A 72089-nucleotide genomic window follows, 5' to 3' on the forward strand; every position below is an offset into this window, starting at 1 on the left:
TCTGCTGTTTTCTGTCCTTCCTTCCTTCTCGATCAGGACTTGCTTTCCTTTAGTCTACTCATCATATTGACTATGCCGGAATACCCTTCAAGTTGCTGCCAACATGGAGCCGCACCTGGAAGCTGACTTCAAGCTCTCTGAAGGAAAAATGGATCTTTTCTTTGTTTTCAGTGATCTGTGGGACTTGCTGTCAGGGTCATGATAATGCTGTTGCTTCTGTGCAGTTATTAATTAGCCTAACAGCAAAGTATGAGGGGCAGATGAGGAGTCGCTGGCAGGTTCGAGGGCAGCCACACCATCCCTTTGCTCCCATGGCTGTGAGCTGTGCTACAAATGCTGACAAGTGCCAACACGCGACATTACAGAAAGGGCATCCACAAGGCTCTGCAACGCTGAAAGCCTCTTAGAAAACATCATATGGCTTTGATTTGGGAAAGACCACACGTGCTACAGTACTTGTGCCACCTGCTACATGTTTCTTGCCAGTCACTGCTTTGCTTTGCTGCTTCTGCTGTAGGTGATCTTGAAAAATCTTCTTATTCTGATAACAATACCAATGTTTGATAACAATGCATATTCTTCTCCTTATAAGCATCCCGAGGGAGTATTGCAAGAAGAGCACAGGCCACTGAACCAGCCAAGGCCAAACAGTTGGTAAAACTTCAGTTTCTGCAGCAGGTTAGAAATTTCCCAGTGGATTAGTGCAACCGCCTGGGCCAACATCGCTTTTGGAGGTTATTTTTATCCCAGAATATATAAGTCATGGTGCAGCACCTGTTGGTTTGTTTTCCCGGCTGCTGCTCCGCCAGTGCACCCCATGAGCAGAGCTGGGGAAGTCTGGGGTCCGCTCTGCACCACCCGCTGTACTTGTCAGCCCCGTGTCTTCTGCTGGCGCTGCTCACGCTGGGCGACCTGCTCGCTGCTGCTGCACACTGGGGAAGTGCTCAGCGGGAGCAGCAATGCCCAGGTGCCCTTGCAGGTATTTGTCCCTGGGAACAGCTTGTGCTGTGTCACTGCCCACAAAAGCTCAGCAAATCTCCCAGCTGCCCCCTAAGGGAGCCCAACCAATTTAAATTACGGTTAGCAGGGCATCAACATAAGATGGATGCCACTAACGACAACACTAATGCTGCTGCAACCAGGATTCCTTCATTTTGCTTCCCCGGGAAAACGATCTTGCTGATAGAAACCAAGAAACAAGTGCTGTGCTAGCACGGAGGTCCTGGCAGTAAAGAGAAACTTGCTGTGTTTTGAACAGCAAGGGACCATCTACTCTACTCATATACACCATATACTCTACTCGTGCTTCGAGAGAAGTACAGGTTTCCTGCTTCTTCATCTAAGAATGTGCTCGGTGGGGGATTTCGTAACACAGGGCAAAATGTTGCTGGCGGTTCTCCTCGGGATGCATTCAGACATCCCACACAGACCCTGAAAACTGGCATCATTTGCTGGAAGTTTTCCATTAATCTTTCAGGCATTTCCAAAGCTTTATCAGGCTGGAAATGGCATACCTGAACTAAGGTGCAACCACCTGCCTGTGTCCCCAGGCAGGGATCGGGATTGCACCTAGGCACTTCAAGCATTTTCTAAACTCCTAGGTGATGTGAAGGGTGAATGTGGCAGGAGAGTAGGGAGGACTCATTGCAAATAACCCCTAAATAACACAGAAATAGAGTATTTGAAATAAACTACTCTAAGACTATCTCATTCCATCTGGGGAAGAGTGGCTGGAAAGCAGGTGGGGGTGTTCGGCGACAGCTGTCTGAATAAGAGCCAGCAGTGTGCCCAGGTGGCCAAGAAGGCCAACAGCATCCTGGCCTGTATCAGGAACAGTGTGGTGAGCAAGACTAGGGAAGTGATTGGTACTGGTGAGGCCACACCTGGAATACTGTGTTCAGTTTTGGGCCCCTTGCTACAGGAAAGACATTGAGGTGCTGGAGCGGGTCCAGACAAGGTCAACAAAGCTGGTGAGGGGTCTGGAGAACAAGTCTTATGAGGAGCAGCTGAGGGAACCGGCGTTGTTCAGCCTGGAGAAAAGGAGGCTGAGGGGAGACCTTATCGCTCTCTACAGCTACCTGAAAGGAGGGTGTAGCGAGGTGGGGGTCAGTCTCTTCTCACAAATAACAAGAGAGAGGACAAAAGGGAACGGCCTCAAGTTGCGCCAGGGGGGGTTTAGATTGGATATTAGGAAAAAATTCGTCACAGAAAGGGTTATCAAGCATTGGAAAAGGCTGCCCAGGGAAGTGGTTGAGTCACCATCCCTGGAGGTATTTAAAAGATGGGTAGATGTGGTGCTGAGGGACATGTTTTAGTGATGTTTTTGTCAGTGTGAGGTTAATGGTTGGACTTGATGATCTTGAAGTTCCCTTCAAACCTAGACAACTCTATGATTCTATTATCCTATGAGTAAAACAGCAGAGTAGCAATATATTCCACTTTGTGGGGTTGCAGGTGAACCGCTGGACCTGGAGAGCATGCGACAGGGCTTGGAGCAGGTTGCCTGGGCTGGGTCAGGACTCAAGGCCATTGCAGTGGCGTGGCATTCAGTGCGACTGGACAAGAATTACCACCCACAGGTGAGATTCCTGAAGGAATGATCACCTGAGAGAAAGTGAGATCTCATGGAAGTCAATAGTGGATTTACCACTGGGGCCAAGATAACCAGGAGTATTCACTCCCCCTTTTTATCTGCTGTCATCTAATGCAGCACTGTCCAAATGCATACATTAGGGCAGATCAGGAGTTGGGATGACACAAAAGTATTTTGTGTGCTGAATCTACGAATGACCAACCCTGCTTTAATTTTGCTTTAGTCTCACTGAAGCATTTTGCCTTTCATGACCCTATTTAGATACACTATAAAATAAACCAAATATCTAAACTTAAGTGATGTTTATTTTTATTTTCTTCAGCCCCTCTTATTTCCCTCTAGCTAGACATTTAAACTATTTCTAAAGCCTGCTAGGAAAGCAATGCACCAGCCTAGAAATGTATTATTACTTGATTTCATAATTCAAGAGTAAGCTCTTTACCAATCATTTGGTCTTTATTTAAAGGCTATTTTGTAAAGTAGGATCATAGGCATTAAAAAAACCAGACTTTTACATCAGAAAATATGCATCTTGGAGCTAGGATTCTTCTGTTTATCTCTAGAGTCATTAATACATGTTTTATGAGTTCCTCAGGAATAATTTGTGCGTTGTTGTATTTATTCAGATAAGTGGATGATGTTTTTATGACTTTGCTGGAAAACAAACAAAGCTCCCTGGTGACTCGCAGTCCTTGCTGTGGACTATTGACTCCATCCTTAGTTCCCCCAGCACCCCTAGCCTTTTTTTTCACCAGTCAAACTTAAGAAGCCTTACAGCATCGAAAACTTTGCTGTCCCAAACCCAAACACCACAGGTGCCCTCTAAGCTACCTTCTCTGTAGCACCTTTCTCATTGTGTCTCCTCCTTTTAAGTTCTGCCATAATTTCCTACAGATCCAGGTTCGTCAGATATTCTTTATATTTGCTCCTCCTTCTCCTCATCTTGCACTCGCTACTCCACACTGATCTTCCTCAGCCTCTTTGTCCATATCTGTAGATTATACAGATAAGAAAATAGTTATTTTAACAGTGAATGTTCACTTGCTTGTGCTCTCTGGAGAAACCCAATTGTGCACCTCAGGGGAAGCCTCGGCTGTGCCCTGGCCAGGAAGGAGTATTGAGGGGTGGCATAGAGTGTGCCTGACCTCTCCCTGTGGTGACATCCATTGTACGACTGATCTGAAGCAGACATCATAGATCCACTTCAGCTGCTGTGAAGGCAGATGGGAAAGTGACAATTGGCTTTGGTATAAGGGAGGAAGAGACAGAGGGAACCACCAGGTCACGGGAGGCTTCCCAACTTCAGGCCATAGCTGATGCTGTGGCTTGGAGGCAGCAGAGGTGTATTCCAACAGTCACCTTCACTTTCTAAGACCCTTTTATAGTTTTTCGCAAAGCATATTCCGCCTTACCTTCCTGTAACAAGCTTTTGTGGGAAACACATTCTTTTACTTCTCCAGCATTGTATCAGCCTGACTTTTGGATCACTCGCAGCCCTTCTACAAGACCCCACCTCTCTGGTGGGCAGGAGGCTGAAGGTACAGCCTTCTGATTGGGGTCATCTGTCTCTCTTCCATCTGATGTAATTGTAGCCTGTATTTTTACACCCCTCCGTACTTATTTTTTTGTGTTACAGAATAACAGAGACCTTTTCAAAGCAAAATATCATTTATTTGATTCAGATGAAGGAATGAAGAGAGTAGTGAAACTTTTTGTCTAGTTTTATGTATTAATGAAGAAACATGAAATAACTGAGGTTTTTTTTACATGCTCAGAGAGTCTTACTGTAACTAGCAACGGAACAAATTGTAATGAAATGAAATCAGTCCAGCTCTATTAATTATCAAAGTTTGTTGGGTTGAAGTTAAAGGCTGAAGTAATGCAGAACTCTGCAGCTTTTCCTTTTGTGTGTGAAACTTGTTCACAAGGCAGTACACTTTTTTACAGGGCTATCAGCTAGATTCCCTAAGGGAGAAACAGTCAGTGCCCAAACTTAGACCAGATATGGATTTGAAATGCTAATCTTAGGTCTTCTCAAAACCAAATGAGGTAAGCACGCTTAGAGCATCCTACAAACTTACTAGAGCGGGCTGAGATTCGAGCTGTCGCCTTTTCTTCCGCTGCGTATTGACAGCAACCCGGCTCAAATCCACCAAGAGAAGGCATCTCTCCCAGGTGGTCCCTTCGAGCACCAGCCACCTGTCTGTCCCACACGGCTCAGGGAGGAGGTGTCCCTGTGCCCGCTGACTGCCTCTGCCTGCGGTGGGGGGCACACCATGACCACATGTAATGATATACCCGCCATCTACTTTTTATCTATAATATTTGTAATGAAATATTGTATATATGATACTTATACTAAATAAAATACATATTTTATGCAATATGTATATATCTGGGTGAAAATAAAGACTATGTCATAGTCTGTAGTGTAATATTACAGTAAGATGGTGTTGCGTGAAACGGGGCCAAGCGGTTTTGGCAGAAGATAAACCCCCTTGCGTTCTAACACTCCTCACCGAGGTGGGAGGCTAGGTGCGGCTAGGTTTAAATTCTGAGTGATGCCCAATTCAGCACTATCAGTCCAATCGCGTTTAATATGTATTAAACTATTACGATTTGGATACGCTAATAGTGGGCTGCACCTTCAGTCTAGTCGTGCTCCTGAACTAGCACGGCCTCTCTCAAGTTTTGGTCGCGTTCAGTGAGAAAGCGAAACAACTAGCTACTTAAACAGTGCAGTTTATTTAAACAACAGATATACAGGTTCTTTAGGATTGCCGGTGATAAACACACTGTCTGCAAAGCACGTGCAAATAAAGATATTGTTAAGTATACAAACGCGCGACAAAATTATAAACGATACAGCCTGGCTATAAATGTAGGGTAGAGATTCTCTAGAGAAACTTCTAAGTCCCGAGAAAGCGCTCGGTGTAATCGAAGTCTTACCCAAAGGCGTCCCTATGGGGGGGAAGAAAGGCTCAGCCCGTCGACTGATCCCAGAAATCAGCGGTGGAATTCTTCGCGATGGTGTCTTCCCTGACATCCCCTCTCTCTTGGGCTATTTTTATACTATTTTTTTATCTTCAAAGTGGAGTTTGAGTGACTTTAGTCATACGTACTTTTATTATGATTAATGTATTCAAGGAGGAGTGTTCACACCTCGGGGGCGGATAGCCTCCAGGATGGAGGTGTGTTTTGGTACATCGTGGTGAGCAAAGTTCACACAAAGGACAGCATTTCATCAACATTTGACGAAATGTTGGCTCGGGTAGCGTGTAGGCCGCTTATCAGTTCCGTAGTACCATCTCGTCCCCATATCTGCTATTCGTCACAAGGGAAGGCCACGGAACAAGCGTGTTCCGTTCCATCCCTCGTGTAGTTTCACAAACAACCTTGTACAGGGAATCACAGATGTTGCATTCTTCGTGTGCTAGCTGCGGCTGTATTCTACCTCAGAAGCCTCTTGATTTTATGACTTTCCTTAATGCGTGAACAATGCTGTATTTTTGTATTCTTGGCCAATTTAGTAATTATTCCACAGATGGTCAGATATAAATGCATGCATACAGTAACCTACAATTTCGTTTAGCTCGAAGGAGCTGCCTCTGATTTCTCCAGCCAGTGAGGTATTTGCTTTCCGTCTGCATGGAACAGAGAGGCAACTTCTTAAAAGCTGGTTGCTTGCGCAGCTCCATCAAGCCAAGGTGTTGCCTCTGCTGAATAGAGCAGTATCGCTCTGAGGACAAATTTGCTTCTAGTATCCATTTTGTCCAAGAGCATTTTAGAAATGCTGATGTCCTGTGGGCAAGGCCAGACAAAGCCACCTCCTGGCCAGACACCAGGCAAAACCACTAGCATAGTCCTTAACTTGACAGTAAACAAAGTGAGGCCTTGCAGTAGATAAAACACCCTTGCAGGCTGTCAAGGCCACAGACAAACCTCAGTCCATTTCTCTTTCTACACTAAAAGTTAAATTTCGTAACAACAATTAGCGACCTTATTACAAGTTCCAGTACTGGAGAGCAATGGGTGCAGTTTATTACTGCTCTGTTTTTGGTAAAGGCTGAACGCGATGGTAACAAAACCAGCTTTGGGCCAATAGCAGGATGAAGTAATAGAATTCTCCCATTTTATCATTTTCTTTTCTAAGCGATACACGTCCCATGTGTCTCAGTAAATGTGAGAAATTAACCCATGCTGAAGGATAACAAATGGTGGTTTCGACGAGAAAAAATACTTCTTTCATTCCTCTTTATCACACTCCCAGCAAGATCTGTCTTGGACACGCAAACACAGAATTTATCTTCTAGTTATCTGTTTTTATAGAAGGAATCGTGTACATCGATTCTACCAGTAACGCCCCGGGTGCTGTGCTTCGGCAGTGGCATAGAGCAGAGGAGAGGCTGGCACTTCCCAGAAGCAAAATCATTTCCTTCCTGCTCCTGTGACTACAGCGGAGCGGTCATATCAAGGGTCTGAAATACCCCATTCCTGTCATCACCACGGATGTGTGAGGGCAAGATCCCGCTGGACCAGCCTGGGGCTCTAGATGGTAGAGAACCCTCTGCTTCCCAGCTTTTATCTGAAATATAATTTATACGTATAAAACCAGTACCTGTAGATACCTTGGTCTCAACTGAAAGCACAAATCCAGCTCTTCTTCCTCTAACTTTGAATTTCATCATTTTTGATGGCTTGTTGGAACGTTGTTGGTAATCCTTGCCTGCTTTTCAGTTTGCGTGCTGGAAGGACTGGCCCAGCTGTGTTTCACATTTTTGTTCTTGTAGCTTCGCAGGGTCCTGGTGGGCAATGAAGGCAGCTGGAAGCGGCGGCAGATGCAGCGGGGGAAGAGGTTCAACAGGCGGTGCAGGGGCCAGAGCAACGAGTGCTTCCGAGGGAGCGCTGCCGTAGGGTCAAAGCCCTGTTTGGCGGCTGGTCGGTGCTAATGCAAACCGGTTTCTTTGCATTCTCAAATGCCCGATGCACTTCTTACACAAACTCTTTCAGCTGAGGAAAGTGCAGCTGTCCCCTGCCTTGAGAATCCCTTCCCCTCATTAAGGTGGAGCCACCATAGTTCAATTCTTCACGCACAGGTGTGGACACAACCTTCAAGCTGAGGCAAACGAAACCCTTTGAAGTACACATGCTCCTTTCCTCACAACACAGTAACCGTGCCAGTGCCAAAGTTTAATCATGATTTCTTTCAGCCATTTAATGCAACTGTAATTATCCCACAGAACAGGAAAATATGCCAATAAATGTCAAAATCTGAATCTGCAAGAAGTGAGTCAGCTCAAGCGATGAGAAATTACTCTAAGGTCCATTATGGCCATCTATCACTGCTTCGCTTCCACGCTGCCTTGCTGAATCATTCCCGTGGACATGGCCGGCTCCGAGGATTATCACCAGGACTGAGTTGGGGAGCATGCTTTCTGGTTTTACAGGTTTAAATGATCTCAACTCTCCCTGTCCTCGGTCTCAGATGGCTGAATGCAGCTGAAGTTGACATTGCTGTGAGCACCACCGTGGTACTCAGGCTGGGCCAGTGGCGTCTTGGGGTTTTCGGTCCTTTTTAGTGTGATCACACCAACAGCAGTGTTACTCCCAGTCTCTCTCCCTTCAGTTTTCTCCAAGTTACTGGCTTGTTTGAACTTTCTGTTTTTCTCGATCCCCGGTTTCCTGCTGCTGATTGATTTTAGACTGCAGTCACCAGTCTGGATAAATAAATGTTAACAATACTATTACTCATTTCTGAAACGAGTAGCTTTAAAATTTTGCTCTACTTTCTAAGCTGTGATTCCCAATCATGAAACAACATGAAATCATCACTTGCATTAATTTCCATCTTGACTTCTAAACCAAGTGCTACCATTGCTGAGATTTCTCCCTGCCGGAGCTACTTGTTCAAGTGTCTGAAGTGCCTTCTCCCATGATTACTGTGACATTGTCTTCTTGCATTTCTATGCAGTGCCAATATCTTTACCGAACTGGTTCAGACATGCTTGAGTGGCTTGTGCAGAGACCAACCCGTGTACAGGCTCCCATGGAGCTCTCCTCACTTCCCGTGCCAGTGCTGATTTACACCTTGGCACCACCCCGGCTTCTTTGTACTGCTCGGAAAATGCCGCCTTTAAGCAGCACTCTTACTTCTGGTATCAGAGATTTTCTCATATCCTGCACCATCCTTTACAGCTACTCGACCATTTCAAAGGGAAGGCTCAAAAACCTCTCCTGCTGTCCGTAACTCCAGGTTTGCGAGGTTGGCTCACTCCTGTGCTCTCTCCATTCATTAGTGATAACATGGGCCTGATTCCTGCCCACAGCGAGACCCCCTCTATCAGACTGTCAACGTAAAGATATCTTACAACTGATCATAGAATGGTTCAGGTTGGAAGGGACCTTAAAGATCACCCAGTTCCAACCCCTCTGCCATGGGCAGGGACACCTCCCACCAGACCAGGTTGCTCAAAGCCCCGTCCAGCCTGGCCTTGAACACTTCCAGGGATGGGGCATCTGCAACTTCTCTGGGCAACTTGTGGTGGTGTCTCACCACCGTCATAGTGAAAAATTCCTTCCTAATATTCAGTATAAATCTACCTTTTTCCAGTTTGAAGCCATTACCCATCATCCTATCATTACAGGCCCTTGTAAAGAGTCTCTCTCCAGCTTTCTTGTAGGCCCCCTTCAGATACTGGGAAGCTGCTCTAAGGTCTCCCCAGAGTCTTCTCTTCTCCAGGCTGAACAACCCCAACTCTCTCAGCCTGTCTTCACCAGAGAGGTGCTCCAGCTCTCTGATCACCTTTGTGACCCTCCTCTGGACCCAGTACAACAGGTCCATGATGCGTACTTATGTTGCAGCCTAAGTGATTCCTTACACTGATAGGTTGGGGTAAAAGGGCATTAACCTGAAGGAAAATCTGGCTCTGGTTTCTTCTCTTGGGTCCTCCAATATGGATTAAGGATGTTTTCTCACCTCCTTTTCTTTCTCTTGCTACATGCTCTGCCTATGGGCATTTCATCTCACAAAACACAACCCTACACAGTTAGTAGGACCACTACTTTGTTCATAACGATTTCTCTTCTTCCTTAATACATGTAGCCCCCAAAGTTTTTAAATCCTTCCTGGATGATTTCAGTGTGTGTGTGGGGGGTCTCCTCTACCCATCCTCTATAACCCAGTTTTTCACATAGCAGTTACTGTCTCAAGATCTGAAGGGATGACGTTTTGGTGTGAAACTTTTTACAAAGCCATGTCTAGAGTATGGTACAGATAAGAAAATGGTATTATACAACAGAGTAAGAAGAATGCAAGGCTATTTCTTTGGAGACAAAATGTGAGTCGAAAAGTGATGGAGGCTTATTATAGAGTGGCTCTGTCTTTGTTCTAGCAGCATCAGGATCATATAAAGGACACAACTATGCACACTAGACAGCTTGAATCAAGTTATTTCCTACCAACTGGGTTTTCTAGCCCTAAAATAGGCTCAGTCTAGTCCACTTCCAATTCGGGCCCCTCAGATTTTCTCATAAGGATGCATTTTATTGCTCTAGCTGATTTTAATTCACTTAGGCAAAGTACTTTGCCAGTCAGCCCTTCCCAGCAACAGTCTGATGGGTTCACTAGAAAGCTAGGCCTCTGGATGTTTGGTTTCAGCAAAGGATCACCAACTTGTTTCATGGAATCACGGAATCACAGAATCTTCAGAGTTGGAAGGGACCTCTAGAGATCATCTAGTCCAACTCCCCTGCTAGAGCAGGATTACCTAAAGCACATCCCTCAGGGCTGCATCCAGGCGGGTCTTGAAAATCTCCAGAGAAGGGGACTCCACAACCTCCCTGGGCAGCCTGTTCCAGTGCTCTGGCACCCTCACCGTAAAGAATTTTTTCCGTGTATTTGAATGGAACTTCCTATGTTCTAGCTTGTGCCCATTGCCCCTTGTCCTGTCACTGGGAACCATTGAAAAGAGCCTGGCAAATCAGACTGCATCAGACTGCCTGGCATCAGACTGCCAAATCATACAGCGATGGCATTTCTTGTCCCAAACTGTGACCTTTCTGTGTGTCACACAGGTGAGGCACAATCAACTCTCCTGGTAAGAACTCTTGGGGACATCCCGGTTCTGGTGGAAGGAGATGGTGCCGTTGCCTGACCCATGCTGCTGTTGACTTTGAGGAGAAAACATTGCCAGAGCTGCTGAGCAGCAGATGATCTGGAATAGGTACCCTCACGATCAGAAATACCTGGTACACAGTCCTGAGGGTGAAATGATGCCCACACACGCCTACCCAACTGTCTGTACCCTGAATGAAGAGTAGGTGGTATCTCCATGCAGATTAGAGGGAAGGGGGTGATGAAGCTTGGATGCAGATATACACCCATCACAGCTTGCAGATACAATATTGACAGTCAAAGAAGCCCTTTCAGTTGAACTTATCCATGTTAATTCCTATGTGTGAATTTAAAAATTTGCATGATGAAGCCTTCAGTTAACATATATGGACGTATCTAACAGGATTGCTTCTAGACATTGCTGAAATGGCCCGGTATCTTCACCGTGGTCTTCACAATTCTTTTCAAACATAACTGTGATTTGTATTGCAGTTGATACTACTTGTATTAAGTTTCTTAAGCTCTATACTTTTTATGCTTTAAATCTATTATATATTTCTAACACATGGCAATTAAATAATCAGTCTGATGATATCCACAGAAAGTTAAATAACTAATTCAATGCTGTGATATTAGCTAATATAAAATACCTTCTATCTGTCTTTCCATATAAAAACTGTTGACAACAATTGGGTTTTGTTTGCATATTAATTAGCATACAGGTGGTTTAACTGTTTTCGATCCACTGTTATTTCTATATCTGCTGAGAACTGCTCCTTCATGAAGCTTAAAAGCCAGGCTCTGACCCTGCAATCTTTACCTTAAGTTGCAGGAAACATCTTTTTCAAATTTATGTGTTTTCTTCCAGGAATTGGACAGTTTTTGTTCTGTGTAGGACCAAGCGAGTCCTGCTCTGCAGGCACTCTCCATATCCCAACCACCATAAACTTTTCTACTGCACTTGGTTTGTATAGTCCTACTGTCACCACAGTGAAAATGACCATTTCTCTGACGATCTCGGGCCACGGTAGCCCGAGAATGCATACCAAACCCAGAAGCGACTACCTAAACCAACATATCCTAATATCTATTCAACTACCTATTTGAGTGCAAACTACCCAGTAAATAACATATATTTGGTAATTTTTCCTTAAATCATAGAATCATAGAATGGTTTGGTTTGGAAGGGACCTCAAAGATCATCTAGTTCCAGCCCCCCTGCCATGGGCAGGGACACCTCCCACTAGACCAGGTTGCTCAGAGCCCCATCCAGCCTGGCCTTGAACACTTCCAGGGATGGGGCTTCCATCACCTCTCTGGGCAACCTGTTCCAGTGTCTCACATCCTCATGGCGAAGAACTTCTAACGTCCAATCTGAATCGTCCCATCTCTAGTTTTAATCCATTCCCTCTAGTCCTACCATTACCTGACATCCTAAAAAGTCCCTCCCCAGCTTTCTTGTAGGCCCCCTTAAGATACTGGTAGGCCACTATAAGGTCTCCTTATAGTGAGGAGACCCCCTTATAATTCAGCTGTCTAAATCCAGAGAGCTGAAAATATTACAGATCAACTTTAATAATGGCTTTTACATTATAAAAGTGTGAATAATCTCTTTAATTTTATGGATGCATTTACCTTTATAAATGTTATTAGGACACACCATGGAGTTTTTCAGAAGCCTTTCCATTACCAAAATCACTTCTGTATGCCATGACGTGCACTGTCTTCCTAATAATGTGCCAATCCTGGATGTAGATCCATATCGGATGTCCAAGCTGTCTAGTCGCTCTGATTTGTGAAAGAGCTGTTGCTAAGAATTTTAACAGGCTGTGAACGTGCTACAGCTAAGTCACAGAAAATAAAATAAAACAAAACCACTTAGCGGTCTGGCAATTTCTTGACACCCACCATCAAATAGTCCTCCACACAGCCAAACTATGCCATGCTGGTAGGGTCGGCTTTGGATGTGTATGTAGGAAGGGTGGATATGCTTGTCTCTGTTTTCCACCATAATGACAGCTGCTAAATGAATGAAACAGGCAAAGTCTGAGGAAAAAAAAAAAAAAACACAAAAAAACCCAACCAAACATTTCTCAAATTGTAAGTTAAAGGCTCAGAAAAAGATTAAATCCCTGTCCTGCAAGGCTGCTGTCTATAAATGTCTCAGAGTTTTGTTTAAAGAGGCTTGAAAAGCTTAAGCTTTAAAACTGTAAATGCTGACTACTTTGCTTCTGCTGTAACTGTATTGCTGTTTCTCTTCACTTAAAACTATGCATTTAGGCCAAATTTATTGATTCAAAAATGTTATCACTCACTGCCATCTAGTGTTAATGTACAGATTGTCAGGAATTTAAAATTACTTTTCTGGCTTTAAGAATTTAAAAAAAAAAAACAAACCCAACTAAATTTTTCAAGTTCGGCCTTATCCTGTGAACCTCGACATTCCTGTTGCTGCTGACAGAGGGAGCTGCAGAGGCACAGTAGCTCAGAAAACCCCAAGAGTTTATTCACAGGAATAGATTGCCATGATGCAATTTCAATGACTACAGTTACCTTCAGTTTTACTTTCTTGATTCTGACTCTCCCTGTTTCACCGTGTCACACCAGGCTTGGTCCTGAAGCAGCCTCCGCAGCTGCTCCTCCTGCAGCCTGCAGGGCAGACACAGCTGCTTCACAGCACGCCCTCCTCATCCCCTAGTTGTCAAGAGAAAACTGGAGACACCGTTAATGCTCTATGCACCGCATTTCTTTCCACCTGGGTACGGGAGAGTGATGGTACACACGAGATCTCAGCAGCACAGTTAGACTGTGCTCCAGAGGCAGACATGAGGATGGACACAGTCACAGAGCAACGCGAATGTCCACACCCCCAACCTGCTGTTTGAATGCAGTAGCCACGTGCTTATTTTCTGCCTCAAATTATTACTTAACTAAACTACTACAGTCACACTTAAATGCAAAATGCCTACGCAAATTCTGGGAGGCAAACCCAGAACTGAACTTCAGTTTTAACAGCAAACATCTCCAGTTACAACTGCTGTGGATTTATGCCACAGGATTCAAAGGTATCAATGAATCTTGCTAGTGAAAAGAAACAGACTCCAAAGGCTTCCTGAATCTCTAGAGACACCATCGGCCATTAGATATTAAGCAACTGATCACCTTACTAAGTGTTGTAGCATAGGCATAACCAGTGATAACCACCTCCTTTCTCTATTTTACCAGGCAAGGATTTAAAGGCTCAAAGCTGGGATAAAGCAGTTGGGTGAGAAAGCATCTTCCCTACTGAACAGCATGTCACCCCTGGCAATTTTAAGGCACAAGAGTCTCAGTAATTTACAGTGCATCTTCCCATGTTTTCTGAAGACTCGACAAGTTCTGTACTGTGTGAATTACCTTCTGGTGGCTACCTCTTAAATAAACAAGAATCATAACTGGTCTTTACATAAAGAATTAACGTATATTAAGTTCTTAAAGAAAATGTCTGAATTCAAAAGCAGACCACAGAGCATTACAACCACATGTAGTTATAATTAGTTTATTAGTGCTGTTTTTGAAACAAATATACTCAGGTACTTAAACACAGCTTAATTCATGTTTATTTCCACATTTGATATATTGCTGTATATTACATAATGCACTGAATATCCAGTAAATAAATAATAAAACCAAAGTGCAGATTAAAGTAGCAAAGTCAGTTTTTAGGTTATCAGGAAGGCCAAAATCACATTAGCTATATAAGGACAACAAGTTGCAAATGACTAATATTTAACACATCATTGTATCATTGCTATGTGCATGCTAATACAAATGATCCCTCTGAGAACTGCATATAGTTATCCACAAAAGAAAACAATCCTTCCCTTACATTACATTTTCTTGATCTTTTTATTTCTTACCTTTCAGGCCTGATCCTGCAGTCCTTACTCAGCAAAACTTCCAACGCAATCTGTCAGGTTAGTTTCTTACTTTTTCTTTAAGGTACATAAAGCCCATTGGCTCTCTCAAAACATCTGAACGCTAAATGATTAGAGTTTGAATTTCTAAAAATTCGGAAATTCTAAAAATATTCATAACAGCGAATAATGTAATTAAGTCCAGATGTAAGAGTGTTAGGGCCAAATCCAGGAACAGAGCTAGACAGAAGCCTCGGGAACTGTCAGGACAGCAAGGCTGGCATCTGGTGAGTTAGGCACTTTCCTGATTAGCCAGCCACTTTTAGGATCACAGTTTTGGACGCAGACATCTTCAGTCTTCTTAAATACTGTTTTAAGCACCTGCATCCTTTTTTTTTTTTTTGGATCTGGCCTTTTTTTTTTTTATACTTGAATACACGATGTATCACATTAACATTATGCACAGACAATAAGAGAAGTGACCCTAAAGTAAAACAAAATGGTAATACAACATGATATCATAGCCATGTCTAGAAGAAGCTATTGTTCTTTTCTGTGCTTGGGTTAGACACATTTGTTTTAACAGCTTTTAACACTGTATCCCATTTACTATTCTTGTGCTCTAACTGCCTTTTCCTAAATTTGTGCTGAAATAAATCATTGCTGTCTTCATCCTCAGCCTCTGACACTATCTCCATTTTTTGGATAATCAATTTAATGAGGTCATGTTGCTTTTCCAACAGTGTTGATATATCTTTGAGCCTAAAACAAAAGCAAAAAAAGGTAAATATGCATACAGCAGGCTTTGTCATTTGGTTTCAAAGGGCATTTTAGTCATTAAAATTAAAGATGTAAAAGACCTGACGGTCCTCAACTTCACCCTTCTGCTAACAAAGAATATTATCGGGACAACATTTAATTTTTCAAGCTGTGGTACTTCTCCAGGTTTCAGGAAATAGGATTAAAGAACAAATTCCTGGCTCTTGAGAAAAGTAAATTCCTATGTACTTTAGGCAAGAGCAACTTCACTCTCAAAATAAAATTCCTAACAGTTCTATCAAAAGTTTCTCCTATTAATTGAAGCAATCTGGCAAGAGAAAAGGGCCAGATTTGCAATGGCGATTAAGCATCCACAAACATTTAGTGAACTTCACAACGACTTTAACAGCATCAGAGAGACACTGATGAGGCATTTACTGATCTCTTTTAAAAAGCGCTATCCAAAGTGCAATTGATGTAAATAAAGCGTTAACATCAGTTAGCATCATGCATACAGAACACAGTATCTGCTATCTTTTAAGAAACAGTGAAATAAACGGGAAATACGTCTACGAATTGTCTCCATAGACCTATGAAACAGGCCTTTTGAAAGTCTACTTTTCAGAATGTCTGACTCACAGTATTACAGCACGAATTATAAACGTTTGCTATGAAGAACAGTTTGGGGCTTCTTTAGATGTATTTGCCTTTTTTTTTTTTCACAATAATTAAAGTACTGCAGCAATTAGCTAACATTACTACGAAGCAAAAAAAGAGCCCACCCCAAATGAAAAAACAAAAACATATACATTCAGCACTGATTGCCACTACCTTCAGTAGGAAGTGAACTCCATTTTTAACTCTGACAATAAAAAAATATTGTCAACATAGTAAAACAAACTTTTCAGACAGTATTTTCAGAGCAGTAAACATAACTTTCCACAGTGAAATGGCCACAAGTTATTCTCTCCCAAATAATTTTATAATTTTATAAAATGATAGATTTCTTCCCTCTCTGTAGGAAAAAAAAAAAGAAAACAGTATGTTCTGTTTTGGTTCCTAGTATAAGTATGTAGTATGGATTTGAAGAAAGACTTGTTAAATTCCATGGTTTGCCTGGGTCTGTAGGGTGCATTCTCACCCCTTCAACTCTTGCTGAGTCCTTCATGCAAAAAAATACTTAAACAGAATCTGTGCAAGGAGACAAAAACTTAGTAGCTTGAAAAATAAAAAAGGAGAAAGAAAAAAAAAAGAGAGAAAAAAAGAGCAGGGGAGAGTGAGAGTGAGAAAGAATAGATTTTCCTAGCTGTACATGCACACAAGGCTTGTCTGAAACCATTCTTATGGATATATTGGTAAGATGAGTAAGAAAAGTAGTACAGAGGACTCCTTCCCAGGCTTTGGGAAACATGTAATTTGTTCAAAGGAGAACCAGGACACCGATCCATTTTTGGGGAAACAATCTGAAGCAGATTTACCATTGGACCAGTGGGAAGTCAGTTACAGATTGTGTATATTTGCAAACCAACTGGAATTACATCAATTGTGAGTTTAAAATAACCCTTGATAACCTCCATCACAAACCTCTAATTCTGAAATAAAAATGCATTTTCCCCATTAGTTCAGTTTACTTTAATGAGCAAACAAGCTTATTCTCTTTCTCTGCCATGGGATGAAAATATCTCTTTACCACACAGGTATTCTGAAGGTAAATACATTACAGAATATAAAATAATAAGTTACTTAGTGAGGCAGCTTGCTTAAAGATACATTGAATTTTACTTTTTAGGTACAGTATGGACAGTATGGATACCTGTATTTCTGCTTCAGAACTTCCAATTCTAGTGTTGTATCAGCGCTCTGTGCATCTGTGGTAGAGTCCTCACACCCAAAGCAATACTGGAACACGCTCTAAACAAAACATGGAACCAAGCTGAAATCAGATACTACAGTCTGGCAATAGATTAAAAATCCCAAATAAGAGCATGGTAACAGTCTCCACACTGTTACAGGTTGAAAAGAGTTTCTGTTATGAAGGGTTTTTTTGTATATTAAACATTTGTTTTACAAATTTTGTTTAATTAGAAAATTCAGTCTACCAACAACAGCTGAAATGAAAAGTAAACAAACAAAAGAAGAAATGCCAAAAGAGAGTAATTCGATTTTCTGTCTGAATAACTTCTGTAGCTCTTCTCACTTAGTAGAGTCACAGATCACTGAGAATTCAAACTCTAATTATATCTGAATAAGTCAGGCTACACTCAAACTGATTTATCATTTTCACTGAAGATAATCAAGGTCTAATCACAATTCTACTGATGTCAGTTAATGATTGAGTCTCATTAACACACTGTTCCTAACAATCTGCATACCAAGTTGATCATATCACATTTTAGTAAGAATTCTTTAGTTTAAGTTTCACCATCTTACCATAAATCCACAGTATCTTGGCCTGTTGGGATATACAGTGATTGATTCCTGGTCCACTCGACTTAAGAACCAAAATGGTAGCTTCTTCTCTAAGTTGGTGTGAAGATTAACCTAAATGTAGTTTTGCATGTAGAATAAGATATATTCTCTTAAGATAAAGACACATTATCAGGTGAAAATAACCATCACGTCATTGTATTCAATTGCTATTACCAGATGTCAAGTCTCAGAGGCTATTGGTGCTGCAAACAATGGTATAACATTTGAACAGTCCAGCCCAGACACTAAAACCATCCAGTCACAGCAGTATTGAGCATCTTAGCAGAATCAATTATTCCACATAGATGCGCACTCTTATAACTAAATGGTTCCCGAACTGAGTTAGCTCTTGTGTAATGGCTTGAACAGCTCCTTAGTACACTGCAGGTTGCAGAATACAATTACAGGGCAGAAACATTCAAAAGACAGAATACCTATCATAGCCACGGGTTATAAGACAAAATAACAATGGGAAACAGAGTGATCTTTCTCTCTTTAATTGTGCTATACCCTTTTACTAGATTATGACAGAGTCGGTATAGATTAAGATGTCAGTGGAATGTCTGCGAGAAAAGGAGTTTTCCCTTGGGTGGAAACAAGTATGTTATATATGAGTGCCTTTTCAGGTGATGCTGCCTTTTCAGGCGATGCTACCTTTCCAGGCGTTCTCAAATTGCTACAGAAACACAGACCATATGTATCTAAAAGACGACAATGCACAGTATAAACCTATTGCAGACAACCACAATCCTGTCAAACGTACAGAAGGTTACACGCTTCATAAAGATTTTGTAGTACTGTCTGAAGTTGCAAGACAATATCCTTTCTGAGCATTCTGTTGATGAAGAAATACCTAAACAGGTGAAAAGCATTAACTGCTACAAGAACTGCCCTTATACCTCTGCTTTAGTCATTTGTATCTTTAGCAAATGAAATATCTCTTGGCAGGAAATGTTACTCTAAAAGAGAATTCTTCAAATACACTTGAACTAAGCAAGTACGACACACAATTTTGTTACATGACTACTAGAAGTTATTTCTGAGATGTTCTTGTTCTTGGGTATTCTGCCCGTGCACACCTCTTTTCTTTATGCTCAGCCACTAGGCAGGCTCTGAAACTTTTTAGAAAATGCAAAGCCAGCAGGGAACACAGTCAAAGCCGCTCCTTGCATCAATTTTATGAATGGTCAGTTCATCTCACAATACAGACTTTGAGCAGAAGTTTAAGAAAGCACATGGACAGCCAGTTTCTAACAACATGTCAGTGAGACGTAATCTTTATTCTTTATTTGACAGGTGTATACTTTGTGTATTTCCACTTGGGAAAGTCAAGCTTGATATACAGTTCACAAGGAAAAAAAGCTTTTGAAAACAGTATGCCAAATTTATCATTTCTTAAAATTAAAATTTTAGGAAGTTGGTCTATTGCCTTAGTCCCAGTTTGTAAGCTGTAAGGACTACATTTGCAAAAGCTACTTTGAAAATATCCTGCATATTGTTATATGCGCTATATAGATGCATACAGTTTTCAAAAGCATATAGGTTACTAAAGCCTTCTGATTTCAACAGAAATTCTGTTAGGTGTCCTTATGCATCTTAAGGTAACTTAAAACATTTAGGAATGTAACATTAAGTTCTTTAGTTATGCTTGGTATTGCATAGTATCTCCTCAGTACACAAACCAGCATGAGCCTTCAGTACACTGCAGTGAATTTGGTGTCCTTTTCATTTCTGTGTATCTTAATCTTCTTCCCACTGCATCAATCCTCTCCTTAAAAGGTAACTCTCCAATTTCAAATATTGCATTTACTCATGTTGAGATTCTGTTCTTGGAATTTATTGAATTGAACTGTCAGAATTTATTGAACTGACTGTTCAAAAGATCCTTAAAAATGCATCTGCTTATACATTACCTTGACAACGACTCACATGACTGAAAATGAGATTCAGAATAGGATGTCCATGTTCACCCAGTTGCTTTACAGACATGCTAAGATGTTAGTTATGGATGTTGATGATAAATCAGCTAATTATCTAAATGGTGTCCTAACAATGATATCTACTTCCTACAGTTGGTGCTTCTATGGTATGCTACTTACCTGCATTGCAATCCTTTTGAGTGCAGCATATTTTTGTACTTCAGCTATGTCCCCAACAGCCAAACCAATCTGAAAATATCAAGAAAGGTTTTTTCATGGTCTCTGTGATTTCAATTGTATTTCTTATTCACTTTTAAATCCAAAATGACTCTAAAGTCAAATTCATTTTGTTTCACTTGAATTTGTAAACTTACCTCTTTTGTGCATATTTGGAAAATCCATATCAAGAAATATAGTAAGCTTTTTTAATGCCAATGATCTGTCTACCAATGAGGCACTAAAGAGCTACTTCAAAAATTCGTCAAGAATAACATCCCTTCTTTTTGATTCTTCATCACTGCTGTTATGTTAAAAAACTTGCTGACTTCTTGATTGAATAGGATCATGGCAGCAATAAATAACTTAAAAAACCCGAATTGCTTGATTTTTATTGCTCAGCTCATATAAAAACTTGATTTCCTAAAAAAACCCTGATGTTCAATGAAACATGGCCGAAGCCATTACTAGGTTTTATGATTCTTTTTGTTCAGGTCTGGCTCATCAGTTAGTTTTAACAATACTGTTGACTGCTGTTTTGTGTGCAATGAAGATCTAGGTTTTGGCTTTTTTTAAAAAGAAAATACTATTAGCACTAGGTTATAATACTGCAAGGAGCTGAACAATTAAGACTACACCTACTCTAGGAGGCACACATTTATCAAAGTACTTCTTGAAATCATCATTCCCCAGTTTTCTTTATCAAGAACTCATAATAATACATTGCAGCTCAAATTCAAATTCCATCACATTTACTACCTAAAGATATACAAGAGTTAATTGTGGGAAAATACTCGGAACAGTAAACTGGAGGGAAAATGAGTCCAGGGAAAGGCAACTTTTAATATCTTACTGAAAATATCAATTTGTTAAGTAGTGAATGAATGTCACAAATCAGCATTAAAGTTATTCTATATGCTAAATCTGTGTATAACTCTGTGCTTAACCACTTTTGTATATTAATAAGTAGTTTACTTACTAGCAAGTTCATAAGAAGGATTGGAATAAGCAAGGTGAATATAATGAGAACTGTGTAACTGAGGAATGGATATGGCAATTCACTGCTTAGTAATGGATCAAGGAATGCATCATGGTAATTAATGTCTCCCAGCATCATTGCAAATGTCTTCATTACAGAAAGCAGAGGTGTGCTATATGTTTGCTGCAAAAAGAAATACCAAAATCAAGAAAAAGCCCAAACTGAAGAAATTTGTAAATAACCACTTGAGATTCTCTAGTCAAAAACAATATTTATAAAGATAAAAATTAAGTATGCCATTCAACTAACCTGCGAACCCAAAAGGACAAAGAAACTCAGTCCAAAGGCCAGTATCAGGAAAAAGAAAACAACAGCAATCCGAATCAAAGTCCTCAAAATTTCCCAGAACATCACAACATAGATGCCATAGTTTTCAAATCTAGGCAATAAGTAAACAGAAGAGATATGCGAAATTAAACAGTTGAGTTAGAGTCCCTTACAGTTACTTATGTAAGGCAATAAGTGATCCTGATTTTCATGTGTGAAAAGAGATATTTTGCCTCTCTGAGACATTCTGAGATGGTACGAACATGTGGTACTTTCACACCCAACAGAATGCAAGTGGTCGTATTTACAGCAAGCCTAAACTACATAATCTTCTATTTTAATGCACCAGAGCAGTACTTCTTCACAATATTATTTTTCATGGACAACTTTTACTCTCTCCATAGCCACAGACAGTACAATATCGTACAACTGTTGCACTCTGAATAATAACATTAGGAAATTATCTAATTTTTTGCTGTTTTTTGAACCAGAACAATGGACAACTGGCACCATGATCCATCTAGCAGACACATGCCTGGCTTAAAAAGATTTTGCTTTTTATGATACTACAAAGTATGTAAAACAAGCAAACAAAAAGGTTTACCTTACGGCATGGGAAGAGAAGGGGAGTAGTGCAATTTTAAGACACCTATGTTTCCAGCAACAGTACGTCATCTGGCAAGCCTCTCCCATTCCTGGCTTAAAAAAACCCTATATCTCAAAACATGGGTTGCCATAAAACAGATTAAGCTAATTTTTCCCCCAAATCTGAACTTGGGAATTTATGTCCTGCACCTGATTCAGTGACCAGATGACTGGTTTATGTGACAACAGTAGCAACTGAGAAAATCCCGCTGTAGGATTTTCCCCCTGAAATATTATGTGCAAGGCTGAAAAGATCAAGCTGGAAGCAAAGCAAACCTGATCTTCTATTTATTTATTTGGCAAAACTCCATTGAAGTCAGTGGAGCTACAGGTTGCTTTGAGAAGAGACGACCTGCATGAGTTCGAAAAATGATGAGTTCTACAGCTATACAAATGAAAAATATTCAGGCCAGGGAAACAATTCATCTAGCAGAAGAAGGAAGGTTGGGCAATCATGAATTTACTTTTAACTGTTCAGGTTCAACCCCCATTTCGCTGCCAGCGCACAGCAGAGAGGACACACCCATTCATAAGTCACCTAAGGTCTGACACATGTAAGACAAGGTTTGCCAGCAGAGGCAGTACCATAAAGATAGTCTCTCTATGTCATTAAGTCTGTTTACAAACCTTATACTTAAACATTCCAACTGCAGTAAAATGATCCTGAAATTAATCAGCAAACGCCATGTTTGTCTGTCTGCCAGACGTCCTGAGGGTGACTAGTGCATATATACAGTAAGAAACACAAGAGCATATGTATAGTGTTATCATATACTGTCATCCTTATTTTCTGAACAGCTCCCAGTCACCACTTGTTGTGCTGATCAGCCACACCTCCTTTTTGTGCAAGGCAGTCCTGCTCGGGCCCAAACTTGTTTAATTTATGAGTCGTAAGCACTACACCCACACTATTTTTCCCTCCACCCAGCCATCCTGCAGTCCATAACTCTTGGACACTACTATACCACTGACAGCATTAAAACCATTAATGACAATAAATAGACCTAATGTCAACTAAGGAAGTAATTTCATCCATTATAATTCTTTTACTGTGGTGTAGAAAAGTGGGGTGTGCCATTTAATCTGTAAAATGATAAAAGAATTAACCTTCTCCCAGGTATTACTTATAAAAACAGACTTCTTTTTGCCTCTTGTAATTCATATCCTTTTTTTTCTTTTTTAAGTGAAAGTCCTTACAGTATAGTGAAACATGTTCTTAAAAAGACATATGCAGTGGCTTTGCTTACTTAACATTAGAATAAAGTGTTATTCCTTTAGTTGCCATAACACATGCTGTGATTCTCTACACGAAAAACACTGAAAACTACTTTACAGTTCATTAGGCTGAAAAGTTCCTGTGGTCCTAATCCGGAAACTTGTATAGCTTGAAAAAAATAAAAATAAAAAATAGGGCTATCGCACTTGGTTAGTCACAGTTTAGGATATGTAAAATCGCTGAAAATATTAAAGGGATTTCATTGTAAAGCATTTAAATAACTTTTACCGTTGAAGGTAAAGCAAGAAGTTCATCCAAGACAAGTATACAGCAATTGCTCCACATTCCCACTGCAAATGAGCTGGTGTATTAATAAATAAAGAAGACACAAAAATTATGCTTGTAGTATAAATTGTCCAGTCCAGTAGATTGGAGTAATCCAACAAATATTTCAATTTCTAGGATTTAAGAGAGACAGATGCACATTTACAAGTCATGCATTATTAAAGGACTAAATTCAACATGTTATTTAAATCCTCTTCTCACTTTTAATCTTATATAAATTTGTATTTCCCTTTTAATTAGGGAAAAATCAGATTTATTTAATATCACACAAACTGCTATGCAAGCACACTGTCTGATTAATGTTATTTCTCTATGTATTTACCTGCTGAATGAGCTGAAATATTTCTTTGCAGATTCCCAGTAAACTCATAATTAAAACTAAACACATACACACCCTTGTGAAGTATGAGTTCTGAAACAAAAAATCAGAACATAAAACAAATTAGAAATTATTAAATTAACATTTATTTCAGCCCTATCAACTATGTATACATTATATTGCTAAGTTAAGAAACTCTGTTAGCTTGCTTCAAATACTTATCACTATCTAAATTCTGTTTTACTAATATTTATTGTGTAATCAATGTCATGTACATTGTGCATAAGTAATGCAAACCAAGTATGAAAGTTTAAGCATTTCCATGAGAAATAGTTGCTGTGCAGCTTCCTTATTACTGCTACTCGAGTTTGGGAACTGAAATTGCAGTATTTATGCCACATTTTCAGTATTTTTTGCCCCTGGATGAACATAAAGACAAATTCTGTTGTCCATAACTTCATTATCATATTGCTGTATCTGGAATGGCAACGGAAGTCTTCGGAGAAATTGCAAGTCCCATACGTGGCTGCTCCCTTTGCTGCCTCCCTTTACAACCAGTGTAGATACAGAGAACTTTGTTGTGAAAAGCCTTCTATTGACATAGATGACAATAGTGAATTTCCTCTTTCATAAATAACTTGTAGAGTTAATTCCCCATCTGAGGGTTCGTTAACTCATAGGCAGACCACAAATTCACTTTTCAGTGGTGCTGCAATACACATCAGCATCTGCCCCCTTGTCATGTCCCTCTCTAACCTGGGATAAGAGTAGAACTGTCATGCCGCGCTCCCTACAGAGCTGGCATTCCCCACTCCATTCCCATTACTGGGTCATTAGGACACTGTGTCCTCCAGTGCATGACATTCCATATACACTGGTGTTGCTCTAGTCTCTCAGGCAGCACCTTCACGGCTCCTGTTCAGTGCATTGCTTCTCCACCAGCTGGCATCATTCCTCATTGAAGGACAGGATTTGACTCCTTCTTCTAACTGTGCTTCTTCCAGTCAGTCTCTGGTGATTCAAGGACCTGGGTGACTGAGTCATTCCCGTCTGCTGTACGCAGCTCCTGTCATTCTTCTGTCTTCCACCAGGAAGGTGAGTGAGTTAGCGGAGCATGAATTCTTTCAGTTCTGCTAGTTCTTCTGGCTTCTGAATCTTTGACAATCCTGCATGTACTGGGCTGGGTATGTGATTCTCCAGACTTTTTCATATATCAGGATATCCTCATGAACCTTTTATATCCCTTGAGTTTATTTTATTTCATATTTCTACTAGCATATCCTTTTTGAGTTCCTATTTCAGTTTTATGTCTTTTCTCTCAGAAAAAAGTGTAAAATATTTTTTTGCCTCTTTTTTTTCTTGACCAATCCTTGGTTTTAGTGATAAAATCACTTATTTGAAATGGATCATTTGAAGAGTTTGCCACCCAACAACAACTTGTCTCCATTAACACCCGTATGTTACTGTTTCAGGGCTAACAACGCAGGTGTCTCTTCTCAGTATATATGACTTCATGTCGTGGAGACAGAGCTTCTCCTGCCCTTCACATAGAGACAGGAGTGTAACACTATGTATGAGTTGTATTCACAGGTTCAATACACAGCAGAACTTGCAGTTGCTTCTCTGGAAGTCTAGTACAGCTTAGGGACAACACAGCCTTCTTAAAAGACAGAATACTGCTTAGCTTTACTGCAGGAAGGAAACATTTACAAAAAGGACATCAACCAGTCACACCAATGTCTCTTTTCTAAAGTCTCATTCTCCTGTAGTGGTGGACCTGGCAAGTCTAACTTCTTCGTTTGACTATGATGTCCTAATTATTCCAGTTCCAACTTCTGAACAAAAGTTTGAGCTTTGTCTCTTAACAACCCCAAGGTATCTATGGAGGACAGGCTTATCCTGAGACAGGGTTCATCGTTGCCTGCTTTTCTTATGGCCCTAATTAAAGCATCATTCCCATCCAATGCATATCATAAACAAGATCAATATTCATAAATTACTAGAGTAGTCCCACATCTGTCACAGCTGTGACTAAGAGACAAATATTCGAAAGTCACTATGATGCACATGTACTTTGCTGCCTAATCAAGTTTTTCATTTTGAGATACCATAATCCCTAAATGGGGGTATATCATTCACATTTTAGCACAACACAATTTTTTCTATTTTTTTTCTTTTAAGTTTATTAACTTTATTATCCTATTAGTTATTAACTATATTATTATTATAATATATATAATATATACATAACTATATATATATATATATAAAACTCTCTCTATATATAATTATTAACTAATTATCCTAATTATAGGAAACATCCAATGCACTTAAAACCCTTTCACAGAGTCTTGCATCCATATAGGACTGAAATGTGCTCTTACATTTTTCACTACTGTTGTACATGAGGTACCTATATAAAGACTGGCAAAAATTGTTCTGTCTCAGCCTTATAGTTTATGAGCCTAGTGAAGAAAAACTGGGCCTGCAAGGGAAAGTAATACATAATATAGGTAAAGAAAGATGTATTTGAATACCCAAAACCACTTTATTATTGACTGGTCTTTCTGTGTCACTTTTTAAATGTGCTACATCCCCTTATTTTGAAATTTTCATCCCCTTGAAAATTAAAAGGACATAGAAAGCTAAGGAATTCACTGTTTTCTGTCTTTTCATAATTAGATACCCATTAATCTTTTTTCTTCAACAATAAAGAAATATTCACTTCAGGGAAGAAACCGTGTACCAGATGTAAAATTTTCAGAAAAGATTAAAAATAAGAACTGAAAAAATTACCTACAGAAGTCGTTGCTGAATATTTAAGAATATATACTTTAATTCCATTCCTTTGAGTTGCTACATCATAAATAATTCTAGAAATTATTTAAACAATCATACCTTTTACTATAAAAATCCTAAACATATTGTAACTAGTAAGAAAACTCAGTACCTCATATTCTAATGGTCTTGCTTCATAGATCTCTGTTCCATTCAAAGGTCTTCCTGGCTGTATGTGAGTGACCAGAAGAGTCAGTGGGATGAGACCAAGAGAATATATTCCTAAATTCATCAGATGTGCTCGAAACCCATACGCCATCCTTGAAAGTAAGAATGTTAAAGTTACTACACTTAACAAACTTAGAAGACCATGCATAAACATTTCTGAAAACATCCTTTTGTGATGAAGCTGTTCATTGAGCTTTATCTGGACATTTTTGGCCATTCTGGAATACTGTTCCTTTTCTTTTCAACTCAGAAATCCTACGGTATATTTTTGCACTACAGTGGAAACAAAGACAGTGGTTGTCTTTGCTGAAAATATCAAAGAATCATTACTAAATGATAAACAACATTTTATATGATAATCATCACCATATTCTAAATATGCTTATGAGAGGTTATATGGAAAAGTCATTTGCTTCAGTCAACTCTATAAATATGTACATCTTAGTAAACAACTCTCAGTCACAATAGCCTTCATCCTGACATGCAATACTGTATTTTATGTACTTTAAAATATACCTACCATTTCATAAGCAAATATTCTTTACACACGGGATGACTGAGTAGCTCCATGCGATTGTGGCGCACCATGGCCTACAAAATAAGAAAGCAGAAGGATCAAACTTATCTCATCTACCTAAGTAAAGTGCTTAAAAAACTGGCTATCCCACCTTCTTTACTTGAATATTAGCCTAATGAAAAGTAAAATGTCTGTAAGACATTGCAAAGTTCTTTTGTTTAAGTACTCTGGCCCAAAGCTATTACCATCTTGCCTTCTTTGCCTACTGAGGCATCCGGCTTCTCTCCAGCTGCTCTGTGAGTCCATTTCAAGCTTTAAAAAAATTGTACAGACTATTGCCAACTACACCTGTGAGATGACCAAGCTTTTCTAGTTACATTTAACAAGAAAATACATATTTATTTATTATTAGACAGTATACCAAGTCTAATTGCCAATATGAAGCCCAAAAAGTAAACAAATTAAGCCAGCAAGCTTGTTCTGTAAACATTTTCTGACAAAGAATGAGAGAACAGATTAGCAATATGAAAGAACAGCAAAATTTGTTTTAGGCTCGAAGTATTTTGCAATCATCATATGAAAAAGTCAGTTTTGTCAGGTTTTTCAATGCCTTACATTCCAGCGCACAGTCACTACGATAACTGGAGTATGGTTTTCTTTGATGTATTACCTGCACATACAGTATGTTCTCTTGAAACATTCATAGTTGTTTAAATAAACTAAGAATTTTTATCTAAACCTAAAAGAAATGTTATTTATTACTTAGATTATAATAACCGCCCCATACTTCATTCTAATATACATTAAATACACAGAGTTACGGGCTTTGAAGAATAAATACTATGATGAAAAATTCAAAGCTCTTGATTTTATCTAAAGCAAGACAGCATGGAATGATATCAGAGTAAAATAAAGAACTTACATTTAAAGTGGTAAGTGGTTCATAGAAAATGTCTTCACCATCCTTTAACTTCTTGTTAAGCGTCAGGGGACACTGAAGATATCTGAAGTTATATTCAATCTGAATAATAAACATACACCAGCATTTAAATGTGATGAAACTCATAATCTAAGACTGAGATAATGTGCTTAACTTAAAAAAGGTTATCCTTTAGAGAAAAAAAAAAGGCATGTTGTGCCAAAGTAATTAGAACACTGATGTATGTTGATTGTTAGTTACTCTGACAGTAAACACATGCCATCACGATACACATCTGTGACTGTAAGATGTTCAAACAGCCATTTCGAATTGTAAAATAAAAAGTACACATTTCTTAAAATATTACAGTTTAAAAAGGTCATTCTTATAACTGTAATTTGTTTTAATGTGGACTTTGAAGAAAAGATTGTATTTAAATGTTCTATGGCTTTGATAACACAATATAAAGAACATGTAGAGTAGCAGAAAATTTGCAAGTTTTCTGCTAATGATGCAGACACAAACAAATGTAATAATTGATAGGGTGGTTTTCAATAGGGTTTCAATAGTAATATAACTGTGGAACATTCATGCCTTCTTAGCATTGTGAAAGCAATCAACTGCAGAAGATTCTGGACAAGAATTTACAAAAAAGAAACATATTAGACTCTGAATTATTGATGACAATAGTACTACTTATGATAGGCATGCTTTTGATATGCATAAATAGGTATTGTGTGTTCTATCACTGCTATTTTGAAATATCCATAACCTCTGATACCCAGCTTGACTGCAAGAATTAACACAGCAAAGATAAAGTCTATAGATTGCTCAAGTTTAATGTTATACTTGTTAAAAGGCATAAACACAAAGATTACAAAAACTGAACTTCAAAGCCATTTACAGCCCAAATGATAAAGTAAGATCAGTGACTTGTGTTTTCTCTTAAGATCTGATAATCACTTACAAGCGTATCTTATCCATATAAACTTGACATACACATTAAAGTATAAATATTATGTACTACCCAAACTTTCAAGTCCAAAATGATTTAATTTCAGAGTCACAGAGGCAATAAAGAGAATTAAATCAGTGCCTTTGCTGAGAAAAAAAAAGAAACTAATAGTTAAAGATTTCTAGTATATGATGAAATGATTTTTAAAAGTCATGGTAATACTGAGGAGTTTTTTGCTAATATATATTAAAAGCATAGACTCAAATACAGTTATCAGTGAATAACTACTGAATTATTCATAAATCAAGATAAAATATTGGCTGATTTCAATTTACCAACTATAGAACTATAATTGTAACTATAAAAAATATTTAAGGGGCATTAGAATTTGTCCTGTATTAGTAGCTAAAAGCCAAGCTGATGATTTTCTAACTCAATTATTATCCATATAATGTGCCGCTGCTAACATATAGCCAGGCACATTGTCACATATTCCATCCTAAAACCATAATATGTACTGTCTTCATAAAACTTTTCATCCACTTACATAGAAGTCCCGACTTGTCTTTTCCTCTGAAGACTCGATTATGCAGTTGTCCAAAACCAGCTTTGCAGATGAACAGAAAAGTGAATTAAGGTGATATAGATAACATTCATCAGAAAGCATATGTTTGTACCTGAAGAAAATGACTTTCAATTACAGCAGTCACCTAGCAGAAGTGATGATTCAGTGAGATTTTATGGTGTATGTTTTGAAGACATAAAACTCCAGAGTTTACATGTAGGAGTTAAATAACAAAAGTATGCAGTTTACAAGGCTACATGTTAGTTTACAAGTATAAAATATGAAGTGTTTATGAATATATATATACCAAGTCACTTGCTATTTTAATAAAAAACATTTCTGTAGCATCGTATTACAGTTAAGTCAGAAGGTGAAAATATCTCAAATGGTTTTGAACCCAATTATCTTCTGACTTTCATCACTTTAATACTCCTTTTTATACTACTGTTATACTCTTGTAACTCCATTGACCTCAGAAAGCTAACAACTTTTTCTAAAACCAAAGAAGTTAAACTGGCCAAACTGAAGTCATCACTAAAATACAATTAAATCAATTTGTGTGTAAATACTGTTTCTATTTTATAATAATATGTATTAGTGAGGACAGCGTTAGAAAACCAATGGCAAATGATGCAATGTAACTAAGGTTATTTTGTCCAGTCATTTCTCTAATATGTGCAGAAAACTCACTTTAAATGAATCAGGAAGATACTCAACCATTTCCAGCAGAGGACACTTATTGGCACTAGAATAGTGAGAGAATGTCACAACAGCTTCTTCCCATCTGCAAAAATGAGTGGATAATGGAAAATGAATTAGTTGCTTCTCTTTTAAATTAAGTACTTTTAGATTATTTTAGTTTTATTTAAGATATTATCTTGCAAATCACAATATGTAACAAGTGTACGTACCATCAATTGGAAAATCAGCTGTCTGAGGAGTAATTAACATTCTGGTTACTTCTCTAAGAATGATCCATGTTCAACTCTGTTATCAATTAAACTGAAATGCTTCTACTATGCTAAGACCTTCTAAAAAGTATGAAATCTGAACTCAAGCTGGAATCTTGGGTTACAAGATTAGGTGAGTAACAACACATATAGTAAAATACAGGCAGCGTTCCTGGAACTCCTACCAAGAGATGTGATCATTAGGCTACAGTGCAACACTTTTATTCCTGAAGTAGGGCTATGAAGTAGGGCTTCTCTATATCGTAATATAAAATATTCTAAACTGCAGTTGAACTGCCACATTTTAAAATATTTGCAACATTTAAAACAACAATTTTAAATTAAATCTCTTGCATGGCTATCAGTTGTACTCACATTTTCATTAAAATTCTGTAGCTATTGAAGCATTATGCAAAAGGCTAAAATTATATATGTAAGAAGAGGGAAGACATGGGAAGGATTACTTGTTTCTAATGGTTTCTACATGTGTTTTTTTAACAGAATCTGAATACTAATCTAATATGGAAAACAACATGCCACATATCGGATGTCCATTACAACTATTCCATTTTTCATTTGCTCTCACTAGAACACAACATAATCTCTGGAATTTTAAAATATGTACTCAGTCTTACTTATTAAACTACAGGTTCTCAGAACTTATCTCAGTTAAAAAACTAAACAAAACACAATGGAAAATAAATTCAAAAAGCATTTTCTGTGTATCTTACCTTTTGTGCAAAATGACAGCAGACACTACATCTTTTCTCCTATTGTGTATTGCTTCATGGAAAAAAGAAGCTACTGCTTTGTTGAACAGAATTTTTGCACCATAGTCAAGAAGTAACCTTACTGCTTTTGCATGCCCTTCTCTTGCAGCCAGGTGCAAAGCTGTGTTCTGTGCAGAAAAGTCGTACAGCAATGCATCCATGAGAATAATTAAAAAAAAAAAAAGCGCACATATTTCAGTCCTTTCCCACACTGAAAAGCTATTCTCAGTTGCAAATACTAGCAACATTAAAAAGTAGAGTAATGTCACAGAGATTCTGATGGAGATTATAGACAGCTATATAGACAGCTTTATTCTGTCTACAGCTACAGTAGTGCTAAATCTGAAGAGGAAACTTGGCTGCAGGTAAGAAAGGTGAATTCATTAATATCTTTTAGTTTTGTAACTAACAAAATGCAAGTGACAAGCAGGTAAAATGACGGTATCTACAGATACAGAACACCTGCATTTGATAATCAGGAGGAGAAGCATCACACATACAGACAAACCTACAAGAAAATCTGCAGGCACAGTTTTATAAAAGGAAATTTTTTATCTCTGGTATTTTCATAAAAGTAAGGCAATGAGTGGCTTAAGAATCAAGTCACGCTGAAACCGGCTTTTGAAAGCCTTCTCAACTTACCCAGACTTTTCTGAGGGAAATTAAGAATTAAGCATTGGCTTCTCATTAATTTATAGGGAAGATTTGTTCCTAATCTAATAATTGTAAATATTTTCACCACCAGTTCTCAGAGAAATTAGCAACATCTTCTGTGTTGGAAACCAAATAGTTCTTTAAAATGACCACCCTGTGTTTTCTGATGGGGAACTGTTAGGCAGGTTCGTACAAGAGGTCTCCAATCCAGAAAATTAATTCTGTCTTGACCTAACAGATACTGCATTTATCCAAACCTCAAAGCAAGATAGGAACTGTATCTGTTGAACATGGCTGTGCAGAACAGATGGATTTCAAACAATACGTGAATGAGCTACAGTTGATACTGGATTTTTTTAAAATCTGTATAAGCTCTTTAAATTTAAATTACCGATGTTTGTACTACATTGTTAATATACTCTTGCATTGTAAAAGAGGCAAGAGGGACATGTCTAACATACTCAGTATTTTATGTTTTCCATTAGGCTATTTACATTTTTTTGTCTCACACAAGAATTGGATAACAATTTCAGCAGTCATATATTAATCTAAGCAATAAACTTTAACAATGGTGAAATATAAAGAGCTTAAATCTGCCACAGGAAATTAAATATTACACATGTAATGCACAGTGGAAAACTACTAATAGCATACTATTGACGTTTGGTCTAGAAGTAATAGCAGACATAAAACAAACAATGCTATGCAAAGACTTACCCCTTCTTCATCCACTCTGTCAGTACACTTCACATTAGTATCCAAAATGATCTGCATTGTGCGAGTGTATCCTCCGAAGGCAGCATGGTGCAGGGCTGTCCAGCCTTTATAATCACTTACATGTAAAATACATAAAACACATATAAAATTAGGAATTATAAATTGAAAACTTGTTATAAATTTAAAGTGAATGTAAATGCCTCCTTCTTTGACTCAAACCTCTTTTCTTTGGCATAACAACTGCAGAGACGTCCATGCTTTCTGTCAAGTATTATGTGATTATCAGTTCATCATTCGGAAGTAAAAGGTTCAACTCAGTATTTGGGTCTCTCTCTCTTTTCTTCTCTCTATTTCTTTATATATATGGATTGTGCCCATTTTCTTATATGTCCCTTGAGCACTGGAACAGGCTTCCCAGAGAGGTGTGGAGTCTCCAACTCTGGAGACATTCAAAATGCGTTCCTGTGTAACCTGCTCTAGGTGACCCTGCTCTGGCAGGGGGGTTGGCCTAGATGATCTCCAGAGGTCCCTTCCAACCCTATGATTCTATGAAAATGACACAAATGCTTGCAATACTCTGTTACTAATACCTGGCAACAGATGTGGCATAGGTCATGGCCATGTTACAGAATTTTGCATTTAAAGATAGTAAGTACAGAAAACATTACAAGCACACAAACCTATACTTATTAATATTACTTCACCTTAGTATAATGAAACTCATTAAGCCTTTTATGACATAGAACCTACCAGGACATTTCTTTTAAAAAATGCCAGATGTAAGTCTAAATTAAGCATAAACACATACACACATTCATGTGTACACATAGATATACATACATATATATACTTTTATATATACTTTTTTTTAAATATATATATAAATATATATATATATATTTATGTGTCTATTGTCATCTCTATCCTTGCTAGGTGTATTAGTCCAGCTAAGGACAACTGAAATAAAGGGTTTGACAGTAATCCATTAGTAGGTCCTCCGCAGTCACAAGTAATGAACACACGACAGGTCTGTTTGGTAAAGGATCTCCTCAGAATGCTTAGACCCCGAGCTCCAAGGTGTAGCTGCAATGGACTTGGAAGCACAGGACTCGAAAGCTAAAGCTCTAGACTGTACCTTGGAAACAGGACTCTCAACTTTTGGTAGCTTTGGCTCCTGGCTTTACAGGTGTGAGCCTAGAAGTTTTTGGGGAGCTGCCAACGATGTGAGCATCTTTGACCTGAAATCAGGACTTAAGAGTGCAAGGCAAGTTGCCTGCAAACCACCAGTCCTACAAACCCCTACTCAAGCCTGTAAGCGAAGCTGATGGGATTATAATATTTCCAAAACAGTATTTTTTCCATCAAAAGATTCAATATTCTTCTCCTAATTGGATTTAGAGAAACCTCACTTTCCCCAGCATTAGAAGCCTTGCTTTACAGATAGCCACGATTCTATGTGTCATGCAGAAGCAAGGCACAATCAATCAGCTAAGTTTTAGAAATCTTTTATAAATATGGTCTTATACTGTATATTTATATATATTAATATATTTAATATTTTCATATGTTGTATTTATATTTATATTGTATTAACCTCCCAGCAGATGGACATAAAATGTAGGGTGATAGCTCTTTTTTGCCTTAATGAATGGAAATCTGTATACTTACCAGAGAAAAAGGGCGCCTCTCTTCAGAAGAAATTGAACTACCTTCTCATGACCGTTCTGGGCTGCCAAATGAAGGGGAGTCATTCCCTTCTTATCACCTTCATTCAAAAGTCTTGTGTCTTTCATATCTCTTATAAGTCGTTGACATGTGTTGATGCGCCCATAGCTTTGAAAGACAAACATAGAAATTATTGTCAAAAAAATACGGATGGAAAAAACCGGCATTGAGTACATTGCCTCGACTGCACTACTAACCTGGCAGCAAAGTGTAATGGTGACTTCTTGTCCCTGCTCTTAGAGTAGATGGAAACGTTGAGGCTGAGTAAATTATTTACAGAGAGGGCCACACCTTGTCTGCATGCATAATGCAATGGAGTGCATCCTTCATTATCTTCATCTACTACAAGGTTTTTAATATGTTCCATCTGTTACCCCCACAAAAAAACCCAAAAGCACAGAATTACATTTATATTACTAATGCTCCACAGCTTCTAATAGTTTGTAGCAATAGCATTAATACTATTAAAGCAGTAACTAAAAATAAGAAACAAATTTTAGGAAAAGAAAATTTACCAACAATGAGCATTTAATTGTTCATTAAATTAAATGAAAAATTAAGTTAAATTAAATTAATTTGTGGGTCGCCATTTTGTCAAACAACTACTCTTCGAAGAACACAGCAGTTTGCCACACTGCACCCTTACTGCAATCCATCCACAGTGCAAGTATAATACAGGAGATTCTTCTTTGCTGCCATTCAACCATAACACTCATCGCTGTCAGCAAAAGGTTTGTACGGAACATACGGGTAGTCTATAGTCTGTATGCAGTAGCAAAACTTCTGGCTGTCAAGAACCATCAGCTCACTGGTTTACAGTGTAATTTTATTTCACCTGTTTCTGTTTCTCATCTTCATTTCCCTTTTTTTCCTCCATACCTTGTCTAACACTATTCTATGTATATCCTCTCTTAAAGCATCTAAAAATCTCCTCCCCAGGTCTGCTCCACTCCTTTGTCTGAATTATTAGTAGGATCAATAGTCAGAAAGTCAATGCAGTAAACGGAGAGTTAGCACTCTGGTTTAAAACTGATTCTCTACATCTGCTGAAAAGGGAAGTTAAATCCATTCTGCATTACTAATCAGAGTTGTTTACAGATTTCAGCAGACGTTGTAAGATCAGTTATATTTGATTCATGTTTAAAAGGTTTTTTCTGGAGCTCTGGAGGCTAGCAAATTTAACTCTTCTGAGTGAGCTTGGGCTCTAGCAATACGAGTGCTTCACTTCAGCATAGCTAAATACAAATTCATGTTTGAAATCCTTTTTAAAACTAAATCTAAGACTTCATTACAGTCCACTCCACAGAAAGCTCCTGCAGAATGTTTTAAGATATTTAAATCCTAGAGCTTGACTTGAATATGAGCATGTCCCCTAGCTTTACTGCATGCAAGCTGGGAATATAGAAGTGAAAAATTCTATATTTTATTGCCTACCTCTTGAGCTATTCAATCCCCCAACAGCAAAATAATTTATGGCATTATGTTATTCCTTTGCCTGGCAATAAGAAAACTGTATTATTGGCTTTGAAATGTTTTCATGAGAGGTATGTACCTCTTTAAACTATTTTCTGTGACACTGGGCAAGTTCACAAGTACCACAAACTTTTACAAACATTGCAAAATAAAACGGTAGTTGCTTTTTTTCTTTGCATTTTCTAGCAAGGGTAACAGAAAGACATAAATTGATGCTTACTATACCTGCAGAAATTTCTCATTCAGATGCTGTAATCCTCCAGGCTGCAATACCGTCAAATGCAAGAAATTCCGACCAAGATGATCTTTTAATGATACATTTGCTCCTAGATAAATATGGAAATAAATACCAGCAACTTCAAAACTGCTGGCTCCTGGCACTAACTGACAATGTTTAAGACAAAGGAACAAATGTTGAACAAATGTCTTTAGAAATTTATAAAATAATAAATATTATTTCAAGTCAACATCGTAACATATAATTTTATTTACAAAAACCCCCCACTGACACTCAGATTTCATTGTTATCTCATCTGTGTATGGATTTTGTATTTTATTGCAGCACTAAGATGCGGGGCCCTTATATTCAGAGATATTGAGCACCCACAAATAAAAAGGTAATTTAAAGATGCAGATGTGCACCTCCTCTAATCTTTTAAAGTTGTAATCTTGTTACAGCTTCAAAACTTACTACAGGGCTTATTAACAAAATCAGTTACATTACAGTTATATTACTATTAACAAAATCAGTTATATTAGCAAGAGGAAACATAGTAACAATAATTAGATTGCACCAAAGGGTAGCAATTGAAAGATATAGCTCATACATTTTCAAGGTGACTGTGATTATATAAAATCACAGGTAATGCTTGAAATATGGGTTTTAACATTTAAAGACTGATTGCTGGTATGAAATACGACTCTGTATAAGTGGTGTATTTATTCCACAGTTCTGCTTACTTCGTGAACTGCTAAGGAAGGCAGGGATGGAGTGCCAGTGCCACCTCTATCTTGAGAGCCATGACACATGGCATAAACATTTTTCTACAGCTTGTGCACTCTGTATTAAAAAGGGTGAAATCATCACACTAATTCTTCCTTTATCTCAGGGGATACCAGCACTGTGCAGCTGTTTAGCTCAGCTGCTCCTGGACTGTATGCTGAAGTACTGAACTGAAATTGAGAGGAAAGTTGGATGCAGAGTTTTAACACTTATGAACCCTCAAAGGAAGTATATCATATGTGTATATTCCTTTTTACCTTTTGAGAGCAGTAAATTCACAATTTTCCATGATGCACAGGAAGTGGCCAACAGAAGCGGGGATCGACCTTCTATGTCAACACTATCAATATTAGCCCCCTGCAATAAAGAATTTCAAGTTTATAATGAATAATGAATAAATTATGTTCTAAAATGGTGCTGCCCTTCATAAGCAGAACAGAATTACAGGCGTTCTTAGTAACTCCAGAAAATTAAATTCAATAAACACATTACTTTTCTACATAAAACTACTATGTTTGCAAACTATCAGCCCCAGCCCAGTCATCTATACATATAAATTTATATGCCTAAATAACAGCAGCCTACTTCTAGGTATACCGAACTCACAAGTCATGATCTTTTGTTAGGGTACCTTTCCATGCATTTAAATACTCAAAATATATAATTCTAACTTGAAAATACCGGGATTGAAGCTCTGGAACAACACAAAAATAGCAGCCCTTTTGAATGATGTAGTCCTACCTATCAAACAATTACCCTTCATAGAATCAAAGAATGGCTTGGGTTGGAAGGGACCGTAATGATCATCTAGTTCCAGCCCCCCGCCACAGGCAGGGACACCTTCCACTAGACCTTCTGAACCTCTATCCTATATGAATACTGTTCAAGAAGTAATGCATACAGAGATTAGTATAGTTCAATCTGTATAGCTTGACCTATCATAATTTTCTATTCTTCATCACAACCTATATGAGCCAAGTTAATTTTGACTCCAAAGTAGCTGTATCAACAGCAGGCACATTTTTATTCTCCAAAGTCAAGGTTTTTCATGTGACCTTTCTCCTTAGGGGAAGCACAAAGACTGGAATGAGATATTCTGTCAAAAGCCCAGTTTTGCCGGTTTGTCTGTTTTTGCACAAGATGCATATTGCTAGGAGAGTATGGTCATTATTGTCACAGTATCACAATGATCATATCAGCAAACTACTATGAGCATAAAAAAAATCTATCTAAAAAATCCCTCCAACAAGGGGCGGGATAAGATATAAGTAAATGAACCAATGAGATGTACGTATATTTTATGATGTTTAAGATATAATTTTTCTAGATAGTGACTTGCAAGTCAAACTGGATGAGTTGAACAAAGTACACAAAAAAATCTATTTTATTTCAGGTAATATCCAAAGATCATTTAAAAAAAAAAAATAAATCAATGGGAGTTTTTCCATTAACTTGAATCATCTTTGAGTCCAATCCTAATTTGAGAGAGAATTAATCATAATCATGAGCAGTATTTACTTTCTAGGATGGTAAAACCTGTAATGTAGTAATAAGAAGCATTTAATAAATGTACAATGATTACTTTAGCACAGAGAACAGAAAGCTTCCAATGTATGTCGATGAAATGTTTGAGTTTAACACGTGCAGGACCCTTTCCCCAGCTACATTTCTACAAGGTCAGGCAATCTGTTTAAAATGTTGTTATTCATCAAAGAAACAGACTTTTTTTTTATCCAAGTGGCTCATTCATTTCAGTGAACACAGGGCAACAATTTCCAGTTAATAATGCGATCTTTAATCACCTTCCCTCCAGCCAACATCATTGTTCAGCCTTCAGCAAAATGAATTCAGCAGCATTGATGATTATTTATCACAAGAAGGAGTAAATTATATCTTGACATATGCATTTAGCACATTTACGATACAGCTGAATTAAAAGCTTCTAAATTTAGTTTTTGAACTCCTTTTACTTTTGCATTTATACATTAATATATATGAATTAAACAGACATTACTATAAAAAATATTATGCAATTTTAAAAAATATCAGCTGGTATGTACCAATTCAATCTTTCATTTTTCTATTAGTGAAGACAAAAGAAGCAAAAGGGGAAAAAGGAAGTTCAAAAAAAGAAGCAAGAAAACGTATAAAGTTACCGCTTATTTACTTTGAATAAGGATGTTTCAGCAAAATTAATGAACTCAGTAAGGAGCAGACACCTCAATGCTAAATTGTCCAGTACACAAGAAAAACACCCACTAAAAGATGCAGGGAAATTGCTAAGAAACTAGCTAAATCATGAGAACTTTCTGATTTTCATGTCTTTTTTCTTCTTTATAGTTGTGTACATAACTTGTAAATACAATGACACCATTTGCATGCAAAAACCAGATACTGTGCACCTCATTGTCAAATGTGACAATGGCCACTTTGACATTATTGTTAAAGTCATTGTGCTCAAAATGCTTAATTTGCAAACCAATTTGTAAGTAGCATTTCTTTAAAGCTATGAAGTTCTGTAATGTTTAGAAGTTGGGAACAGTGATATAGGTTTCTCTATTTTGCCTTTTTTTAAGGCTTCTGTTAGCCTTCACTTACGGTAAACCATAGCTGCACATCTCACCAAACCAAACGCATGTACTCATTGACATGTAATGTTAAGGCCAAATGCAAAACAATTAAAAGCTCTGCAAGAAATATCTGTAGAGTTTGACACTCTGATTTTTGTGCAGCACATGGACCTACAACTTCCAAAAAAAATTGGTGTAATTTAAATGTAAATAGCATACATTGCGTGCCTGGACAATTCATAGATAATCTTACCTTTTCTGTCTAGAAGAGCTAGATATAACACTGTATCTGTTTACAGTGGCTTTTATTTTCAGACACAAAAAGTACCAAAAACTATGTTAAAGGTAGTTATCACTGTAAGTTAATGTGCATGAAATGTGGATATTTAATGTATAAAATCAATAAATTTTGTTCTTTATTAAAACCAGAAAGCCATTCTGAGCTGGAATTTGCTATTCCTTTTGAGCTGTAACATTGCTCCACCTTTTCTTTTTCATCCTTGTGTACACCACAGCATAGGTGATTCCTAGCGATCTTGCCAGGAGTCGAAGAGAGCAGGCAGCACAGGTTGTACGTGCCACATCCCACTAACCCCAGCTGGCATATTTTGATTCATTCCCAGACAGGGCAAATGAAAACAGTCTGAAAACTTCAAAACTGAGATACTTTATATGGAAAGCCAAACAAGCCCTCAGCATAGATTCTACAAAAGAGACCAAAACAGTCAAAATGACACTCAAGGAATAAAAGTTTGTTCTTAGCAAATGCAGTCTTAAAGATGTTTCCTCTAATACTTTGTGCACACAAGCCTCCACATGCAAAACCATGTGCCTGTATTTATCAGGTAATAACTCCTGGAGATAGGTTGTGTTGTCAGACAATTTTAAGCAGCCAAATGTCACCATTTCACATTTGAAATATAAATAAGCACAACACATCTAGTGTACAACTAGTAGCACAACAAATCCAACTCCTGTAACAGTTTCTAAGAAAAACAAAACTGAATGTAGAAGAAAATTTTTCTTAATTGTCATGAAATTAAGTAAAAAGCCTAAACATACATAAAATGGAAAAGAAGTCTGATGACTTCTGAAAATTTCCTCATCAGAGTGGGGCATATAACGGTTATATGAGCCTTAGTTTAATTGGTATAAATGGACACTTGGAGTTTAGCCAGTAGCATCTCCCTGGCTGTGTTTCTTCTCTTTCTCCCTTATAATTATTCAGTGAAGAAATATAACCAAACTACACAGACTAAAAAATATTTCTAGATCATGCACAAACTTCAGTATATAATTTATGTGATCCCAGAACAATTGTATGTACACACTTCTGAGAAAGGATTTATTTCTGGAAAAATCAGATTAAATTCGACACACGTTTAGCATTTATTTCATGTTTCATATCCTAGAAGTGAGGATGACTGAACCAGTTTGTCATATCTGGCAAAAGACTTGATGAAACCTTTCTGAGTAAGTAAAGTGGAAATAAACATGGCAAGTTTCCATCCTCTGCAACTGTGAGATGCTATTATGGAGCCATAACTACTGCTGTACTGTAACTGTCAATTATGCATTATGAAATATCTCTCTCTCTCTCTCTCTAAATAACCTATACCTGAGAACACATTCTCTTTTATCAATTTCTCTATGCAGACCTGTAGTAATAGATAGCAATAATCTCTATAAACATGTTTCTTGATTAAATATTTACCATTGAAATCAAATACTCTGCCAGTTCATAATGATCAAACAATGCTGTCCTGTGGGGAAAAATGCAAAAATACAGTAACATTAGAAAGGACAATGAAGTTTCAAGCCAAAGGGTAGCATTCTGCTCCATTTGCTGCATTTTCTAATATTTTCAAATAAATACATTTTAAAATAAAGAGAACGATACCTTTATTACATAATTAATTTTAATAAATTGTTTCCATTTTTTGTCATGGAGTTTTGTTTTTAAACTAAGTTCAGTTCAATTAATGCATTAACTCACTGCAGGAAACAAAGACCTCATTGATAGGTCAACAGACATTTTACCTGATTTTTAACAGAACCTGTCATTTCATACGTCAGATCTTTCACTGGACCATACAAGATCAATATAGAATTTCCTAAACTTCACACTCAGTTTGTTCCAGGCAGACCTAGAGCCTCAAATCCATTTCACTGATTCAACTGTCAAAAATAATATGCTATATATTTTATGTAGTAATGCTAGAGTGGGGTTAAAATACCAATTACTTAGCTAAACTTGTATTCTGGCTGTGCCAGGCAAGTCTGCATGAAAAAATATGAATAAATATAATATACTGATATAAATCATGATAACATTTACTAATTAAAAATATTTTAAAGCTATCTATACACATGAAAAATTCTCAAGTTTTATTCTATAATAAGACATCAAATTATATATTATAGGAAAAGAATGGTTAACGTAGGAAGTCTAGCACAGTTAATACACATGCTCTAAATGTTTTCAGAAGTCAGACCCCTATTAATTTCTTGACTCAATAAGCAACAGAGAAGGACAGTTCCAAGTTTGTGCTGTATCTCAAAGATAACAGTTCCCTTAGCATTATAAGAGCTAGTAATAACACAGGGTGTACTATAGTTAGAACTGATTACTCAAAAGACGTATTTTAAAAATCATGTCATGGTTCCAAATAAGTAGAGATGCTTCCATTATCTATAGCAGACCCCCCCAGACAAGCATAAATACTGAATGCTTCACACACACTCAAAATAAATTCCAAGGTGACTGAAGAGAGAGCGAAGTCATTTTATAAAATATTTAGATGGAAACATGTCAGTAGGAATGTGAAAAGATCAAGTCCTACCTATGCTTCAGTGCTACTTCACTTCTCAACACATTAATGTTCCTATTCAGTTTTCCTTACAACATCTTTTCCTGTTTCACAGACATAGGGACTACAAGAGTGTCATTCTTTTTCTAACCTTTATCCAAGGACAATCATTTGCATGGATATGACAGCCAGTTATCTATTAAGTAGTATGTTGTGCCTGCACAATTTTCTTTGGTGTTCTGTCATCACTTTGTCTTCAATAGCATTCTATCGCAGTACCATTTCCAAATGTACCCAAACCTTATCTTAACTTTAGAACACACTCCCCTTTTAATTTCTTCAATTATCTTTGAATCATTCCACTTTATACTGTGTCCAAAGAACAACCATCTGTACTGTCTCTGACGTTCTACCAACTATTTCATATTGTAAAACTCCTGGTAGAATAACACGGTAAAATTACTACACTTAAATGCAGTGAGACATCTTTCTTGCAAAAATGTACAGATGGGGAAATATACTATCTTCTATAGATAGAGTTTGTAGCTAGAACATTTAACTAAGTGTCCTTCTGCTACAGAAGACTGAGGAAAATTCTCCAGAGTCTAGTGCTGTGGTTTCAAATGGACTGTGAAAGACTAGAAAGTCTAGAGGATTATTACATACACAAATGCCATCTTCAGCTTTATAGTCATAGGGACTATGACTATCTACTTGTAGCTGATCAGGTATAAGATAATTTTTTACGGAAAAAAAGAAAATATTTTTTAAACTGTTTATATTATTTTTCATTCTTTACTGAAATAAATTTTCAATACAAACTGTAGTGAACATTCCTTGACATGGTTCTAAAGTAACTGGAACTATTTTGATACCAGCACCAAAATCTTTCACATTCTGACCAAATTACTGACTCTTTCATATTGTACTAAAACCATCCCCCATCCCATGGAGAAGTTTCAACCCTTGTGGAAAGGTGTTCCAAAGTATATTATATAATTGGTTGCTGAGAATAACTAAGACTATCATGGCTCACAATTTATAGTGAAGTCTGGCAAAGCAGCCTCCTACCTGTGAAGCAATGTTTCCTTATTCCCATCTACAGCATCAATAATGGATTCCTCACCAGCATAGGATGACATCATTAACTTTACAATTTCCGTTGCTCCTTGAGTGGCAGCAAAATGAAGTGCTGTGCATTTTTCATTCTGTAAATGGGAAAATATAGCAACATTTAAATATTTAAACCTCAACAATCTAACCTCCATCCTGCTAAACACACCAGTCATTTAGCCCAGGATTCGTAATTCCTGAATGCCTAAATTTCTATGCAAGTAATGAAACTTTAGTAGTGGAACTCTAAAGAGATCTTAAAGATCACAAAAGACTAAGGAGATAGTTTTAAAGGATCAGTACAAAGGTCCTTATTATTCTATGACAAATTACTAAGATATGAGATAATTACACTCTTAACAATCTTTTGTAGTTGAATTAATAAACAGACACACAGAGCACCCTTTAATACAAGAGATGAAGTAAAGGAATACTACAGAAAACCATAGGTAGACCCGTACAAATGAATAAGCAAAAAAATGTGCCTATATAATACAGAAAATGCATTATTTTAAAATGGTTTTGACTTCCTTAAAAGGAATCTTTCTTAGATGTCACTCTTAGACGACATTTTCTGCAGGTTAAAAATAACTTGCTGTAATATTTTATTAAACTATTATAAACTAGATAGTCATAAAATTATTAAGCAATAAATAAATGATTAGAACAAGATTTGCCAAAACAGGCTTTCATTTGGCTGGATGGGACAAAATAACTTTGATACGTGCCTGAGGGTTATGTCTTTCTGCTTTTTAGAACAAAAACATTTCAGTGAATGCATTGGAATGGGTTTTTCCACAATGCCATAAGCATTTTCAGAACAGTCTTACCCATCAAAAAATCAACAGCATAAGTCACCTCATTCAAAAGCTGTGAGTTCAAAGAATCAAACCAATAAAGGAAGGCTAAACCATGTTTATCTTTTCTCTCATGAGTTGATTTCAGCCTTGCAAACAATTTGGTTAATGATAGGTATCTTCAGAAATGTTTATTCATCACGAATCCAGGCACAGGCCCTTACACCAACAGTATCATGGTCATGGTAGCAGCAGTATTATCACCAATTTGTGCTTGCTTACAAAGAAGATACTGTAAAGGCCGCGGCAAGGCTGAGGATAAACATTTTTCTTCTATGGATCTGCCCAAATGCATTTTGAATCCATGCAAATTTTTCATAGTCACTACATCCTACATAACTTGTGTAAAGAAACCTGCTATTTTGCCCAGTTGAACTAGAGACTTGTTTTCATTTGCCGCTCCCTACACTTTGCACTGGAAGAGACAATGAGCAATGATGAGCTGCTCATCTTTTTTTCATACCACTTAGAGGTATCTAGGTTTTATCAACATTATATTTCGCTCCATTCAAAGTTTTACCTGCTTTAGATCAATTTGGGCTCCAAATTCAATGCACATTTTAATCATTTCAAGGTCCCCACTTTGAACTGCCAAATGAAGTGGACTGCACTTTCCATTATTGGTAAAATTGATGTGGGTTTTAGCAGAGTGACCCAATTCTTCACCTGAGAAATGAAAATAAATGGAATTTTTTTTAAGTGAGAAAGATAACAGAAGCTATCAAGGCTTTCAAAATGAGTATACTAACTGGGGAATAATATTCTCCCTCTCAAAATATGAACCTTTCACATCTATCATTAAACAATGGATGGGCACACATTTAGGACAATAGTTAAGCACTTGTTTGCACAGTTCTTTGAGAATTAAAGCAGTAAGTTGGTAATGCTACTATAATAAATCTTACTGGCTGCAACGTCAGTTGTAGGAATAACATATTTACCTTTTTTTAAAAGAATTTCCATACATGTCTTTGCACCTGAAAATGCAGCTGCGTGGATAGGCATACATCCTGTTTTGTTTGGTTTACATATTTTCCCTCCATTTTCAATCTGAAAAATAATGCCTGGATATAGCTTAATGACACACACAAAATTCTGACCAATGAACATATTACTACAGGTATAGTCTCCTGGGTAGCTGTCTCCTTTTCTATGTTGTACATGCATTGTGAAGTTTATATCCATACATCTATACATACATATGCTACATTTTGTGTTCTGATGACCTTCAAAATTAGTTTTTTTCTGTTTGCCACCCAGATATAAATATTACATATGCTCTTAAAAGATTACAGTTTGTTAGCAACCTATGCAAAGTTACTTCACTATTAGGTTCATGATTAACCTTTCTCCATCGAACAAAGACAGAGCACAGGAACAGAGTAACACTGCATCAAGGTAAACAGAATCACATCAAAAGGTGACACATAATTTTACCTACCAGGAGCGTCAGTGCTTCAGGATTATCCTTGTAACATGCTACAATTATAGGTGTGTTTCCTGCTTCACCTTCCAAATTAACATCTGTACCGCTATGCTGGACTAAAATCTAAATGTTTAAGAAAACATTCAGTCGACCATAAGCCAAACACAACAACAAACTCCTATTCCATTACTTTTGTTGTTTATTACCCATAGCACTCTTGCAACTTATTCTTTTTGCATGCCAACAGCCCACAATGCATAGGCAGAGGAGGGACAAAATGAGTGAGAACATAAAAACAGGCAGATGAAAAATGCAGGTGGGAACAGACAAAGAAAAGTAAAATTCTTTACAGCAGACAGCTGGGTAACTGAGATAAACACTGCACATAGCTGCAGGGTATCTAAAATTTTTATTTAACAACTTCCTCAATACTGGGAGAAAAAAAACTTTTCTGTAGCAAATTGCAGATGGGGGGTTTCAACTGAAGTTTGTTACAATGTCTTGTAATATTCTGTATTCCCCGGAAAGTTGTGATGTTGTAGATGCTGCTTAATTAGGCATCTATGGGACAATCACATAAGATCAAGGGATATGGGGCTTGATGAAAACAGGGACCCTTCCAGTCCTGAATTCCTGCTTCAGTCCCTACGTTAACAGCTAACACTGAGCTACCAGTATCACCAAGTACCTCTATGACTGTTTCCAGCATTTTCCAGGAAGCAAAGGATCTGGAAATGATAATGAACACACTGCACCGCATACTTATTCCTCTAACTACGTATTAGTCTTTTAGCAATTCCAATGAATTTTTCTGTACTGGAGTAACCAGCACATTTTAATCACTCTCAGGCAATTTGACAACAGAAACCAAAGAAGAATTAGCATGAATAAACAACAGAGTGGGTAAAAAAAAATGACAGCACATATTTAGTCAAGAGCAGAGCTATAAAATGATCCAAATCCAGAACCTGATAGAAAGCCCATTTTAAAAACGTCCTTATGTTTCAGATGTTATTGTTCTTAATTCATAATAAATACAGATTTTGTAAAAGATGTGAGGACACTGAAATATTTTAGCACTGAAAATCTCTAAAGGATTTTAAGCTGCGAATACAGGGATATGTCTTTCTTTTGTTTGGATGAACTAGAAAAAGAGACAACTTCAAAGCAAAAAGCAAGTGATCTGGTGGTGGGACATATAAGCAAAGTCTTGACGTTCTGCATGCAGCTGCCATTGAGCTACTTATCAAGTCTGTATATTTATGTGGACTTTGGATTTACCTTAACAATTTCATTATGCAGTGACTGCACGGCCATATGCAAAGGTGCCATCATATTGGAGTTGAGGATGTTTGGATTGGCTCCTCTGCTGAGAAGCAAGCTAACACTTTCAACCTGGTTTTTCTTTGTGGCCCAGTGCAGTGGCGTATTTCCAGAAGAATCCATCACATTTAATACTAGGTCAAAGGAGAGAAAACAAAACAAAAACAGAAAAAAAGCAAACCCATCAAATGTTCTGACAGCACTGAAAAAAAGAAAGTGTCTTCAACGGAGGTTTAGGTCTGTGCTATCACATTTCTTTGAAGAGAAAATGGGAAAGATTGCATGTCATGCAGAGCATTGTGTTAAATTGATTAAATATTGTGCCGAATACACGGTATTGGTTAGAGACATGAGAGGGTTGGAGCATCTGCCTATTTCTTGCCCATTATTACATAACTTTTTTCTCCCCCAAAAGTTACTTGATTTCCCGCTTTCCTTGCCTATTCTCTTTCCTACCTTATTTGACTTTCAGCTGTCGCTTTAGAGGGTGCACAGAACAAGTGAGTGTGAATAAATAAAATAATAGATAATAAATAAGCGCTTGCAAATTGAAAGAAGATTAAAGACCATATCTATTCTGATTCACTTAGGAACACAGAAGTAAATCAATTCACACCAGTTGTAAAACTGGTCCATCCTATACATATATGTTGAGCTTCAAAATTGCAAATAGTCTAAAAAATATCCTAAAAACTTAAGACAAAAATTATACATGGAAAAGAAAAACAATATACTCCAGCTAGAATAATTTAAAATTAGATTGGCTATCATTAGGTGAAAAAAATGAGCTTTTCAGGGCCAGTGTATGCTTGCTCAGTAGTCCATAGTCCATCGGTGGAGTCCTATGTAGTTCACAATGCTTATTAATAATTACTAAACAACACCTTTTACACAGACTGTTTTTCCATCATTCAAGGCCCCATGTTCTCCTACTTACCACTTCTTCCCTGAATTTCTTTAGATGGCCTATCTAATCAAATGTTTCTTCTTCCCCATAATTAAGTAAACAAGTTGTGATGACAACTTGAATAACGAGTATAAGAAACCAAATTAATTGTCTTTTACATTCTCAGCATTATAAGTGTAACAAAAGACACATAACATAAATAAGACAAAAAGTCAGGACTACTGTACGTCACTGCAGTTTTCTTTTTCATATTTGAAAACTCTAAATCTGAGTCCCAAAGAAAATAAGATACATTGATTCACTCTAATCGGTTCACAATTAGAGAGAACACAGTCCTAACATAACAAGGGTGACCCAAACAACACCAGACACTCTGCAAACTGTGGCAGACAGTTTGAACTATATTTAAATCTACAAATGTAGGTAACACATACCAGTTCTGCTTCAGTTGGTTAACAAGCACTTTGATTACTGAATATTTTTTTTTCCATTAAATGAAATAGTTCATAAAACGTGTGTTACCTTCACAGGAAGAATCGTCTATGATCAACTGCATTAATTCTATTTGACCTCCTTCTGCGGCATGATGCAGTGGGGTGGCATTTAATTCATCCACTTTGGTGAGCCCAGAACGATTCTTCTTAATGAAGCTCCGTAGCCTACAGGCGCTTCCATCTGAAATCACCTATTTTGGACACAAATATTCTCATTCTCCTAATAGGCAAGATGTTAGCAATGCTGTCATGTGTTACTGTGGGCATGTTACCACTCAATAATTCTCTCCCAACTGTTTAATTTCATACAGAAGTAAACAAATCCTAATTAGATTGAGCCAACAGTGAAACTCATATTAATTTAATTGATTGCAAAATCAGACCCAGATGAGAAACAGTGCAAAATTAACAAAAATGGAAATTATCTTGAATACATTATTTTGTCTTCTGTAGTGAGCTCAAGATCCTCCCTCCACCATGGAAAGTCTCAAAGAAGCAAATTCATCACTTACTGTTTTATACTCTCTCCAGCTGTAGCCATGTCAAATGAATTCAACAGAGAGGAAAAATTAATAATCTTGATAAATTCCTTTTCTAGATCTTTCTGCAGAGACTGATATTATGCCCTGGGCTTTCAAGTTCAGCTGTTGGGTTTCTGTGACATTCTTTATTGTCAGAGCAACCAATAAATTCTTTAATTTCAGCAGTATCCTAAAAGCATCCCATGGGCTACTACCTTAGTCTAAAACAACCCAGCATCTTCACAGCTTAATACAATAAAACCCCCTCCAACAGCTCAGCCCATTGACACCTTGATACCTCCCTGGTACTGCGCTTTGCAACCAAAGCCCACTGTTGAAACCCTGCTGATTCTTACTTTATGGTGTTCTCCAAATATTTTTGTTAGTGTGTTTCAAAAGACGTACTCGTATATGAAGTGATAGAAAAAACTTACTGCAGTAGAACGGGCAGGAATTTATAAACAAGTTATTAAAAAATTAAGAAGGAATAAAAAAAGAAAAACAATTAATGAGCTTGTGAGAAAAAAAAAAAAAAAGAGAAAAATGCATACCAAAAGTAATGCAAACCTTCCTAAAGGTATGTAAGCAAGCAAAGGGTTAAAAAAAGGAAAACCCCTAAAATCACTGTCCCATCCTCAGCTGCAAAAGAGAAGGAAAATTTTGCTGTCCGGGATCCCCACGAGCCACAAAGACTTAACCATTTTTGCTGTCATTAAGCAAATATACATTACAGGGCAGCCCATTCATGCACTTTGGCACGTGTTTAACTCCCTTTCAGCTTAATAGTCCCATTGACCTCAGTGAGGCTACTCATGTGACTAATGTTACAAATGTGTTTAAAGATTTAGAAGACTGGGGCCAAATACAGGGATAGCATCTGCTTCAAAAGTGCAAATAGAAAAAGCTAATAGAAAACAGGTGATATCATTGTGGAAAGTGTATTTAAGATGACTCCACTGTCACAAAAATAAGATGTCAGTTACATACATAAATATCCATACATTTTATATACATCAAAAAGCTATTTACGAAAACCTTATTATAGAGCCCAGTATCTTCTATTCTTCCTAATAGTCTAACTCGATTCTAATTGTAATGATTTTCAAATCTTTCTATTGATTTAAACCACATTTTGCCACTCTTTACATTGGAATTTTTTGTCAATGTTAGACAAAACGTGGCTGAAATGTGGCATGACGATAATACCTATCAACAAAAAAAAGATTTTTCAGCCAATACTGCAGTGATTCATTAGCAAAATAGGAAAGGATGGTATCAGTTAGGTGTTTTCAGTACTTTGGTGGGTTCAAAATAGCAAAGCAAGCTATTTTAAACAACTGCAGCTCCTTTGCACTTCGTTTGAACAGCGCTGTAGTGGCACATCATCCACCGGAGTGACAACTGTGTTATGCTGAAGAGGTGTTGCTCGGGACTACAGCCAGCACACAGAAAACAAGTCTGGAAATGATCTTAAGAGGTCTTTAAACCCATCCACATACTTCGTCAAATTTGTTTAGCCTGCTCTTAAAAATCTCAGAAGTTACCCAAGTCATACAGCTCGTAAGCAACCTCCTCTTTTGCTTAATTATTCTTACCCTTAATAAAAGCTTTCCTAACTTTTGGTCCAGGTCTCCCTAGCTGCAATAAAAATACATCACCTCTTGTCCCACTCTCTATGGAAAAGGGAAGAGGTTATAACCTTCCTGGCAGCAATTTTGCATTTGTAGGTTGTGCTGCCAGTTCCCTTTCCTTTCAGAACATTTCCAGTGCTTCTAAACTTTTTTTTCTGGACACATTTGCTAGATGGTCTACTCCTTCCCATCATGATCTCTGCACCTTCCCTCTCAGAGAGGGACTCTTTCTGGGGAGCCATCCCCAGGGGATGGGCACAAGCCCCATGGCTGCTGCCTGCCACCCACCACTTGCCCCTGCCACCCCACATCCTCCTTCGCCTGCTTCCCTCCCATGTTCCCCGGTCCGGACTTGGCCACACACCACCACAGCCTTCTGTGCCTTCATGCTCCACGGCCAGGGTGGCTCCCAGCCGGCCTCCCAGCCCTCAAAGCTCTTCCCTCACAGTTCTTCCCACCAGTGAGGGCAAAGGGCCTCCTGGAAGAAAGGGTCCCTGGAACATAACCAAGACGAAGCCCGCACAGCTGTCTCCAGAGCCCCACTTCACCCTCACCCTGCACCTTCTTCCCTCCCCATCCCAACACCCTCACGCCAGCCCCAGTCTCGGGCATCATCTTGTCCCGCACCAGCCTCGGTGCCCCTCGCACCCACCACCCAGCCCTCGGCGCCCCCCCCTCCTCCTTGCCCCTCCGCACTCACTTTGAAGACATCCTGTGAGGCGACGGAGGCGGCATCCGCCTCGCAGACGACGCCCTGGTAGGAGCTGGAGACGGCCGCCTTCTCCCGCGACTGGCAGAGCCGCAGCAAAGAGCGCTTCATGGCGCCCGCCCGCCCGGCTCCGAGCAGCGCCCACCCCGCCCGCTCCGGAGACCTGCGAGGCGAGAGACCGAGTGACGGACGGTGCCGAGGCCGCGCCCGGCCACACCGCCGAAGCGGCGGCGGCGGCAGGAGGCGGGGAAAGCGGGCGGGAGCTCTCTCGCCGCTGCCCCTGGCAGGGCCGGCCGCTCCCCGCCGGGGCGGCTCCCACCCGCCCAAAGGCACGTCGCGGGCCGTCCACGGTGGACACGAAGCCTCAGTCCCCTCAGGGGCCACCCCTTGAAGTAGTGCTGGGTGGGCGCGCAACCCAGGTCCCCTCAGGGACCACTGAAGTAGTGCTGGGTGGGCGGCTGTCTCTGCAGCCGGCTGGGGAGACAGCCTTAATGGCGGGAGAGGGCTAAGCCATCCCCGTTGGGTTTTGGATGGGCTTTTTCTTAATTCCCTGATTGAGTATCCGACAGTGACAGAGGTCCCCACAAACGTACGTGGAAGAACTGCAGCGCGGGGAGCGCCACGTGCAAAAAGTAAAATAAATAAGCGGAAAACAAAGGCAGCCAAAGTCGGGCTCTTTGTAGGGCCCGCGGCGCAGTCTGTGAGGAGAGAGTCCGCCCCGCGCGGGCAGAGCGCGAGTCGGCACCGGCCTTGCAGCTGCAACGTCGTTTGTTGAGTTTTTTCCCATTAACTTCTCAACCTTTGCTCCGTAGTCATAAAAATTTCTTGTAGAATTTGTTTTACCAGCAAATTTGGAGCAGTGTGGGAAAGCTACAGGGAGAGCACAGAAAGAAGCAGCACAAGGCGTTTCAAAGGGTTAATTGTGAAAGCCACTTTAACTGAGTCATTCTTGCTGAGTCTTTAACGGAAACATTTGTAACTGGGAGAACTAACAGTTTACTTAATGTGATAAGAACAGCGCTACCAAAGGTCAGGTAGCGGCTGGGGCGGACACATAGAGGATGACTTTTTGCCTGTGTGTTCATGGTTTATGGCCGTCAGGCAGCTTAAGGACTGATGGAACCAGGTGTCGCATCCAGTCCAGCCTGTTTAATAGCCATCAACTGGCAATTCTCCACTACTTCGCTCATGCCCTTTTGTGAACCCTTTTTTATACTGTCCGTGCCACAACATCCTGTGGCACTAAGTGCCATAATTTCATTATGTGTTTGTGAACAATGCTTTCTTTTACCACTAGCTTCACTTAGTGCTCCCTAGTGATTTATTTTGAGAAATGGAGAGTTATTCCCTATTTTTTAATCCCAGTTATTGTTCATAATTTCACAGAGTTCTTCCAGCTCTTTTGCTCGCTGATGGGGCTTGATTCATATGGTTTTCCATCTTAGGGATGCGATTTTGTATCTCTGAATGTCCTCATCCTACTACTCTGCATCTTTTCCGTGTTCCTTTTGAAACGGGATGGCAAAACCTACATGCTGAAGTCAAGGTATATTAGAACAATAGTACTAATTGTTTGTTCAATTTTTTCTTCATTCCCCTCCTAAATGCTTACAAAGGTATTTGCTTTTTTTTGAATGCTACTGAGCTAAGTTTCCTGAGAATTTTTGCTGTTCCACCACAATCCCTTTCTGACAGTATAAATAAATAGCCCTCATGTCCGATAGTCGCTCATATGAGGGTAGTTAGGGTTATGTTTCCTCTATGTACCCACCTAGCATTTATCAACATTGACTTTTATCTGACATTTCATTAGTGTATCACCAAATTTTGTTAAGCCTCCCACAATCATCTGCATTTTTGGTCATCCTGAAAAATTCAACAGCACCTTCCAGATCACCAGAATGTCTTTGCACCACTGATCCCAAACATGTTTGCCCAGGGGGCCAAGAGGTCGGTAGCATCCTGGCTTATATCAGAAATAGTGCAGCCAGGAGGACTAGGGAAGTGATTGTCCCACTGTACTCTGCACTGATGAGGCCCCACCTCAATTACTGTGTCTAGTTTTGGGCCCCTCACTACGAGAAAAACATTGAGGTGCTGGAGTGTGTCCAGAAAAGGGCAACGAAGCTGGTGAGGGGTCTAGAGAACAAGTCTTATGAGAAGTGGCTGAGGCTGGGGTTGTTCAGCCTGGAGAAAAGGAGGCTGAGGGGAGACCTTATCACTCTCTTACAACTACCTGAAAGGAGGTTGTAGCGAGGTGGGGGTCAGTCTCTTCTCCCAAGTAACAAGTGATAGGACAAGAGGAAACAGCCTCAAATTGCACCAGGGGAGGTTTTAAATTGGATATTAGGAACAATTCCTTCACTGAAGGGGTTGTCAAGCATTGGAACAGGCTGCCCAGGGAAGTGGTTGAGCCACTGCCCCTGGAGGTATTTAAAAGATATGTAAATGTGGTGCTGGGGGACATGGTTTGGTGGTGGACTTCGCAGTGCTAGGTTAACGGTTGGACTCGATGTTCTTAAAGGTCTTTTCCAAAGTAAATGATTCTATGATTCTATGACAGACTTTAAGGGGTCCTAAGGAACCTCTCTGCTTTGTGAAGATGTACTTCTGTTCCATATTTTTAAACCCTTAACGAGATTCAAGAAATCCTTCCTGCCTGCCCTATGACAGTTTAGTTTTGTTAAGAGACTATGAGGAGGGACCTTGTTGAAGAACTTTCACAAATCCAGTTATCACTGGCATCATTTGTATCTTTACACTTGTCGGTTCCTTCAGAGAGTTTCACTGGCAGGTGTAATGCCAGCCTTCTCTCTACGAATGTTTTGTTTGTTTTGATCCTGGAGCCTGTAAATTCAGAATTGTTTATAATAAGTTGCTTAAGTTACACAATCTTAACTAAGTAGTCTTAAGATCATCAAACTAAATAGTCCTAAGACTAACTGTGTGGTTTTAATTGCTTGTGGTGTAGAGCTTTGATCCTGTTAATTATCAGGCAACATTAAAAAACGGAAAGAACAAATAAAGTTTCTTCGGCCCACATTCTGCTGTAGCCATAGATACTGCATACGTTCAACAGCAGTGCATTAAGGTACATTTTTATTGTTATGTCATCATTAATTGTGGCCAAAAGAAAAAGGCTAATTTATGCTATAGCAAGACAGCTATACTCAAGAAAGCTAGCCATTAGTGCCTGCAGGGATTCTAATGATGTGTTTTGGGATTAAGTCACTGGAGGAGCCCTCTGTATTTGTAAACACTTTTCCTGATACTACGATTAGGAGCAGCCCCAGCTGGTGAGATTGTTCACCTTCTCATGGTGACGTCCCTTTGAATTCCCTGTCTGGCCTTGACTTTTTTGTTGCCCATAGCTTGCTTTATGAGAAATTAAACTCAACAAATAACACTCTAGATATTGTATAAAGAAAAACAAATGCTATTTTCTGCAAGAACCATTACCTGGAAATAGAAATATCACTGAAACATTGGTAAGCATTAGTAAATCTATCATCCATTTTTTCTTAAAATCCCCTGAATTGCAGTCAGAGTAATGCTGTGAAACAATAGAAGTCATGATCCTTGAACAACCATAATTTTACTTATTTTCTTGAATCTGATAATACTGCCTCTTTCTTTTAAAATTACTGACAGTTTTCAGTCTTCTAGTAAATGCTCATAAGACTGTTCAGAGCATGAAAAATAATACAAAGGTTTTCCATTCCCAGGAGGAATCAAATGGAATTTCAAGTGGCCTGACCACAGCTTTTATTTCTGCATAATGATTTGACGCGAGGACCTAATTCACATAAGTAGTCAAAGAGTAACCTTTCCTACAGCTGGTTTTCCCAAGAGTGGATTAAAAAACATTTATACCATTTTATTTCAAATATGATCTTGCTAATGGTGGAATAGTGGATCCATTAGTACGAGCAAAATTCACTGAAGGTAATCATAGAGCAGCATTTCATTAAAAATCTGATTGTTTAATAATTAAATTGTATATACAGTAAATATGCACCATTCCAGTCCTGTAGCCTTAGTAACACAGCACTGCAGTTTTGTTAATTTTGCAGGCCTAGGAACCATAAATTGAAGCAAATATCAGTAATGAAAAGGATGTACTGTATGGTTTTTTGCTTTGGAAATTATTTATTTGACAACAGTGTTATGCAAATTATGATGTGCAAAATGATATTTAGGATGTTGTGTTGTCAACTTAATTCAGTAAGCCAAATGAATTAATGATGCTAGTTCAGATATTGATCACAGTCATGCAGAAATTAATCTGAGCTACTGCCTAAACAATCAAGAATGCATTGTCTCCTACAAGTTTTCAGAAACATGCTTATACGTACCATGTAGAAAAATCCTACTCTCTTTTTAAACCAACAAGGTGAATTTAACCCACATTTTACACTTATGTCTAATGGAATTTTCATTGCATTTTTTTTTTCCTGAGATTTTGCTGTAGTAAGGAACAGGCTCCTACGCTCAGCAGGATTTAAGTTATTGACAGGTTTATTACATGTCTCATTTAAAAAAAACAAAAACAAAAAACAAAAAACAACAGATGATTTAGAAAACAATAATTCATTCCACTACACTGCAGTATTTTTTTTTTATGATAATCAGATATGAAATAATATCTTACAGATTTTGAGTCCTACTCTTAATGTTTTGGACAAGAAGAAATTTAAATAGAGGCCCAGAGAGTACAATCTATGCTTTGAAAGTAAGTATAAATCAGTCTCGTGGTTAATATCAATTGTAATAAGAAAGGGAGGTGACACTCCATGAGAACATTCTTCGTAAGAATATTTCCCAAGGTGTCCAGTGTAGCCCAACAATTAGTTGCAGCAACTATTGGCTTCAAGTTAACTCCTAGACAAAAGCTTTCAAGTATATAAGCTGGATTTAGAAAACATTTAGCTGTATGGTAGCAAAGGTGAATGCAGTCCCTGTCCCTGTGAGAACTGGATGCTTCAGAGTGGAGTGTCTGCAGGTGAGGGGTGACTTAGGTACCCATTTCAGGCAACAATCCTCCTGTGAAGCTGGGAGCTAAGCCATCTCTTGCAAACTATCTTTTAAACAAGTTGAGGCATCATATGCTTCCCTCAAACTAAATAAATTAAAACACACTCTGTCTGCTCCTTAATAAAAGCAATTATGGTCACCAAATGGCAGCTTTCTTTCTGGTAGTGATGCTCTCACCTCCTCCTGTTGAAGCCATGCCAATGCCAGAGGCTGTCAGGGTCAAAGTGCTGAAGTCTGGTTCTTGCCACACCGGAAAACTTACCTTCTTGTTCCTGTCTCCAGGATGGGTTTTGTGGTTTTACATTCAGCTAACACTGATCAAACCCAGCAACCATCTATGAAGCAGGGACTTCAATCCTGGGCTTCCCCTAACTATGAAATTTAGGAAAAGCTGAATTTTCAGGCTTGAGAAACTTTCTGGTCCATAAAGTCCAATCAGACTGAGGAGCGGTATATATGCATTATGCTCCTTATTATGCACAAGCTTATTTCAGTTCTGGATATTGGGAAGATATACCTCCAGTTGTACCAACTCCAAAAAACTGGAGAATCTTAGTAACGAAACACATAGCATCATAGAATAATTTGAGTTCGAAAGGACCTTTAAAGGTCATCTAGTCCGACTCCCCTGCAATGAGCAGGGACATCTTCAACTAGATCAGGTTGAAGATGCAGGTGCCTCAGGATATTCATACCTGTAAGGGTTAGGCAATGGTTTGTTTTAGGCAAGACGCTACTGGATTTCAGAAGCCTAAATCCTACTTGCAGTCTAATTTAGGCGCTTTCTTGCTGACCAATAATACATTCAGAAAGCACTATTTCTGAGTGGTATTTGGTTTTTCCTCATCAGCTGTGTATTTTACATCACCATTGCTGTCCTAACATCCATCCACAGATTTCTCCTACACGGTATCTATGCTGCTGTGCCTGTCAGGGAACAGCACCCTTATTGCAACGGTGCTTTTCATTCATTAGTCTGCCTACTTAGAAACCCTTTTCTCTTCCGGACATCCTATCCAGCAAAATCTGTCCTCTATAAAGATGTCTTAATCACACAACTCTTACTCTCTAAAAATCTGGAAAGAGCCTTCGATGACATTTGTTCTTTCAGAGATATAGTCTAGCCTCACTAGTGGTTATTGATATTAACTTACTCTTGATAAATGTCTTTAAAGATTAAAGTTCTTAAAAATGACTGAAGGTAAACCTGTCAGAATGTGTCCTAGCAATTCATAACACTCTTTGGGAATTTCATTGAGTTTACCATATACAGTAATAGAAAGGCAAAATACGTAGGAATAATTCCTTATTAGAACTATATTAACTGGTTTATTTATCATTCTGTTGAATGTTTCCATGCATTCATTACTTCCTAATGAAAACCCAAAGTAAATCTTAAGCTCACTGTCTTGGAGTTTCTGTATTGTGCTGGATATCTGATGTACTTTTTTAGATATAAAGAAAGATGCTTTCCAAAAGAAATTTTATCATTAAGGGATTAAAATAGTGATGGAAATATGTTATAAATTACTAGATATGTGTGAATCTAACCCTAGTCATGTTTGTAGAAAATAACTGTTATATCAAAGCGGATTTGTGCCAGAAAGCGTGCCTGAAATCAGAATGAAATAGAAAAGTCCCAACCTGGAGGGGGAGCGGGGCAGGGAACCCAAATAAACAGAGAGAAATGAACTAGATTTTAGGATCACAAAGATAGGTAAAATTGTGGAAAAATGCATGTCAGCATTTTCAGGGGGGACATACTTGTACTACTTTCCTCAGAGTGTGGTGTGTTTCTCACCGCTAAACTAGAGAGCTCAAACTTTTTCATGCTCATAGTTCTTCTGGGGAACCACTGATGGAAAATCTCATGGATGTTTCCCCTGTCACCAGTTTGCAAGCATAGAAAATGAAGGGTGGCAATCTCAAGCATGGAAAGGAAACATTAGTAAAACAATAGTGCACACTTTTTTTCCAACTGTCTTCATGTTGGCATTTCAAACTTAATTTTGTGACCATATCTCTATCCTTCCTACTGTCTCCTCTCTTGCCTGTTCTTCTCCCTTGGCTTCTCTGTTTATATGTCAATGCTGCTTCATCCTCTTTTTTTCTCTTTCCCTAACATTATTGTTTTTTCTGTACATATTATCCAGCCAAAGTCTGTCTTTCCCTTAGCTTCTGCTGACTATACTTTCATTTTTTGACCTAAGAGGATTGACTTAAATCTCTGTCTCTCCAATGTACAAGCATTTTCTGAAAGCACTTCCATCATTCTAGTATCTGAGAGACGTGGATCCTACCTTTCCAGTGGTTAACCTGAACCTCTTGTATAAGTAACTGGGAATAATGAATTGAATCTATATTGCAGAAGCAGCTAACACCGGAAATCTTCAATATATGCTTTCTATCATCACAGACTGCAACAAAATATAAATTTTCCAAAATAGAATGTAGTTCCTATTATCTATGTCAGATTGCACCCCAGGTTATCACTTCTTTCAAATATCAATAATTTATTTTGCAAGATGTCTATATCACTTTTATTTCTTGCCCATGCAATTGCACCGAAATCATGAAGCAGATCTTTTGGTATATTAAACTATATTTCTATCACATTAGGAAAAAAAAAACTTCTTAAAAACAAGAATTATTAAAACGTATGCTATATAGTGCAAATAAATTACATATCTGTTTTATTTTAAAATTAAAGACAACATTGTCTTGATAATGGTTACATATAAAATGATGCTTACATACCTGAATTTGTGAAATATGGAAATAGATACTTTCTTTTTAAATTAGTCAGTTTACACAAATATAATTTAGGAAAGAAGAAAAAGGCAAAAATATCTTGTTGAAATTACTTTAAGTACAGTATTGCATGTTTTAGCTAGTCTTTAAGATTTGCTGACTTCTGGCTTGATTTCCCCAAGTCCTGGACATTCCTGTCCGAACTGCAGGATGGTATTCATTTCAAAGTCATTCCAACATTGTGTTTTACTTACTAAGATTTTGTTCTGTATACTTTTTCGATGGAATAGATACAGGTATTTGAAATATATTTTCTATTTCATATTTAGTAGATATGAAACTATGACCAGACCCTCTGTAATAATAGTCTATTTTAGTCTAAGCAAATATAATTAAATATTTCATTTTTACAAATATTACTTAGAAATAGAGTTAATACCTACCAGTAGGGTAGGTGCAATACTTTGAATGTTTATTCATATGGGTCTACTGGGGAAAATAAACAATGTCTTGTGGCCAAAGGAAAAAAATACGTTGTAAAAAGGTTTTGCCAACAAAAAGAAATGTAAAGTCGTACTGAACATGAAAGAATGCCATATTATTTGTATATTACTTGCATTCTCCTGCTTGGAAAAAGGAGATTTTATTAAAATTCACTAAGACTGTATCATACAGTTCTTCAATTAGCTGAAATTATGCCAAATTTATATTTAAATATGAATTCCAAATATTCTACCTTGTATTTTTAACACAGAAATTTCCCTAAAAGCAAAAGAAAAATAGGCCCAACAAAAATTTGAGCAACAGAATCTGAGCTACAGGAAAACTATATTACGCTTACCATTCAAGAAGTTTGCAGGTGATTTCTCTCTGAAGCAACACATATATAAAGAACAAAAAAGATATGACTATTTGAGTCCTTATCTGATGCTTATATCAGTAAGTTCTTGTGACGTGTGAAGCCACCAGTTGTGTCATCTGGTGGCTGGCTCTCTGTAGGCAGGTGCTTATTTAAAAGAGGTGGTATGCATTGCTCAGTGTGGGAGGAGCATCCATACTCATCTAGTGGTCTTTGATGCTTTCTTTTTTTAATACATCTGATCCAACCCCATCCATTTTCATTCCTGGCTGCAAATGTACCTTCCGTACCAGAAGTTTTTTTCCTAATGCAATGTCTTAGAGTAGTTTCAGTTTTGTGAGGTAGTCACTGGAGGGTACTTGTTTACCTATTTGCAGTGAACTAATTGCTTTTAATGGAAAATCTAAACATCACTGAAGAGGAATACTGTCTACTTATGAAGATTCACTTTACTAATAAATGTTTCAAAAATTAGAATTGCCATATAAAAAGTAGCAGACTGTGATCAATACCTAATGCAATATGGGTCAGCATAAGAGTCATACATGCTTTCTTTTGGAAATATAAATCATACTTTGTTTTCTGCACTTTATTTGCAAAGTGCCATAAAATTGCTCAGTTCAATTGAACTAATTCTCAAATGACTCTTTGGCCCTGCCTGCATTAGACTGAAAGTCCGACGGCATGGTTCCTTGATGCTGGAACAGTGAATGTGGCCAGCATTTTGATACAGAACAACGCTTCCTTGTGCTAGCGTGTATTTATCAAATTCTCTGGACACGTATACTAAAATACATAATCGTGCAATCTGGGGAAAGTAGCTTGTGTACTCCAGGCAGTATCACAAATTTAAGTTCTGTGTGATTTCATCTTCATGCTTCAGAATCTACCAGCCTTACTGATTTTCAAATGAGGGGTTCAATTTGTGGTTCAGAGAGGCACATTATCAAGCTTTTCTATCATTTTGATCACATAGAAGGTGGACAACACCAAAATATTTAGAATAAAATACTTATTCTAAATTTAGATAAAGCTTTATCTAATTTTTATTTTTTTAAAGAAATTTAGATAAGTCTTTAGAATACTTCAGATAAAGTTTCCTAAATTGACATTTCACAAGGATGGAACTTCTGATTCTGTAGCTCATCTTTCCCCAGCCTGCTGAAACCCACCAAGCATTAGAACTCAGCCATGCTTGCTCTGTTCGTGACCAGATAGCTTAGTGACTCAAGGTGACAGAAGAAGAACAGCTTTCTAACCTCGCAACAATCAAGCAATTCAGACATTTCTCACTACAAAAGTTGTCTACCATCGCTACATAATTCTGTTTATCTGTCTCTGTGGATAAGGAGTCCCTGTCTCAGTAAATATGAAGTAGGGGAACACACAAAAGTAGTCTAAACAATAGTTGGAGCTTTGCAGCACAGCATGATTATCTTTAAAAAATATGGAACCTGAGAAAGAGTGGTCTTGATAGACTTTGTGGATTTACCAGTGCACTTTGAGTTATTTTCCAGTGCTGCCATACAGTGCTTGAAGCATGAAATGTGTTGTGTTCGCAGACTCTTGTTACAGCAGGTGACTAGATGATTCAGTGCACTGGTTGGAATTTTGTGGATATTGAATAGCAGTTCTCACTCAGAAAACCTAATTTCTTCAAAATCAAAACTTCAAATCACCATGACGTTTTCTGTGGGGAAACTTCAAAATGAATGTTTTTTAAACAGGGATTTCTGCAGTCACTAAATTCAGTCATCTGATAACCCAAGTGGTCACACCATGACATTCATCAGGTGAACAAATTCTACCTTAAAGCCAGTTACATTTCTTGCCCCTATTGCTCCTGCTAAAAGGTTTCTCCAATACCTTACTGCTTTCACAGTTAGGAATGTTTCTGTAATTTCCAATGTAAATTTATTCATGATCTAGGGATGACCATTTCCTCTTGGTTAACATTGTCTTCTGTTTTAAGCTATTCTTCCCTCACCATGGTATCTATCCTCCTGATTTACTTGGAAGAGGTCAATCGTAGCCCTTTATAGCCTCGATTTTGTGAGACTCAGCAAATCAAACTATTCTTTCATCTTCTTCCCAAAAATCCTAACAGCCTCTTGGGACCTGTTCCTGTTTGTTCTTACTGTTTCCAAATAGCAATTTGTAGATTTTTTTCTTCTATGAATATTAAAACAGGCAGCTATGCAAGTAACAGCACTTTCAAGAATTCCAGGTGTACATTAGGACTTAATTTCAGAACATTTAACGGGACTAATGAACTCATTGTAACCCTTTCTGTTGCTGTGAGAGTGAAGTCATACTTTTGACTACTCAAACATAGACTAACAGTGCTCCAAAGACGTCTGTCTCCCTCTCTCTTTTCCTGTGGTTAGATTGCATTTTTCTTTTCTCCAGCCTCTCCAGGAGTAGGGATTTACAACTCAGGAGGACTGAGAACCAGTGGGACCCACGCTTCAAGCATATCAAGGTCCCTGACTCCTAGACACCCCACTTAAGGAAAAAGCAAGGAAGAGGCAATATGACATGATAAAGGGAGACCTCTGGGATGCAACTGTGTCAGCCAGAGGAGTGCCTAGGCTGTGTACAGGGTAGAAATAAACTTTACAGCATCTTTTATAGACCTCGTCACGTAAACATTGAAAGTATTCTCTAACATTTAAAAGTCATTAAGTACCAAATTAAAAATATGCCCTGATCAAATGAATGTGAATTAGATGCTTAAATACCACCAGGATCTGAACCTGAATCATTTACCCATTTTAATAATTCAGTTTTTAAGACTAACACTAAAGAATTAGGAAAACTACCTGTGAAAAGTTTATTGCTCCATCGCAGGAGTGATTACAAGTCAGAGAGTGTTTGGGGAGCAACTGGTAGCACTCCATAAGTCATGTGGTAATTGGTGGTAACATATACAGAGAAAAGCAGAAAGAGACAGCACCATATCAGAGAAAAAGATTAGATGGTATTACAGAATGAAAAGCAGAAGAGAAAGAAACAATGCCAGTTAAAAAAGAAGAAACAGATAAATGCAAAGATATTTTAGTGAAAATACCTTCCATAGAATGGAGAAAGTGTAATGGACTAGAAATGGTAAAATCAAAGTAAAGATTTTAGATATCACATCTAATGAATCCAGAGCTGAGATCAATTAAACAAACAAGCAAACAAACAAAAAGTAAAAAAGTGATAAATGGGGAGGTTGGAGAAGGGGCTTTTAGAGGCTGTCTTCAGATGGTAGTACTGTGAAGAAGGGAGAGCTGAGAGTAGTTGAGAAACTAGTAAAATACCAGTGTTTTCTTTCTTGAAAAAAGCAAGTTGTGCTTTAATGAGATTTGTTATAAACTGAAGGTGAGAAAACATATGCATTGTTTGTGCATAACACCAAAACCCACCAGCTACTCAGCACTGTAAAAGGTGAGACCATTTGACAGGTTCACAATTAGAAGAGTTTAATCTGAAATATTGGCCAAACACGTCCAGTTGAATATACCCGGGATAATTTGTTGATTTTTCTTCAACATTTTATCTGCCTAATGACTCCATTTCTGTTCTCTGGAGATACTACGCTATATTTCAAAGTAAGAAGCAAGATTAATGTCCCTAAAATAATGTAGAGTATATATCTAAAGATAAAACCTGTATTAAATTCAAGCTTTTTGTTTGCACTGTGCTGTCTTCTCAATGAATGTGTGGCCTTCATGAAAAGAAATATTTTTTTCATATCTCATTTCGTTATCACTTCATTTAATTAAAATATTAATGTCACATTGCAAACAATGGATTACACACTTGCTTCTCAGATAGATATTTATTTTTACTTAGTGAAAATTCTGATAACTATGGATACAGTTGACTTCAATGAAATGACAATGTGCAGTATTATCCAGTATATTTAAGGCATTAGTATGTAATTTAAAGAATTTTAACACCTTGACAGAACTACTTCAGTATGAATCCTTATGAATCACCTCACCTATTCTTGACAAATTAGAAGATAACCTTTCAAACAAGTTCAAAATCCTTCATTTCTTCTCCACTGTGATTTCTGGCATATATTGGAAGAACGTCAAAATTGCTCCCGTAATACACTGGCTGTACCAGTCTTTGAGTTACTGGTTCAGCACCAAGAACATTAGCAACTGCCCTGGGAAAGAGGGATGGCATCGAGCCACTCCTTTCCTAGCATAGGATTCTCAAATCCTGGGTACATAACAGCTATGTCAGCTGCATTTTTGCAGTTGCACAAAACCAGAAAGGCATAACGGAATGCCTTCAATGGAAAATGTGTCCCTTCGATTTCAAAACTAAAGAGATTCAAGCAACTAGGTAGGACTCATTCCTCAGTTCTGTAATTTTCTTAGTACTTGACAAATTGTTGAATTTTTCAAATATCCTGTATTCAGTGCAGAACAAGTGTGACCTATTGTGATTTTCTTTTCCTTTTAAGTCTAACCAGCTCATATGTTTTCCCCGAGTATATTATATTGAGTCTCAGGCAGATTCTGTATTTATACTCAGGAATTAAAAATAGCAATCAATATATTTTTCTGGTCTTCTTTACAAATGCGTTCAGTTTGATGTAAGAACATACAGAAATTTATATGCCAAAATATATGTATGCGTTAATCTGGAAGAAATATGATGTGAAAACAGAACTTCAGAAAAGCCTCAGTTATACTTTATCTTAAGACAAAGAAGGAGATGCTGTTTCCAATATTATCATCTATTATATTTGCTGTTATCAAAACCTGTAGATTTTATGAGAATGCTTATAATGTATTGAAATGTATATGAAAAAATTTCATAATGTATATGAAAAAGCACGTATTAATGTTAAGTAATTATTTAATAAATATTTATTAAAACTCTGCGGATTTTGCAGATGGTCATTGTCTAGTTGCTGGAAAAACTGGTAGGTCCTGTTATAGTGCATCCCAGTAGACATTGTCACTGAAATGATACTGGATTTTTAGATAAAATAGTGTACTGAAATAACTATTGAAAACTATGAAATCTTTTTCATTTTATCAGAAATTCCATGGAATGACATATGGATTACACAAAATTATCAGGGAGTTAAGTTTCTGTCTTTCACAAGTTCATAGACTATCTGAGTTTATATGTATAATTCCAGATATTTCTAAAAGGAGAATTAAAACAGTCCAAACTTTATGTCAGGGAAGAAGGGGAGGGAGGAAAAGCGGGGGAAGACGGGCTCGTAGGCCAAGGGAGAGGGAGGCAGGCAGAAGGCAGGAAGGAGAGGGAGGCAGGCAGGGGGGAAGGGAAGGAGAATTCTTGCCCATTACTGCTTCTATACTGTCTCTTCCTCTTTGGCAATAAACAAGTTGATTTGTACGAATATATCTTTTTTTATAAATAGTCCAACTGGATTGACCTTTTGTGGTATTTTTGCATCCATGACAATAGCCATTTTAATTCATTTCCTGTTAGGAAGTTTCAAAGAACCCCACAGCAGTAAATACTCCATTAAAATGGGGTTCGTAGCTCTCTTAGACCCTCTGAAATTATTTACCCTTTTACAACATTTGTCAGCCTTGCCCACCGCATTAAACTTACAAATGTATGTTTGGAGTGGCCGGAGTGATCGCAGTACTTAAATAGAGCAACAAATAGGATGACAGCCGTATGCCAATCAATTAGGTTGCATAGGGAGTCACGAGATAGCAGTACGCTTACGTGTGGTAACAGGCAATACCACATCCGTTAATATGACTCATTCTGTTTATTGAGAGTCACAAGCCATTTGAAAAATAATTATTTCACTAAAAGTATTGTTAAAACTACACTGAGATAATCAGTCACTCCATCTGAAAATATCTTGCCATGAAACATGAAAATACAACTGAGTGCTGCTGAAAAATAGGAATGTGTTAGAAAGATTTGTAAGATGTTTTTGTCTAAAACAGTCTGGGATATCCAAGCTGAAAGTCTGAAAATGCTGCGAGGCTTTCAACTGGCACGTAGTAACAGAGACATCAGATGGTGGAAAAATGGGCTGTATGACTTCTCCATCAGAGCTAGGTCATGCCTTGCCTATGTCAGAAGCTGGCTAAAAGACTTGAAATACTGTCTGCAGCTGCCACCTCCGTATACCCTAGCCTAGGCTGGATAAGGATCTCTGTGGTTAAATATTTACACTGGGTCCCTTTTTTGTGTTTATAATGTTAGTAGAAACTTTATTACATGGATTGTGTTAGGACTGTAAATATTATCTTGGATATTAATAGCGTTCTTGCAAACATGGCAAACTGTGACTTTGTTTACTCTCCTGCTTGGTCTAAATTAAAAAATATAATGTTGGAAACAACACAACAAGAAGCAGATCGCAGCTGATGAAGCGTTCAGTATATGCACGCTGTTTGTTTCTGCACTTCTGTAGTGACAGAAGAGGAAACCTGACATGCGATTGCAGAGAGCCATCAGTCTGTCTGCTTATGCCACTTACATTCAACTCATCTAAACCAATTATCAACTTTGGGGCAATAAAGCTGATGAACCCGAGTTCAGTGGAATGTTTTATTAGTTAGTGAAAGCACCATAGTCATTATAGATGATGCTTACGAGTTCAACAAACTGAAGGAAAAAGGGGAAATAGAGCAAGGTAATTAGAAAGTAATAGGGGAAGTAACACAAGAAAATAACCTCAATTATGCAGTCCAGTTTGAAGAGGAAAACCTGGGTTGTTGTGAAATAGCCACTTAGAGAAAAAACCCAGTATAATGTGACAGTCTCCTCATAGAATTCCTTAAGAATAGGTCCAGGCAGCACACCTACCAAGTGAATTTATTAAATTCTTTCTCAGTAGCATTTGCCCTGGCAAACGGGCCCAGCCTTTCTATTTTAAATCCATATTAAACCCCTTGATTTTGTGCAATATGATGTCAATGCACGCATTCTGCAGCTCTTGCTTCTTCAGAAGAGAAGAAAGATAGATCTGTCCAAATTGGTGGCTGAAATTCTTATCAGGTAATGAGAACTGTATTCGCTAGAGTTGCTTAACAAAGAATGTATTGACATATGTGTGCTGGCCAGAGATTAAAATGGCTCAAGATTTAGCATCCAAAGCAAAATACTTAAGCATTTACAAGGTTATATTTAGCTACATATTTTTGCTTTTAAAAATGGGGTTGAGATGTGTAGCATATTATACAGCTGTTTATACCTGACAGTAGCCAGCTCCAAACTGCATGATACAATCATCTAAGAAAATAAAAAGACTTTTCTTAAAGTTCTGCAGAAAGGCAGAAGAAAATCTCAAGAAGAAAAAGGAAACAGTACCAATAAATATGCAATCCGATCAAAGAGGTTTTAATATTGTAAGAAGAAAGCAGCAGAAAAGTGTAGCTGAAACATTGGTATAAATTGGTAGCCCAGCAGCTGACCAATGCCAGTGGCTGCAAAAAGGGCTGGGCTGAGAAATTTCACCATCAATTGTGTTGCTGCATGTTAGGGAAGACGGCAGCACACTGTGTCAGAAAGAAAATCAAGAGAAAATGAGGTAATCGTATTTCATTTTGTGAATTAATTGGGTCAAGCTGCTGACAAGTAGATGTTTGAGCGTGAGGGGACCTGAAACTGGACAATGCAAGTACAATATGCAATTCTACGTAGGCAGTATTCAATTCTAATGTAACCATATTCAACAAGCAAGTGCTCTTTGTTCAAAGAGAGCACAAAAATAGATGTTACAGTCAGGGCTCCCTGACCCTATGCACAACGCAGATCTCGCGTCACCTGCCTTACAATCCAGGTCACAGTACGATGTAACAGGTGGCAGGAGCAAAGGGAGAATACAGCTAACTTGAGTCTTTGTGGGTAGCAACAAATCCATTTGAAGGTTAGTGATTTTTACCGTCCTCTGCCATAGGAGTATTCTCAGTTTCTAGTTTAGAAATACAAATATATGTATTTATTTTTATATATTTGTTTATATATATTTTTTTTTAAATTACTAATTAAAGATCTTTGCATGAACATGTAAAGCTTTACCCAGCTCACTCAGAGTATGTGGCATAGCAGTGGAAATAGGCAAGGTTTTACCAGCTTATTCTACCTAAAACTGTTGTGTTTTTTTGTCAAGCCAAAACCATAATCCATTTTTCCACAGTGGATTACAATCCCATGGCTGGTTTAGGTTCATATAATTACATAAATGAAACTGGAAGTCCTGTGCAAGTTTACAGCTTTTCCATCATCATTTTCACTACATCACTATGTCCTGGACAGTGCTTTAAAACCTGAACTCTTCTAAACATCGAAACTTTAAACAGGCAGCTTAAGACAGCAAAATTGATCTGTTGATTTGGACACATGCCTGTCATTGGCAGGATCTGAGTTCAGTCATCTGCTCTTCCAGAGACTCCCTAGGGTCATTCACACAAGTCATTCAGAGCCTTCGACCTGTGAAGGCTAAGATTGTCATTGTTTTCTCTGGCTAATCCTACAGTAAGATATTGGCATGTCACAAGATCCCCAAGACACCTAGACCTGAAATATTTAACCCCAGGGGAGTTTTAAACATCTCTTACCTATATTGATGTCCCCAGCTTGCTGATCTGGGTACTTCTTGTATGTTGTGACTCCTGGCCACAAAATGATTTTGGTTGGTAGCTCTTAGGATCAGGAATACTGTATTCCTCAGGTACATAAGTCCACCAAATAGACAGAGAGCTAGTTTTGCAAAAAATAATTGGTTTCAAAAGATTTAGCAAATGCTTTTTTCCTTCCCCACTCTTTTAACTGTGCCATGGTGGCCTGAGAGTCAATTACCATTGCCTGCATGAGAAATTTGTAGGGAACCCTTAAAATCCATGGCATCTCCTGAGAGACTTGTTCAGCTGCTGTATGTTCCTATCTTCTTATTTAAGCACACAATAATCTGTGCATGCCGTAGCCTTAAAGATGTATCATTGTCAGATAATATAATACAAATCATGGTTATGTGTGGAATTAACAGCACTCCAGCCATTGCAAAATCACATGTAGCACATCACAGAGCCCAGAACAGTGGCTGCTACCATCTCTGGTGGAGCCTGTTGGCTGCAGGCAGCAATGCCCAGCAGAAAGGTTAGAAAACCTTGGTCTAACTGAGTTTGAGGATAGAAAGAGACATCACACATTTTTGTTTGCATAAAAATAAAATGATACCAGCTCTATAATTAGGCCAATCTGCCCATGAGAGGGGATCAGAATTACCTAGTCATGCAAATAAAAAGTGTAATATAGATATGATAAGGAGATCCTCAGGTGATTAAAACAGTCATAGATTGGCTGAAATAGGATCAGAGTGCTTGCCTGTGGTATTGTCATAATATATTGTCTTTTTGTTCTTCTCCAGAGGCCTTTGTGCCCTTTTACGTATTAGTAGAATCCCAGAATGGTTTGGGTTGGAAGGGACCTTTAAAGGTCATCTAGTCCATACCTCCTGCCATGGGCAGGGATATCTTTCACTAGATCAGGTTGCTCAAAGCCCTGTCCAACCTGACTTTGAACACTTCCAACAATGGGGCATCCACAGCTGCTCTGGGCAACCTGTTCCAGTGTCTTACAACTCTCATCGTAAAAAATTTCCTCCTTATATTCAATCTAAATCTGCCCTCTTTCAGTGTAAAACCATTGCCCCTTGTGTGTGTACAACCCTTGGTAAAAAGTCTCTCTCAGTTTCTTATAAGCTTCCTTATAAAACCATATCAGAGGTCTTACAGAAGTCTAGGTATGTGACGTGTAGCTCTTCCCTTGTCCACTGATGCAGCCACTCCACCATAGAAGGCTTAAAGATTAGACTTGCTTTTAGTGAAACAATGCTGGCTGCCTCTAATCACCTCCTTGTCTTCCACAGATTTTGATATGTCTTCCAGGAGGATCTGTTCCATGATCTTACCAGGCACTGAGGTAGGGCTGACTGGTGGGTAGTTCCCAGGGTCCTCCTTTTTACACTTTTTAAAAACAGGCACGAAGCTTCCCTTTTTCCAATCACCAGGGACTTCACCTGACTGCCATGACTTCTCAAATATGATTGAGAGTGGTTTGGCAACTATATCAACTGATTCCTTCTGGACTCTGGGATGCGTCTTGTTGTGTTCCATGGACCTATGTATATTCAGGCTCATCAGGTGGTCTCGAAAGTAACCTTCTCCAACAATGGGAGGGACTTCATTGTCCCCATCCCTGCCTTGAGATTCAGGGTCTTGAAAGATGTAGGAAGAGAGATTACCATTGAAAACTGAGGCAAAAAAATTGGGTTCCTCAGCCTTCTCCATGTTGGTTGTCACCGGTTGTCACCAGTTTTCCTGTCTTATTTATTATTTTCTTTAATCTTCTTTGTCTGGCCAATGTACCTATAGAAGTCCTTGCTATTCTTCGCATCTTTTGCCAAATTCAGCTCATGACTCAAAAATGACAAAACATTCAAAGCCCAAATCCATGAAGGCGCTTTGCATCTAACATCGCACTGGCTTCAAAATGATGTCACTGGAGTTAGGAATGGACTTATGTTGCTAGTACTTGGTAGACATGGGTCTTTGTCTCATACATTATTCAGTCAAGATAATAAAGAACAAACCACAGAACTTTAGCTATTAACTTTTTTTATCACTTTTGTGTATTGTCTGGAAAAACGTTTGAGCATTCAGCATTAGTAGAGTCAAAACACATTCTTACTGCCTTTTCTTCCAGGTTTTTCATTCTGCGTTTCAGAGTAGTCAAGAACTTAGTTTTATGTTACAATGTTTTTACCCCTAGGCATTCTAAGTCATTTTAGCAATTTAAATGCTGATTCTGAGGTATGTAACATTCATTATGCTTTGTGCAGTAACTTGAGAGTAGCTCTGGCCATTAAACCTCATTTTATTGAAAATTTGAATACAACCTAGGACACCGTGGCTTGTCATCTTTTGTGTATGTTTTATGATTCAGAAGAAGAGAATGTTTTCTTCCAGCTCTGTCAAGCCTGGCATTACTGAGACCGAGCTTCTGCAGCCTTTGGATGGAAAAATACCACACATGATTTGCAACTAGGATGAAGAGGTATTTGTGCAAGCTGCTGATCTGTTTAGGTAACAGTCACGAACAACCGATTATCAATGCAACTGAAAATGTTTTAGCTGCAGTGACCGAAATCATGAAGCTCTCCACCATCACCAACTGTTCACTTAACCACCATCAGAAAACCATCTTGTCTCTTATGATTTGGGTACAAATACTTGCATTTCTCATGGGGTCATATGAGAAATATCATGTAAGTTATGTAAATGCTACTTTTTTCTCCGTATATTTTGAAAAGGTGGGTTTGGGATTTTTTCCCCCCGTTTGACTTTCTAATCTAAAGCAAAAAGTAGCAAATCTATCCAATAACGGTTTGCTGTTCAGCATTATGACCCAGCTTCAGCAAAGTACAAAATAAAACAGAGAGTTAATTAATTTGAAGAACTGGGGTAAAAAAGAGCAATTTAAATTAATGAAAAATATGTATTGGGCTAACAATATGTAAGTGTTTAGTACATGGCGCTAACAATATCAAAGTACATTTATAATGTTGTGTAAACAAAATGGTCTGCCAGTGGTATGGGCTCTTTCCAGTGCTGTTAAAATTTCCTGAATGGTAGGTCCTCTTAGGATCACACATGGGTCCTTTTTGTCCAGAACCTCTGACCATTCCCATCCCTTACCATTACACGGTGTGATGTACCCAGCTAACAAGTAAGCTTTCTGTCTTTCATACTCTTCACAGCATCTAACACAGGCCAGATTCTTTCCTGTGTTTTTCAATCTCTGCAACACTGGTAGCACAAAAACCCTACCGTGCGGATAACCAAACTTGTTGTGAATACCATAGTGTGAGGAGCTCTAAACCATCACCCCCTGACCTTCGCCTTCACTGTGGGAAAGGCACTATGTTATTGGAGTTACGAGCACTTCAGCAGCCTGCAGGTGACTTACAGTCACTGGTTTTCTAACAACTGCCCTCCAAAGATAAGCTCCAGTCTGACACAACAGC

The 72089-nt window shown here is 38.2% G+C and overlaps 1 protein-coding gene across 1 annotated transcript; it reads right to left on the reverse strand.

Moving 5' to 3' along the window:
- Nucleotides 1–14229: 14229 nt before the first annotated feature.
- TRPA1 (transient receptor potential cation channel subfamily A member 1) lies at nucleotides 14230–51522 on the reverse strand. The gene is made up of 27 exons (XM_074573558.1): nucleotides 51403–51522; nucleotides 48579–48741; nucleotides 47108–47283; nucleotides 45842–45949; nucleotides 45342–45450; nucleotides 44921–45066; nucleotides 43502–43638; nucleotides 41335–41383; nucleotides 37308–37407; nucleotides 36273–36373; nucleotides 34772–34941; nucleotides 34518–34682; nucleotides 32850–32964; nucleotides 31440–31606; nucleotides 30449–30542; nucleotides 29741–29800; nucleotides 28242–28340; nucleotides 27323–27393; nucleotides 26747–26894; nucleotides 23800–23889; nucleotides 23421–23590; nucleotides 21254–21383; nucleotides 20945–21127; nucleotides 19930–19998; nucleotides 17792–17902; nucleotides 17175–17272; nucleotides 14230–15364 (listed from the first exon to the last, which is right to left on the reverse strand). The coding sequence occupies exons 1-27, from the start codon at nucleotides 51520–51522 to the stop codon at nucleotides 15133–15135; spliced, it is 3381 nt and encodes a 1126-aa protein (XP_074429659.1). The 3' UTR covers nucleotides 14230–15132.
- Between the last annotated feature and the right edge of the window lie 20567 nt (nucleotides 51523–72089).

The sequence above is a fragment of the Larus michahellis genome, chromosome 2 (assembly GCF_964199755.1).
Source record: "Larus michahellis chromosome 2, bLarMic1.1, whole genome shotgun sequence".
NCBI classification, from domain to species: domain Eukaryota; kingdom Metazoa; phylum Chordata; class Aves; order Charadriiformes; family Laridae; genus Larus; species Larus michahellis.

Coding starts and splice junctions, on each gene's coding strand:
- TRPA1 (XM_074573558.1), bottom strand. CDS start 51,522: ATGAAGCGCTCTTTGCTGCGGCTCTGCCAGTCGCGGGAGAAGGCGGCC. Junction 47,284..48,578: donor AGACGATTCTTCCTGTGAAG/GTAACACACGTT, acceptor CCTTTGACCTAG/TATTAAATGTGATGGATTCT. Junction 27,394..28,241: donor AACCACTTACCACTTTAAAT/GTAAGTTCTTTA, acceptor CTTATTTTGTAG/GCCATGGTGCGCCACAATCG.